Here is a 58,725-nt window from a genome sequence, read left to right as displayed (position 1 = left end):
GGCAAAACCACATATTTTAGAAAAAGTATCAAAAATATTTTTCCAAAAATTCTGCAATTCCAAACAGGTCCACCATTTACATTTTTAATAAAAAACAAAAAAGGTTTACCCCTGGGGCCTCTTTAAACATACTAAAAAATTCCCTGAAAGTTAACCCATTTTGCCCATTCACTTGATCATTTATTTACAAAAAGGAAAAAGGAAAAGAAAGAAAAGCAAAAAAAAAAAAAAAGAGGACATTTTGGAAATTTTGAAAAAGGAAAAGAAAAAAAACGCACAATTTCTGAAACGTCTGAAGGAAATCTAAGGGAATACACTTAGGTTATCTATGTTTGAAAAAAAATGATTGTGACTTAATATATGTTTACTTATATTTGCATGAATGTATGTATGTTTGAGTATAAATATACAAGTAAATATTTATATGAACATATTAAAGTGTGTAGGATTTAAATGTACATATGTAGGTATGAATGCACATGGTTATATTTTATCATGTATTATTTTTTTTTTGTCAATGTAGCTAGTACAAATTATGTCTCTTTTCCGAGATAATTCTCATTTTTGATTCAATGTAATAGTTTTTTTCTTCCTCAGTGGAAACTGTCAAGTGTCAGCTTTTATTTTTGAAACAGAGTTCACAACTTCCGGCCTGGTACCGTCTTTATCCTTCCTACTTGACGCATGTTTTGGGTCGTGGACTCAGCAGGGAGGGGGCGTGGCCTATGGTCCCCCACCCACTTTTAATGGAATTCTGCAAACGTGTAATGCCCGGTGTTAGAGGCCCGACCCTCTGACTTCACTGAGTCTGAGATGAGCTGAAAATTATAACTTTCATCCAGATAAACCACAGTTAGTCTCTGAAAGCAAAGTGGGGAAGCTGTGTCACTGCACGTGTTGGAGAAAAAATTGAGTCATGACAGAAATCAATGAAAGGATCATTTATCTATTACAGGAAAAGGCTCAGGATACTATAAATCCATCAGAATCAGATTAATAACAGGTGATCTGACATTATTATGTGTTTTTGTGAGTGACTACACAGGTTTGATTTGGACATACTGAGCTCACATTTACCTGCCCTGGCGTGTTAGTTTTCTTGGAATGTACAGATATCTGATCATGTTAAAGGGCTGAAATACAAAACACTTAGCTTAATGACAAATAATTACTCAGCCAATTATCCAATTAAAGCTAAAGTGATTTGGGAGAAGAAGGAATGTGATTCCTGTAATCCTGCTAAAATTAATCCATGGTAGGTGTTGTGAATCTGGAAAATACTAGAAAAAAAGTTGGATCCTCTGGTCTGTCTTTTGTGTCAAGTAAGACGGATTTACCACCATCTACGAAGGAAGTTAGAAATTGTGTTTTCACATTTTTAAGTTGACAGTTTGGTGAATCTTCTCTTAGTTTTTTTTTAGCTCCAACCAGAGCCAGTTTTTTGTGAATCTCATCTATGACCATAAATGACGATAAAAAGAAAAATTACTAATGATGACCAACTGGAGAGTACAAGATGAAAACTTTTTGAGACGACACATGTTGGATATTTGTGGTGAAGGGGCTCTAATAAAGTGCATTAATCAGTGGGACTTTAATTTTGAAAGTCTCAACCAGAAGTTGATGAGCTCAGCATCTGGTTGGAGGCTGGTTTCTTCGCCTACGTGCAGACAGACATGAGCTTTCCCTGGTGAAGAAAGGAAGTTTCCTGACCCATTCAAAACAAGAGCAGCGACCTGTCGGAGCCGGTGGAGGTGATGGTGCTCCTGAGAAGCTTGGTTCTGGCCTGTCTGATCCCGGTCCTGGTGGAGGCTCAGTATGAGCAGTACAGCTTCAGGAGTTTCCCCCAGAAGGACATCATGCCCCTGGACTCTGCGTACGGTTACGCGCTGGAGCAGTACGCGGCGCAGAACTGGGCAGAGAGCATCAGGTTTCTGGAGCTGAGTCTGCGGCTCCACCGGCTGCTGCGGGACAGTGAAGCTTTCTGCAGCCGCAACTGCAGCTCCGTCAGCCGGGACAACGACAGCCTGTTCACGGACAGCACCCTCCGCGTCGTGCGCCACATCCTGCTGAGGGCTGCGTGCCTCAAAAAGTGCAAGACGGATTTCCCAGTGTTTAAACTCGCGTATCCACGGAGGGATTTACTGGAAAACTTCGAGAAGAGGACGCCGTATCGCTACATACAGTATGCGCACTACCAGGTGAGGCCAAAGGCTTGATGTGACCAGGGTTAGGTTTATGAAAGAAGTGGATCCAGAATGAAAACAGACCACTTCTTCTCAAAACCTGCGATCTGTCTCTGAGCAGGGCAGGCGGATGTTGTGAAAATATGTGGTGAATTTAACTCATAAGCGTCTTTTGCGCATTAGGAGCTCATGAGTACAGCTCTAGCTTCATCAGAACTGAGGTTCCTTTGGGCAAATCGACCCTGTTTGACTCCCTCAGAGCAGATTTGCAGACATTGGACCAGGCAGTATCACCCCCCTGCTGCTTTGTTGCGCCCTCCTGCCGACAGAGCTGGAGTTGAGCATGTGCCACGTCCCTTCAGTGTTCCCCCCTCAAACAATCCCCGTATTCTTCTCTGCTCCAGGACAGGGTTCACTCCAGAGGCGGATTTGGGCTCATAAAGTCTTAAATTACCTCCAGGTTAAACTCCAGGGTTGATGTCATTCTTCAAAGATTCAGGCAGGGACTCCTCCAGGAGCTAGCTGTGTTATTGAGAGTCACCACATCAGAGGAGTTTGTCTGAAACCTTTAAAATGAGCAGATTACAGGTGAACCACAACAGAAAACCTGCTTTGAAACCATGAAAACATGCAGCTGTCATCACTAAGAGCTGGATTTATTTCACTCCTGTACAGAATCCTGCTGTTTACATCAGACCAAGGTTTCAGCAGAGTAAAAGAAGAGGTCAAAGGTCATGTTATTGAACAATCAGGAGTAAAAACAATCAATGAGAGATTGGTTTCATATTCTAGAGGAGTAAAAGTGTGATGTCTCATCTTTTCCAGATGAACAACCTGGAAAAAGCTGTATCAGCAGCTCACACCTTCCTGAAGAAGAACCCCAAGGATCCCCACCTGACAAAGAACATGAACTACTACAAGACGCTCTTCGACGTGGAGGAATACCTCATCGACCACGAGGAGCAGCCGTATGAAGTATGTAGACTCACGTTATTGTTCTTATTAAAACTCACACTCAGCTAGGTATGGGTACCTGTCACATCTGAAACGATACGGTACGGTACGGTACGGTACGGTACAGTACGGTACGATACGGATGCCCGGTACCTTGCAATCAGTATCTATACTTGCCTTATCTTGCAATGCTGTGTTCAAGTCCATCATGGAAAATAGTCTACTTCTCCACTCCCTCACAAGAATGGGTTAAGGTACCTAGACATGGTACTGTTTGATTGAACGTGAATTGGTACTTGGTAATACAGATGGGATTTGGCCGGTATACTGAAAAAAACTGAAATCTTATCAAGTGTTTTTGTCTTACTTTCAGTAGAAAATGTCTTTTTAGACTCAATATGAGCCACATTCACCTGACCAGTCCAGAAAAATGTCTTGTTTCAAGTTATTTAAAGACAAAAATGAGGTCTGAATTAATTGGAACAAGTAAAAAAAAATTTGGTTAAAAAATCTGCCAATGTATCAAGAGAAAAGTTGCTTGTAACAAGACGTTATTCTAGTGTTAGGGTTTTGTGATGAAACGCAAAAGTTTTGTTGCGTTTCAGCCATACACTGTAAAAAAAATGGACATCCACATGCTCAGCAAAGTGAGGTCTTCACGAAAGCTGCTCCCCCTGGTGGCTGGCTGCGGTATAGGTTAAAAAATCGGGCTTTCCAGTCATTCCAGATGGGCTGTGGTCAAACTTGAAAAAAATAATTCTCCTCGTAAAAATGTTCCTCACGTACGATTGTTGTGGTGATTTGAAGATATCATTTAGCTGTCTTGTATTCAAGTCCTTTTTTTTCTGAAAAGTTTGTTTTCATTTGTTATATGCTCGCTTTTACACGTAGCCGACTAAAAATGCAAACTTTTGAGAATGACCTCCAGAGTAGAATTTCTCTGACACGCTGCCAACACTGTTACCAGTAAGCCAGCGTTTTCAGTGGACGTCACATAACTCTACTTCAGTGGAGATCTACCAAAAGCTGCTTCTGGGCGAGACAGTTACAGCGCCGCCCACAGGCCTGGCATGCTTACTGCAGCATTTTCAGTGCCATGGCGTTTCCATGTAACACAGTTTTTCACTGTGTTTTCACTGCGTTTTAATGTTTTCAGATTAAACGTTGTGTAAATGGAGCCTTAAGCACATTTTTATTCCATTGGCAGATTTTTTTTACTTGTTACAAGCAACTCAGACCTCATTTTTGTTTTTAAATGACTTAAAACAAGACATTTTTTGGACTGGCCAGGTGAATGTGGCTCATATCAAGTATAACAAGACAAATTTTACTTAAAATAAGACAAAACTTGATAAGATTTCAAGTACCCACCCCTACACTCAGCTGTTCACCCTTGATGAGAATCCCTCTCTGTTGTCTTTCAGGGTGTTTTCCTGAAGAGTGTGATGCTCTACAACAACGGGGACTTCAGCAACAGCGCCCGCAACATGGAGCAGGCCATCACACAGTACTTCGAAGTCTACAGCATGTGCACGGCGGGCTGCGAGGGCTCGTATGAGATTTTAGAGTATAAAGACTTCTACCCTACGCTGGCAGGTAAGAAGAAGAGAATCAGAGAGCGCTGTCTCTGAAGTTTGTTTGGAAATCTGTTAATCTCCGCTCCTCTCCTCAGACCTCTACACTGACGTCCTCAAATGTAAAGTAAAGTGTGAAGAAAACCTGACGCCCAGCGTTGGAGGCTTCTTCGTGGAGAAGTTTGTAGCCACCATGTATCACTACCTGCAGTTTTCTTATTATAAATGTAAGAAACACGACATATGGATGTTCCAAACTCAACCTCAGCACTGATCTCTGTGTCAGACTGCATCATGGGTAATATTCTGTGTTCCTTTGCAGTGAACGATGTGAAGAACGCTGCTCCGTGTGCAGCCAGCTACATCCTCTTCGACGGTAAAGACCAGGTGATGCAGCAGAACGTAGCGTACTATCGCTTCTACAAGGAGCAGTGGGGACTGGAGGACAGCGACTTCGAGCCTCGGCCTGTGAGTGAGACACAGACTTCACAGGACGTAATGTGTGTCTGCAAAGTTCACACTCGTCATATCAACCCAGGCAGGAAAAACTGCTGCATGAGGCGGTTTTGGCGTGAACGTTAACACAATCTCTGAGCGGTAATTAGAAACCCCAGATTCTCCCATAAAGACAAAACAGCTGCTGTTGTAGCGTACCAGCTCAGAGCGGCTCGGCCTGTAAACATCTTTGCCATGTGAAGTTGCCCGAGTTTCAAAATACATTTGGTTCCACGCCACGATGAGAAGAAACAACAACGAAAAGGAAAAAACAGCAGTAAAACTGTCAGAGAATGGTTTCAGCTTCTCACACAAAAGCTCTGATGTCACTTTTGTTTTCCAGGAGGCGCTGAAGTATTTTAACGAGACGAAGAAGCAGGAAGAGATGCTGGAGTTTGCACTGAACTATCTTCAAACAGACGACGAGGTACGTTGGTATGGTGTGTCACAACCAAGGGGCAGCATCTGGTTTAGAAAATGAAGCCTAGGTGGAAGTGGTAAAAGTAGAAAGACCTGAAGTCACATACACACCAAGCCAAAAAAAAACTAGACTTTTACAGCATTAAAAATATATTTACAGTCTGGTTAAAAAACGTCTTTGGTCTGAAACGGTGATTTTACTTTCGGCATACACTGTACGGTACGCAAATCTTTTTCAAGCTTGACATTTTAGGAGCTACTGCGATCGTTTGATTGTCCAATCAGAGACGCAGTTTAGCTCAGCTGTTCGAAAGGAAACTCAAAGCCGACGTCACAACCAATGAGGCTGCGTCCGCTATGGCAAACCCTTTTAACATTTAACAGCTAGTCTGGATATGTAATACAGATATCCGCAATTCAATTCTTCCTAGTCAAATTGAACATTTCAGATATCCACAATGACATTATTCCTATCCACAATTGTAATTTCAGATATCCACAACTTAATTCCTCCTAGGACAAATCACACCCCTTTCTCCATTCATGTGTGTGGGGTTTCTCATTATAGCTTAAATTCATTTATGGATAGCCACAATGTGAGATGTAGATACCTGCAACTAAATTATGGCTATCCATAAATCTAGTTGCAGATATCTACAATTTCATTCTGGCTATAGTCACAATTCCAAATCAAGATATCTTCAACCCCCTTCCATTAAAGATATCTATAATAGCATTTATAGATATCTTTAATTACATTGTGACCAGTCAAAATGCCGTCATAGATATCTTGAACTGGAACTACGCCTAGTCAGAATGAAATTGTAGATATCTGCAACTAGATTTATGGATAGCCATAATTTAGTTGCAGATATCTATAATCAAGTTACAGATATCTTTAAATTAATTGTGGTTAGAGATATCTCAAATTCGAGATATCTTAAACTTTTATTTTGACTAGTCAAAATGTAATTACAGATATCTCAAAACAGAGTTTCGACTAGGCGAATTGATGTTGCAGATATCTGTAATGATGACAAAAGTTGTAGATTTCTTGCACAACTCTCAAGTGAACATAGCTCTTGTTCCCCACAAAGTCCCTGATTATAAATTCATTCTATTTCATGGCATTTTCCAAATATCTTGTCGATGACCGCAATCGCCATTTCTTCTGCTAAGAAAACTGTTAAAATGATTTTTTTCTCTTCTTTCCTCCAGTTAATTTGGGTCAGTATCCAATGGGAAGCCTCGCATGTCCAGCGTCATGAACACATTTCTGACAGTCAAAATCACATTTAAAATATCTTTAACGGTAATTCTGGATAGTCAAAACTGAATTAGAGATATCTGTTAGTGACATTGAGGATGCGTGACGAGGCAAAGGGCAGCTTTCGGGGAGTCATTGCAGATATCTGTAACTCAGTTTTGACTAGTGGAAACTGAGTTACAGATATCTCTAACTGTCATTGTGACTGGTCAAAACTGAATTATAGATACCTTCAACTGTATTTTTGACTAGTCAAAATTTAATTGTGACTAGTCGAAATTGAATTTTGACTAGTCACAATTATTTTGGTGATATCTATAATGTTAATTCCAGAGAGTCAAATGTAGCTATTAAATGTTAAAAGGGCTAGCCATACTCGTCTGTTTCTGAACGGATTTCTGTAGTAGCTAGCGCGGCTATTAAGGAAGTGACAGGGGCTTCGAGTACAGCTATAGGGCGCCCGACAGTCACGTGAGCTGAACTGCGCTTCTGATTGGGCGAGCTCGCGATAGCCTGTTTAACTGCCAAGTTCGAAAAAATAAATCATCCCCATAGTGTGTGCCGAAAGTGAAATTAGCGATTCAAACATGAGACGTTTTTGAACCAGGTTGTAACAACGTTTATTTCTGCTGTGAAAACTTTTAATTTTTGGCTTGGTGAGTACGTCACTTCCGGTAATTCTTCAGCCAGCCTCAAACAGACACTGGAGAAACAGCAGATGTCTCATATTTTTTTATACTGGAGGTTATTGCTTGGTTGAAGTGCTGAGATTATATGTAAAGCTTTGGATTGTGGGTAACAGAGAGACAAAGTCCAGTTTAAATCCACTTCCTCTGACATTAAGAATCAAATATCACTCTAAATGACTAAATATATTTCATTTGATGTGATTAAATGACAAAAAACTAAGGGGGAACAAATACTGCAGCTTTCTATTTGAGTTGTTTGGGGGCAAATTCTAGCTATTAAACAGTTTCCAGACAAATAAATACAAAGAGGAGCTGATACAGAATAATTTATCAATATTATATAATAAATAAACTAAGCTATGCCTATTACATAATGCATTTCTGCAGAAAGAGTGAAAGCAGTGGCTACGACGCTCTGGGCGTTTTGTTTCTTTTAAGCTAAGAGTTGGTAAGTGTTGTTGACGCTCCTGGTGTCTTCTACTTTTGCTTTTTTTATCTTATGAGGTTTTGAGATATAAATCAGTGGTGTTTTTTTTTATCTTTAAGAAATTAAAAAATTCCTTCATCCTTAATTATGCCAGAGTTTTCAGAGACAAACATCTAAAAACCTCAACACCCAAACCGCCGGCACAACCAGACAACCCCTGAGGACATGAAAGAAGAAAAATGTCAGTTCTGAGACTTAGAATCATCTCAACCACCTGATGCACCGAGCGTCTGTGTCCCTGTTTTCTAGATGCATGTCTGAATTTCCCCTGCAGAGCATTGCAGAGCATTTTAAGGGTCATAAACATGAAGGAGTAAATGACTGTGGAAGGAAAAAGTCTGCAGGGATGAAAGGGAGGGGGAGAGAAGGCAGCAGAAGAAAGAGCAGGAAGAGGGCTGTTTTCCGCCAGCAGCGTGTGGTATGTGGCCGGGAGGTGTTGGCCGCTGAGTTTGTGCCACATCCATTTAACTCCGGTCAGCTCCTCCCAGCTCCACACGCTGCCTGAGGACTGAGGGGTTAGGCTGAATCACAGGGAGCACAGAGGGAGGATTTGTTGAGGATCAGTTTCTAAAATGCTCATCTTTGACTGAGTGATGTGTTTCCTCCAGGACGTGGTGAGTCCAGAAGAAATAGCCACCTCTCACTCAGAGCATCCCGACGCCGAGTTTGAGGGAATGGGAGACTACGAGGAGTCCTTCATGGCTGACTGGTGGCAGGAACCCAAAACTAAGTGGGACACTGGAGAAGTGGCAGAATGACGTCTGTCCTTTGGTTCTGAGCAGACAAACACAGACTTCCCCGACTTTTAGGAGAAAAAAAACACACATCTGTGTCGATTCCCTCAACTGGAAAACAACAGGAAGAAGTCTTCCATCATGTTGATCAGATCAGAGATTGACATATTCCAGCTTGGCTGTTATCAGCCTTTAAACATCGGACTGTACCACGACTCTTTACTGACTTTTCTACAGGTTTTTATTTAATGAAAGATGAACGTTGTGTGAGGGAGGTGACGTGAAGATTTTCTTGCGCTGAAAAGTTTGTCAACGGTCTACTGGATTGTTGTTGTTTTGATGAAAATAAAAGACATTTTTTATGATAACCCCTTTTTGTATTTTTCAATTCATGTAAAACTAGGTATGGATTTTAAATTTGTTTTTATTTATATGAAAATTTATTTAATTTTTTCATTCAATTTAAATTAATTTATTATTTAAAATTGATTAAATTCATTAAATTTATTTAAATTTAATTTATTAAAAATTTACAGCCTTATGTACAGTGGCATATTGTATGGTTTTGATTATTAATTCATTTATACAAAAAAAGATTTCATTTTTTAATTTAATTTTAATAAATCTATATTTAAAACTTTATTGAGTTTATTTAATTTATTTAAATTTAATTTATTTGAAATTTAAAGCCTTATGTCGGTGGCATATTGTATGGTTTTGATTTTTAATTCACTTATACAAAAAAAAGATTTCATTTTTTAAATTAAATTTTAATAAATCTATTATTAAAACTTTATTTCGTTTATTTAATTTATTCAAATTTAATGTATTCAAAATTTATAGCCTTATGTAAAGTAGCATATTGTATGTTATTTGAATTTGTTTAGTTTATTAAAATTAAAATTTAACTTATTTTAAATCTATAGACCTATGTATTGTACTCCCTTTAAAAAAAACAACTGTTTTTAATTTTTTTTCTAAACTAGGGATTCATTTTTAATATTTCCTCATTTTATGGCCTTATGTATGGTGGCGTATTGCATTTACTCGTAATATATATATATATATATATATATATATATATATATAAGTATATCCTGTTTTTAGGACATAACTTTCATATGAAAACAGGAATTTATTTATTTTTGATTTTCCTGTTTTCATGAGATACTATCTTTTAAAAAACAGGATTTCCCATGATGCTACTCTGCATGACCTGTTGCTGCATGTTTTTGTTGCTGATCGAAGGTGCGAGGTAAATACAGGTAAGGTGGGCTTTCAATTGTGTTGTAATTAACAGTTACATGTTTCATGTTTCTTCAGCGAGATAATGATAAAAGATTTTCAGAAATTTCTTCACTTTTCAGATTCAAAAATAAATAAATATCCTGTTTTTGTGAGATAATTATGATGTAAAAACAGTAGGGTTTTTTTAAGTGAATGCAATAGGCCACCGTACTTATGCACTAATAACAAGGAATTTATAGCATAAAAAAAGTCACAAAGAAGAAAAAACTAAAAGTGTAAAACTCACATAAAGAGCTTCACGCATGCTGAGGCTGTGATAAATAAATACCCAAACAGGAAGTGAGCATCATCAGACAGTGTGAGGTGTAATTTAATGTTTTAGTATTTTATTCCTTTCATTTCAATTCAACTACAAGCCTTAGATCATCTTTCTTTTTGTCTCGATTCAAAAGATAGTGTCTAAAAATAAGGAACAGGATGCATCTCATTTTTTTCCCTTTGAACTCAAAACCAAACAGAACGTATTTGATACCGACTCTGCTGTAAGGATAACAGTAGTGCATCTGCCGTAGTGCAAAGCTCAAACCAACCAAACTGACCTCATACACGCGTACAGTTCCAGACAAAGCTGCCTCCTGGACCCAAAACCAGATCTTAATCTCACAACAGAGCGAAAGGGACTCGTCACAGAAACCCTCCAGGCTGAGGCATTCACCCGGGGACTGGGGCTATCAACAAATGTACAAAAAGATTCAGGACATTTCAGAGATAGCTGGAATGATAAGAGAGGAAACGCCGGGCGGCTAGCGTCGCTGCTACGCCACATTTAAAGATGTATGGAGAGCGTTGACTACAGGAGAGATCTGCAGGCTGTGTCGTACGACTGACGGCTGTATGTCCACTGAAACAGATAAAACTCATTATTTAACATAGCTTTAAATAAATCTTCATACAGTGCATTTAACATTCAGTATATCTTGCACATATTTACAAATAGGTGTGCATACAGTTGGCTAGTGCTCGTTTTCATGACATAAAAACTGTTGGGTTGTTTATTAGTGCGCCGCTGTTCGGTGCCACGGCTGCAGCACACCACAGTTTGTAGAAAGAGACGATAATCTAGAGGTAAAAACCCGCCTATCTACCTGTGATAGGAGGAGGAGTGTTCAGGTGTACACAAACCCAACTGCCCCTAACACGGATGTAAACACACATACATTCTTCCTTCTTTAAAAAGCTCGGACACGTTTACACATTGAGACATTCACTCGCACAGACACACGGATTGAGCCTCCTGAACGTACAAACTTTGGGCCTGAAAGAAGTGAGCGCACGCACAGACGGATCGTGGAATGTATGTTGGTCAGAAGTTGAAAACACGAAGTTACGGTCTCTGCTGCTTCAAAGCTCAGTGGTTTAAAATGATCCCAAAACCATTTCGCTCAGCTTCTTTTTTTTTTTAAAGTCCTTTTTGTACCTGAAATCTTGTGAAGGAGGAGAGGGGAGGGCAGGTGGGATGCCTTGAGTGAAAAGAAGGAATAACAATGAACATAAATTCAGTTATCAGTCTGGTTTCAAACAGTCTTTCCTCAGCTCCTCTTGGGAAAACATGCTCACAATCCAAGGGTTAGTTTCATTCATATTTCCATGGCGCCAAACTGTGAAGTCAAACCTTTAGGCATCGTCTTTTAAAAAACTCTGCAGCTCCTAAAACTGGAAGGCCAGTCTCTGTGCTAGTCCAGCGTCTCGCTGTGGGCCTCTTTCTCTGAGTGCAGGCAGGCAGGCATTGGAAAGACGAGTCTGGTATTAACTTGGTCCACCGTTGATATGTTCTTTGTCAGACCGTCCAAGCTGTGAGGAAAGGACAAACACAGACACCGGAGCGCTTCCTCTGGATTCAGAGAGCCGCCTGCTCGCTCTGCGGCCCCGTGCGGCCCTCACACAATCCTCAGCGGCCGGCTGCAGGATCGAGCTGGTACGACGGGGACGGTCCAGGCAGGAGGACGGACGAAAAGGGTCACACAGGGGTCATGGAGGAGACGACGATCAGAAGAGGGTTGGAGAGACTGTGGGTCGGGAGTGGAAGACTTTTTTTTTTGTTCCCCTCTTCTCTGATGTGGAAATAACACAGTGCGAGGAGGAAGACAGAAGTAGACAGGACACAGAGACAAAGAGACAGACAGATGTCTTATCCTCCGCCAGATCTGAAAGAGAAGAGGAAACAGAGTCTTTAAGGCTCATGGAAGGTGCCGAGATGAAGACATGGTTTTATTTTGAGGGAGTTAAAAAAGGACAAAGTGTAGAAGCAAAGAGAGATGCCGCCGACAGCACATCTCCTGCTCCTGTAATTACCTTCCTCGTCGAATGTTCCTGCATCCCATGAGCACAGAGCGAGAGAAAAGACAGCATGTTAGAAGAAAGGAAAAGTTAGCGCAGCTTTAAAAGCATGAAGCTGATCATTAGAATCAGGTTAGACTGTAAAATGATACGAGAACGGGTCAGACCAAGCTTAAAAGAAACTGAAACTTCAATCATTTGATTTCATGTTGGACTGACGCTCAGATTGTTTGAGAGTAATGTGAAAAACAATGACTCAGTCAGTCGTTAGTCACCTCCTAAAGCTTTCCTGACAGATTACTATGATGCCATCACATGCAGCAGGTCTACAGTCAACACGATGCTGACGCTCTAAGCCCCACAGAGTCAGACCAGAAACCAGAGACTGAGCGAGGAGAGGAGCTTCCTTTAACAGCTCATGCAGGCATGCACAGACATTTACAGCTGCCCCTAAAAGGACTGAGAATCCAAATGTTGTTTTTCCTTTTAAAAAATAAATCTGTTTTTTATTTCCAATCACCCTCTGGAGGAGAGGAGCAGCAGTCCTTTTAGTTCAGCGTGTCAGAAGTGAACAATAGCGAGCATGCACAGGTGGAAAAGAGCAAAAGAGGCAGTTCAGCCAGGGCATCTGGGGTTAGGACGCTACCAACAGGAGATAAACAGAATACTGCAGGCTGAAAGAGCACCAATCTGATTAAAAAAACAGTGTTATGGTGAATTATCATATAAGCTAATGCACCTAGCAGGCTTCGGAAAAATGTCGCAGAGCTTTCTGGCAAGTTAACGTCTCATTTCTGCGCTAGACGGGGAGATTTGTGGTGGAGGGACGGGAGGGCGCTGCAAAAAACTGAAATCTAACAAGTGTTTTTGTCTTATTTTATGTACAGGGTTCCTACAGCTCAAGGCAAGTTAAATTTAAGACTTTTTAAGACTTTTTAAATGATGTTGGAAATCAAATTTAAAAACAAGTCGACAACAAACCACAATTGAAACAAACAAAACTAACAAACAAAAACACCACATGAATTACCTGGGTTAGAGGCAATTTTGACCCAATTTTTATTTTACACAAAACATCACTTTTAACCTTTTTTTTAACGCCATTTTTACAACTTTATGCCTATTTTGCCCCCATTCATCTCTTTTAGCCACTGTTACAACCATTTTTGAAATTTTTACATGGTTTTTGAAATTTAACTTCAAATTTAATTCTCAATTTTGCTGCCATAATCAATTTCCCTAAGCCACTTTGGGATTTTTTTGCCAAATTTTCCTCATTTTTTTCTCACTCCAGGCACCCTAGGTAGAACCAAGACATGCGTCTGTTTTTAAAAGCTTCTGGTGCAACCAGGTCACTGTTTTGTTAGTTCCGCTATTGTGATTACGCGATGTTGCCACGAGAGTAAATCAGGAAATTATTTAGAAAAATAGATAAACGTTACTTAATTTTTTTTTTTTACTTCAAACTAACATAAATCTTACCAATGTGTTCAAATTTTTAAGACTTTTGAAATTTGGATATAAGACTTTTTAATGCCAATTAAGGCCTTATTTTTAGAATTACGCATTCAATGCCTTTTAAGACTTTTCAAGGATCTGCAGGAACCCTGTATGTAAAAATGTGTCTTATTAGACTTGATATGAGCCACATTTAACTGATCATCCAGAAAAATGAGACAAAAATGAGGTCTGAATTGCTTGTAACAAATTTTAAAAAACCTGCCAATGGAATAAACAATTATCTTGAAAGAAGAATAATGTTTTAATACAAGAAACTTTTCTCTTATTCCATTGACTGATTTGTTTAACTTGTTACAGCAACTCGGACCTCATTTTTGTCTTATAATAACTTGAAACAAGACACTTTTCTGGACTGGTCAGGTGAATGTGGCTCATATTAAGTCCAAAAGACATTCTTAAGCTGCTATGGGGAGGATTAATGTGACTTCCTTGCCACTTAACGCTCACTGTTGTAAAAATGTGACTTTTACCCAGGTGTATGTTTATTTTGGAACAAATTTTCTTTCTTCAAGTCTAAATTATACCGGATACAACGCAACAAGGTCAGGTATTTATCAGTACAGTTACATAGCGCTGTTTTTTGAAGCGTTACAGCATGCTAACGTTGTAAGTTTGTACCATACGTCAGTAGCCGACTAAATCTCGCGCCACTAGCAGCCCGGAGCTACGACGCATGCGTACGCTGACGTGACAACGAGCTAACTGTCAATTCGTGCAGTAGTATGGTAGCCGTCCATGTAGCGCTACTGTTAGCACGATGGTGTGAGACGTGTCGGTAATGCGAAACCTAAGTAAATCATGTGGGTTGAATTGAACATTAACAGAGACAGTTTAGCCCTTTTAGCCTTTAGCTCGTGTTTTAGCCTTTAGCTTGTGCTGTACCTCTCTCCTGTTGATCTTTCTTCTCCTCTTCTGTCCTTTTTCTCTCTGACGGTTAGGCTCGAGTTTCTTCTCTCAACCAACTGAACTTCCTCAGCTGACGTGGTGTTGTCATAGAAACGTAGACCTGTCGTAAATCAATCCGGTCTAGCTCGACCCAATCAGGAAGCTAAACAGAAGCTAGGATGTAGCATTTAGAAATAACCTACGTTCACTGCAAAAAAAAAAAAAAAAACAATAAAAAAAAAACTAAATCTTATGAAGTGTTTTTGTCTTATTTTCAGTAAAAATTGTCTTGTTATACTCAACATGAGCCACATTCACCTGGTAAGTCCAGAAAAATGTCTTGTTTTGAGTTATTTCAAGACAAAAATGAGGTCTTAATTGCTTGTAACAAGTTAAAAAAAAATCTGCCGATGGAACAAGAAAAAAGTTACTTGTATTAAAATATCATTTTTGCAAATTTTTGTACAAATTTTTCTTATTCCATTGCAGATTGTTTTGATTAGTTACAAGCAATTTAGACCTCGTTTTTGTCCTTTAACAACTTGAAATAAGAGATTTTTCTGGACTAATCAGGTGAATGTGGCTCATATACAGTCTAAAAAGACCATTTTTACTAAAAAATAAGACAAAAAATACTTGATATGATTTATTTTTTGTCGGTGTTGGCGCTAATAGTCTAATTTTAAAGAGTGGATTACAATCGAGCAAATATCCAGAATGGAGACTTTTTCAGGATCACTTACAATTCCTGTAAGCCCCTATTAAATTAGGCAAAACCACATGATAAGATTTCAGTTTTTCGCAGTGGGAAAAGTTGCAGGATGGAGTTCGTTGTCGTGTAAAGATTCGATCAAAACTCAATCATTAAAAAATATGACGCAAAAATCAACGCAAAGAGTCAAACAGGCATTTGCTCGGTCAGCCCAAACTCCACTCCCGTCCCCTCCGCCGGTCAAACGGTGACTGCGTCTATTTCAGAGGAGTGAGAGTGGGAGGGGGCGGGGTTTCCTCAAGGTAGAAGCAGACAGGTACACAAAGGCATGCCAGAGCTCTTACTTAAATCCCCATCCTGTTCCCCCTAGGACTATAGCTGCCAGGAGAATAGCACCTGCGATGGACCCTATTATGATATTGGTGCCACTGGGACCTGCGCAGAGGAAGGAGGGGGGAGGAAAGGTGCGGAGGAGGAAGGGGAGGAGGGAAGGAGGGGCAGAAACAAAACAACACCACTAAAAAACACACGTCAGAGGACAGCATCAACACCGTACATCAACGACATCAACTAGAGGAAAAAAGAGGCAGATGGTGAAATACCTGCAGACAGAAAGAGAGGGATGAAGAGAGAGGAGGAGGAGGAGACCAGCACGAGGGGTGGAGGTGGGAGAACAGGCGGGTGAGCGAAGGAGGTCAGGGAGACGACAAAAAACAAAGGAGAGAGTTTGATTACTTTGTCCTGCTCTTTCAGCGGGTCACGCTCCTGCTCAGGAGGTGAACACAGCTGCTCATTGGCAGACTGCAAGAAAGTGAGGAAGACGCTTGAGGATGGCTGTGCCTGCAACGTATACACAACATCACCACACACACACACACACACATGTGGAGGAATGTGTCGCAGCTCACACACACTCTCATCCAACATCAAAACCAAGAGTGAGCAGGAAGAAACTTTCTCACAATAACAACTCGTCTGTTTCGCAGCAAAGTGTGACACGAGAAAAGCTCCAGTGATGATGGGAGGAGGGTATGAGGGGAAATGAGAGGCAGACAGAAGAAGGAGAAAGACGCAGCGTGTCAAAAGGTGCAATCGACCTTTCTTCTCCGGGCCGGTCGGGACCGTCGGCTCAGGGATCGGGTCAAAGACGCTGCAGTCCTTCCCCGTGTAGTCCCTGTCGCAGATACACTTCACCTCGTTGCTGCAGGTCTACGATGGAGACAGAAACATGAGGATAACGAGATGAGGATGTGAATCAGGGATGGAGCCAAAATTTCACTTTCATTCACTTTCATTAATACAGAAAGTTAACAGGTTCATCATTTATTCAGCAAAAAATGAAAATCATGTGTTGGAATTAGCAGATTTTGTGCCGTCTGATTTCTCAAATGTCAAGTTTGCTCTTCAAAATTAACACTACGGTTTATGTTTGTCTTTATTTTTTTCACTATTTGTTCAAAATCATTAAATCATGACAATAATTAATTTAGATAAAATAATTAACTTTGTGTGTGTCTAAAAAATATTTTCATAGGGGATATTTTTCCTCAGCTCACCTGGATTAAAGTCATTCAGAAGCTAGAAAATATACTTTATCTTCACAATAAAGACTTTAAAGTAGCAAAAACTCTGTGCAAAGTTATATCTAAAATCAATGACTATCCAAACAATAATGTTCTTTTAATTTACAAAATTAAACAAGCAATGTCTTTTTTTACTTTTGAAAATTAGCAAAAATAAAAAAAAATAAGAAAAATTATTTATATAATTTACATTTATATTTTATAAATATATATTAAAAAAAAAAAAATTGCAAAAATGTGCAATTTTTTTTATTTTAAGAATTTGCAAAAATGTAAAAAAAAAAATGAAACTTTAAAATTTTGCAAGAATTTCAAGAACTTTTATCATTTACAAAATTTGGCATTTTCAATATTTGTGATGTCAAAATTTTGCAAAAAATTAACAAATATAAACTGGGAACTTCTAGCCATAATTCTTCTAAATTTTGCCTAAACTGACATAAATGATGAGGGACATTTTTCAAATAGAAATGTTGAATTACTCTAAACTCCGTATAATTTGGATGATGAAAAAATAGTCACAACTTTTGTCCATAACACAGTCGATAAAATAATGCACCAAATATTTTGTATTAGATATTTAAGACTTCATTAGAGCTTCAGCCCCTGATGTCACTGTAAAGAGAAAAAGTGAGCAGGGGAGACTTTAATTCTTTCTAATAACTAGCATGGTGTGACACCACGGCTCTTCGCTCTCTAATTAGGTTTAAGTCTGTGATAGTGGGTCTCTGGGGTGGTTTCCTGGGTGTAGAAAGTCCCTCTCAGAGTGTCCAGTCATCTAGCTTGGAGGCAAAGTAATTAGCAGCCATGCTTTTAAAAAAATTTTCACTCCTTGCTTCAAATCACAAAGTTGTGAAGACAAAAATGCCAGACTTTAGGTCAAGAGTCTGTGCCCACTTCAGCCTGAGCCTCAGTGTGAAAACATTTCATTTTTTTTAAAATAAATCCTTCCTTCATGAAATTAAATCTACAAAACTTTTCCCCATGCTAAGGCCTGAAAAAGAAGCTGCAAGTTTGGGAGTTTTTACCCCGTGATCTGAACAGATTCGCCCGAAGTTGGATCCTGAGCAGGAGCTGAGGTTGAACGTGGCCACAGGGAGGCAGCGTCGCTCCAAACACATCATGTTTGGACCGCAGGGGGTGCCATCCTCCACATAGCCGAGGTCTGAGCCGTCTTCCAGCAGAGCGTGGCCACCTCTGAGTTTAACAGAGAGGAGAAAGAAAGAGGGATCAAACCAGGCACCAAAAGAAAAGGTGAATGTTGATCAGGTGGATGAAGCCTCTCTGACCTGCAGTCCAGGTATTTGTTCTGGTGGTAGAGAGTGAAGCTGGTCACCTCTCCCTGCAGGTCTCCAAATTTGGGCTTCATTGTCACGTTGGCACAGAACAGGAAGCCGCATAAAACATCCCTGAAGAGGAACAAATGAGTGGAAATCAGACTTTTTCCTTTTTCCTTCTGAAAGTGAAACTTTTTAAGTCGATCACACCATTTTTGGATCATTTTTTGGGTGATTCACTTCTGACAAATGATTTCAGGATTTTATGCAACAAAAGCTGTTCGCAAAAACATGACTACAGTCATCCTGTTTTCTCTCTGAGGATTAAGCCAAATTCCCTCTTTTCACAGAAACGTTAGATAAATGAAAATGTCACCGCACTGCGACAGGGTGGCTCATTTCTCTGTTACGTAAAAATGATTTTTAAACAAATGTTATTCTTTCACTTTGGAGGGAAAAAGCAACTTGTTAGCGATCTCGCCCCACATTTTTGGCCCTTCTACAAAAATTATCCCCTCAAAAGCCATAAATGTTATCAGCTTCAAATTCGCTCAGATGATAGAGTGGACCCTGCTTTACAAAAGCTGTGTGGGAATTTTTTGTTTCTGAAACGGTTTGCGAATGGCGAGCCCTCAAAGTTGGTGAACCCAAAAGAAGCTGTTTCAGCTCCCCCTATTAGAATGAATGGGAGAGGACGATTCACCGCCACACAAGCTGCTGCATTTGAGCTTCTAGACAAAAAAGTAAAAGTTGTACAGCCTTAAAAGTGACATGGATGGATTCCTGACAAAATTTACTACAAAATTATTTTATTTTAAGAAAGATTTGGTGAAAATTGTAGCATCTATGAAGAGTTGTTTGTAAAATTGGGTCAGTTTTACTCCTAAAGGGCAGCAGTTGGTGATGATGTCACACTGATTAGGAGTTCCGTGCAGCTGGTCATGTGACTCACTGAAGGCAGGAAAATGGAATGTGTAACACACACACACATTATAAAGGATGAAACCTCGACAGTGAAAGTGAAACGGTGCGAGGACCCAACCAACGCCGCTTGTTTTGATGTGCGACAAAGTGACTCACGGTTTGTTGCACTGCAGCCATCCCTGACCCTCAGGACCGGGTCCACAGTTGCCTTTCTCTGTCCCCTCAGCGTTCAGCTTCTCATAACAAAACCTGTCGGCTGAATCTGAAACAGAGCACAAAAATCTCAATAAGATATCTGCAAAAATTACGAGATATGAGCCACATGCGTCCTGTACGTACTGTAACCCCAGAGTCCCCGGCACTGTCCGTCACGAGTCCTGCACCGTCCACCATAACAGCGGCCCTGAGGAAATGAGACACAAAGATTACGCACACGCAAAAGAAGCTGTGGAAAAACAGCAGAAATGACCACAAAGCAGACTTTACCTGAGTGCTGTCGCACATGTAGCCGTCCAGTTTGTGCACATTGTGAGGACACTGCAAAAGAAGACAGTGAAGGTGATTTCTGATGCTCTCAGAGTTTTATTCTGATCCCCTTTAAAGGGAACCCCGACTACCAGAACGTCACTTTCCTAAATGATCAGTTTTTTTACCAGCTACATAAGAACGATAATAAAATCTCTCAAAATATCTTAGTTTGTATAAAATTAGAAAAAAATATTTTCACTCGTAGGTCGCCATTGTTGTTTACGCCGCAATGACGTCTGGGTAGTGACGTCATATGGTTGCACCGCTCTCAATCTCATAGAGGATTTAACCTCACGATGCAAAGTCATGTCGTCTGTTCAACCATTTCAGTTTGAACCCGAGAGAGACAGACAATCAAACAAACCTTGAAGAAAGTGTGTCATGTTTCAGCTCCTCCTCATCAATATTTCATCAGAATGATTGTCTGTACATGGGGCGCATTAACTGTTCATCAACTGTGTTACCAACATTTTCTGCTCTTCTTACTATAGATGTTATAAAGACCAAACTGTGAAGAAAAGGAGCAGAAATATGAGCTGATGGAGGTCAGGTGGTGCCATGTTCTGTACCTAGAACAGAGGTTTGCAACCTACGAGCCATTTAGCCTCAGCTCACCTGGGTTAAAGTCATTCAGGAGCCACAAAATCTACTTTATCTTCACAATAAAGACCTTAAAATGTATACATTTCTCTGCCAAGTTAAAATCTAGTAAATAATTATCAAAAAAAAAAATTTGCAAAATCAAACATGTAGTGTCTTTTTTTTTTTTTTACTTTTCAAAATTTGCAAATAATGAAAAAAAACTGACATATTTGCTTTAAATTGAATTTCAAAAATGTGCAAAATTAAACAAAACTAGAAGACTTTGCAAAAATATCAAAAACATTTTAAAACTTCAAAATTTTGCAAGAATTTCAATAAGTTTTATAATTTAAAAATTTCGGCATTTTTTAATATTTGTGATTTTAAAATTTTCCAAAAATTTAATAACAAAAATAAAAGAATCCGCAGTTAGTTCAAGAGCCAAAATATGTAGGAAATTTCAACTGTGTTAGCATCACTAAATGTAGAGTTGTAGAGTTAGGTTTCTCTCTTCTTGTCCTGTCAGCTGGTTACTGCGATTTTTGTACCATAATTCTTTTAAATTTTGTCTAAACTGTGATGAGGGACATTTCTATGGAGTGTAACCTGACGTAGACATGTTTCATAACTCTAAATTCAGGATATTTTGGATTTATGTTGGAAAAATAGGCACAACTTTCGTCCATAAAACACCTGAAAAATTAATCCACCATTTTTTTGAAAATTACTTAAATATTTAAGAGCTCATTAGAGTTTAAACTAATTTATGAATTTAGCACATTCCAGGCTCATGCTTTGCTAACAGAGAGAGAGAAAGACAATCAAACAAACTTAAAAATGAAGACGAACGAGGACGCGAAGAGGCGAGAGCCGGCTAAAGTCGCTGGTGTGTGTAGCTATGTCAACGTAGAGGGAGAGCGTCTGCTGTACGGAGGTTCACTTTCTGTCATCAGCTGTTCAAGGTAACAATATCTAACTGTCCTTTGATAAATTAATGCTATCAAAACTTATTTCAGTCACTAGAATCCTTCGCCGTTGTGTTTTTTACATGAGGATAACCAACCACTTGATGTTGTCCAATGGAAGTTGTTTACGCCCACAAGCGATTTCCCACAACTTCCTTTTTTTCTTGTCTTTTGGGAAGCTGTGCAGACAAACATCAGTCTCCTTGTTTCCTTTCGACTGAAAAGTGCACCCAAAAGCAGCGCAATGTGGCATTATAATAGTTTTTTTCGCTCCTGAAACCTAGTGACTTACGGCGACTAGTAGTGAGCAAACGGCGAAATCCAGACGTTCGGCACCAAGCAACCGATCTACTTCATCAACCAAGAATAAAACAATGGCTGCGCCCGTAGGATAGAAACTGTGTTTTAAACTGTATTTGTTTTAAGAAAAAACAATTCTTTATGTCTTTTAACAACAAATTCTTCTTTGAGACAAGCATTTAAGCATTTTTATGCCTATTAGTCCTTACAGTCGGGGTTCCTTTTAACGCAGCGTTACCTGGCTGGAGTCTCCTGTGCAGGTCTCTGGGATGTCGCAGTCGTTCACCGCGTCTCGACAAACCACTCCTCTGCGCTCGTACTGAGCAGAATAAACTCACGTCAGTGTGTGAAAATGCACGACAAGAGACATGTGCAGCTTCCCTTTTTTAATACCAGAGGACTCACCTTACACGCGCTGCAGCAGAGTCCGTTACTGCACATGGCATCATGGGTAAGCGTGCACTTCTTACAGCAAGCGCCTCCGCTACGAGCGCACTCCTGTGAGGTAAAAACAAACCTTCACTTCCTGCTTCGACAAACAACACGCTCCTCTCCTCCTCAGGAGACCGAACAGGTCAAGATCAGCTTAATGAAATGATAATATGTTTAATAATGATGCAGGATTTCTCACCACTTGGGATCCACAATCGCACTCCTCTCCAGGCTCCACGAACCCGTTCCCACACTCAGGAGGGTCCAACAGCTGAGAGAAGCAGAGAGGCACAGACGTGAGTGGAAGACAGATGGAAGAGTGAGAAAAACACAAAGATGGAGGCTCTCCTGATCAGAGGAGACTCAAACGGTAACGCGCGGACTGTAGGAGCGATTAACTCGCAGATTAACGAGCGGATTCTCAGTCCTCACCTTGTTGGGCTTGTTGAAGAGGCAGCTCCCTCCTCCTTGGAGCAAGAACTGGATGTACTCGTCCACGCTGCAGCGAGAAAACTTTCTGGGCAGATAATATCTGATGACACACAAAGATCGAGACCAGGACGTGACCAAAAAAAAATTAATGAATAAAAAACAGTTCAATTCTTTGCGCCAGTAAAAAAAAAAAAAAAAAAGCCAGATCCCTCGTGGGCGTCTGTGCCGCCAATTTGCAATCTGACAGAAATGTTACCATCTGTAGTAAGATATTACTCAAATGAATAATTAAAACCTGTATTGTTCCATCTGGAAGAAGAGCCAAATCCAAATTACTCAAACTGTACAGTAAATACTCCTGATTCCTTTCTTCCTCTCCCAACGCAGCGATTATCAGCACGCTGATCCTTGATGTCGCAACAAATTACTTAAAGCATCAAATCCAAGCTGTGATTATCAGCAGTTTGGCTTTCTGAAGACCTGGTAAAGTCACAGCCTCCCTCTGTTCCAGGTGTTTAAACGTCTAATTGAGTGAAATGAACAGAAATAATCTCAGCTGGAGGGAAGCAAACAGTCCTGCTGTCTTCTGTTGAGATGTGTTTTGTGATCGCTGTTTGTTGTGATTTTTGTTTTTCTGTGGTGTTGAGATTTACCCCGTGTCCTCCATGATGCAGCCAAGCCAAGCATCTGGGCACCTGCAGTCTCCTGTGAGGAGGAAGAGGAGGAAGAGGAGGAAACAGACTTTGTTATTCTGACTGCCGTCCTGAGGAATGGAGAGGAAAGTTTACAGAAAATAGCTTCAGGATCAGACCGTCCTTTCGTCCTTCACCTGCTGAGTTTCGTGCGTTGTTCCACCTCATGCCGATGTTCTGACCGAGACTCTGGCACAAAGTGATGGCCATCGCACCCACATTCCCGTACTGAAGAAAAAACACAACAAAGAGCCGTGATTGGCTACGTGGGGGTTGGGAACAATGATTCGACGATTTCTGTGACCTGCATTAACTCAGGCAAGCTTCAGTCATTTAAAAACCAGATCCAACTCCACGAGGTAAGGTATTTATCATCAGGTAGGTAGAGCTACACTTGGAAACGTGACAACAAGCAAACTTTGTCAGTTTGTACCATAGTTTAGTTACCGTCTATATTTCTCTCTCCTCACAGCCCGGTGCTCTGAGACGTGTCTGTAACATGTAACATTAGTGAATCCTGGTTCTGTCCTATCAGAGCTCATCTACCAACTCCAACCTCACCAAGCAGAGCTAACGTAACCTCACTCTTCATTTTATTGATAGACTCTCAAGTTTGAACAGACCACTGCAGAATAACTGCTGACTGTGGGTTGGAGACAACATTAGCACAAACAGCTTAACTCAAGATTTAGCCTTTATGTAGTGTTTTAGCTTTTAGCACGTGTGTTAGCCTTTAGCTCATGTTTTAACCTTTAGCTCTTGTTTGGGCCCTCAACCAGTCTTAAGGCTTAGGCTTTAGCCTGTGATTTTTAGCCTTTAGCATGTGTTTTAGTCTTTAACATGTTTGAGCTATTGGCAAGTGTGTTGAACTTTAGCTCATGTGTTAATCTTTAGCTTGTGTTTTAACCTTTAGCATGAGTTTTAGTCTCTAGCCCCTGTTTTAGCCCCTTAGCATGTTTTTTAGCTGTTATCTTGTGCTTTAGCCTTTGACTTGTGTTTGGGCCCTTGGCCAGTGTTTAAGCCCTGAGCTCAAGTTTTAGTCTTTAACCTATGATTTTTAGCCTTAAGCATGTAGTTTTGCCCTTTAGCATGTGTTTTAGTCTTTAGTCTGTTTGACCCTTTAGCATGTGTGTTAGCCTTTAGCTCATGTCTGAACCTTAAGCTCCTGTTTTAGCCCCTTAGCATGTTTTTAGGCTATGTCTAGCCTCAGCCTAGAATTTTTAGCCTTTGACACGTGTTTTAGCCTTTAGCTCGTGTTTGGGCCTATAGCCAGTGTTTAAGCTTTAAGCTGGAGTTTTAGTCTTCAGTCAATTTTCAGCCCTCAGCATGTGTTTTAGCCTTTAGCATGTGTTTTGGTCTTTAGTATGTGTTAGCCTTTAGCTAATGTTTTAACCTTAAGCATGAGTTTTAGTCTCTAGCTGTTTTAGCCCCTGTTTTAGCCCCTTAGCATAGGTTTTAGCTTATGTCTAGCCATAGCCTGTGATTTTTAGCCCTTAGCCAGTGTTTAAGTCTTAAGCTCAAACTTTAGTCTTAAGCATTTATCACATCCTTTAGCACTTGTGTTAGCTTTTAGCTCGTGCTCTATCTCTCCCCTTTTTTTTCAATCTGCTCTTCTGTCCTTTTTCTGTCTGACAGTTAGGCTTCAGTGTCCACCATCACTACAAAATTAATCACAGAAATCGTTTTCAGCAGAAAAAAAACACAGATCTCTCTCTTCTCTCTGCTAAACTTGGTGTGGTGTTGTCATAGAGACTTAGACGAGCTGTAAATCAATCTGGTCCGGCGCGACCTGATCAGGAAGCTAAGTAGTAGCATATTGAAACAACCTGTAACCTTTAAAATTGGCGCTAATAATCTCATTTTAAAGTGTGGATCACAATCAATCTCTCATCTTCACTGTTTTTTCTCTAACTGCACATTCATCTTCTGTGATCGTCCTCACCTCATTGATTCCTCCCCCCCTGGTCAGAGAGCACACCCCTCCTGTGTAGGCCGTCCCACTCCTGCTGCTGTGAAACGTTCGCCCTCTGAGGGTCACAGGAAAAGAAGAAGGAAGTGGTTTTAATAAAACATCTGAGTCAGAATCTAAACACAAGGTCGAGGTTTTGGTTCGCGGCTTCTTACGAGAAAAGATGGACAACATCGCTCTGCTCCCTGATGCTGTCCTTCCTGTATTTCATGAAGTTCTGCAGCGTTATCAACGGATCTTCCACTACTGGCATCTTATTACTGGAGGTCCAGGTCTCCATGGCAACCAGCACGATCCTTGTGTTCAGCTGTTCCTTGTAGATCTGTGGGACCAGAAAACGCCCATCAATCCACTGCTGTGTTGGCATGACGCCTGCGTGCTCTGTGAATCCTCTGAGGATGAAACTGAGCGCGAGCTGCCATCAAATATTTCCTGATGATTAATAAGGCTCACACACACACACACGCACACACACGCCACGTGGCAGGTGGTGTGTGTGTGTGTGAGGAGGAGAATAATCACAAACAAAGCTCTTACCGCATCTGCCATGTTGACCACTGCTTTGGCAAAGTTCTTGGTTTGGCTGCTGGAGCGACGCAGCTGTACAAACTGTGGACACAGATGGTGTAAAGGAAGGATCACATCACGCTCGCACGTTTGTATGATAATATTTCAATCAGTATTTCCTTTAAAATCTCACATCAATAGAAAGATACAGCTCATAACTCAGACAGTGAGACTGTGCATGAGTTAAAGGCTCTTTCACTGAGCTCCACACCCTAAAAATAAACTTAAACTTTAAATTTTCTCAGTTGTAAACTCTCCATTTGGATCCTATCTCATGGTTGTAAACATGCACAGGGAAAACGCCAATCAGAGTCTCTATTTTTAGCTACATAAAAGCAGAAGTTGTGCAAAAACAAGTAGGTTTATCCATGCAGGCACCGGTCAGCTCGGCCTGTTGCTCCTCTTAAAGCCGATTATGCATGTACACTGCAAAAAACTGAAATCTTAACAAGTGTTTTTGTCTTATTTTCAGCCATATCCTAATGATCAGTCCAGAAAAATGTCTTGTTTTGAGTTATTTCAAGACAAAAATGAGGTCTGAATTGCTTATAACAAGTTAAAAAAAATCTGCTAATGGAACAAGAGAAAACTTTCTTGTATTAAGACATTTTTTCCAAGTTTCAAGCAAATTTTTGTGCAATTTTTTTCTTGTTCCAAGCAATTCAGATCTCATTTTTGTCTTTAAATAACTTAAAATAAGACATTTTTTGGATTGATCAGGTGAATGTGGCTCATATTAAGCCGTTTAAAAGACATTTTCTACTAAAAATAAGACAAAAACCGTTAAAACTGCAAAAAACTGAAGTATTATCTAGGTTTTTTTGTCTTATATTCAGTACATGAAACTTTTCTCTTGTTCCATTGGCTGATTTTTTTTACTTTTTTGAAGCAATTCAGACTTCATTTTTGTCTTTAAATCACTTGAAACAAAACATTTTTCCAGTCTTACCAGGTAAATGTGGCTCATAATAAGTCCGCTTCGGGTTAGTCCTCTGCACAAACAAAGTCTTCGTCAGTTTAGAGGTCAGTACAGCCGCACAGCGCTGTCTGGAGCGACACAGACTGCAGCAGAGGACTAACCCGGAGCGGACCATGATGGAATATTGGTGAAAAACACACGTTTTTGGACGATTAATGCAGTTTTAGGAGCAGCGCTGTCTATGCCCCGAAGGATCCCATTATACGACGTCCACTGCACGATTTTGGATCTAAAAATCTCCCGAAGCACTGCTTGGATCAGGACAACCTTCTGGGTGAGTATTTTGTTCTACTTCATTCTATAAACAATGTAAAAGCTGTATAAACCGAACTTATCCTTTAAGACATCAGTGTAGTTTTAAGCACTTTTTTTTTAAGTTTTCTTGTTCGATTTGCAGATTGTTTTTACTTGTTACAAGCAATTCAGACCTCATTTTTGTCTTTAAACAACTTAAAACAAGATGTTTTTCTGGACTGGTCAGGTGAATGTGGCTTAGATCAAGTCTAAAAAGCTAAGAAGACATTTTTTCTGAACACAAGACAAAAACACTAATAACACTGCAAAAAACTGAACTGTTATCTAGGTTTTTTCGTCTTATTTTCAGAAGAAAATGTTTTCTTAGACTTAATATGAGACACATTCACCTGACCAGCCTGGGAAACTGTCTTGTTTCAGGTTATTTCAAGTAAAAAAATGAGGTCTGAATTGCTGAAACAAGTAAAAAAAAATTGCCAATAAAACAAGAGGAAAGTTTCATGTATTAAAACATTATTTCAATTTTAAAAAACTTATTTGAGGAAATTTTTCGTTTTTTTTTTTTTTTTTTTTACTTGTAACAAGCAATTGAGACCTCATTTTGTCCTTAAATAACTTAAAACAAGATGTTTTTCTGGACTGGTCAGGTGAATGTGGCTCATATTAAGTCTAAAAAGACATTTTTAACTGAAAATAAGACAAAAACACTTGATAAGATTTCAGTTTTATTTCAGTGTACATGTATGATCTGCTTTAAGAGGAACCACAGGCCAAGCTGAAGAGTGCCTGCTTAGATAAACCTGCTTTTTACTCCACATTTTCTGCTTTTATCAAGAAAAATGTGGCTCATATTAACTGTAAAAAGACATTTTCTACTGAAAATAAGACAAAAACACTTAATACACTGCAAAAAAATGAATTGTTATCAAGTTTTTTATATATTTTTAGTTAAAAATGTCTTTTTAGACTCAATATGAGCCACAGTCACCTGACAACGACCATAAAAAGTCTGATTTCAAGTTATCTAAAGACAAAAATGAGGTGTAAGTTGCTTATAAAAAGTAAAACAAAAAAATGATTGCTCTATTTTTCTTGTTACAGCAATTCAGACCTCATTTTTGTCTTCAAATAGCTTGAAACAAGACATTTTTCTGGACTGGTCAGATGAATGTGGCTCAAATCTAGTATAATAAGACAACTTTTACTGTAAATAAGACAAAAACACTTGGTGAGATTTCATATTTTTTACAGTGTGGATTTTTGCAAACACAGAAAAATCACTCTCTGACTCCGACTCACCATGTCATTGTCGTTGACCACCATCAACTCAATATATTTGGTCTCAGTCTGCACCGAGGGCTTGCGGACAAATCTCTTCAGCCGCCTCAGCCCCGCAGACGCCTGCTGCTCCCTCATTTGGTCCGTCCTGTCATCGTCACCTTCACCTCCTCTGCTCTCCCACTCACTGTCCTCCCTGCAGTCTGGACACAGAGGAGCAGAGCTGTGGGTCTGCTTTGATGCTGACAACTTTGATACTTGTGACAAAAGTGTGATTATGAAGCATTTCTGTACCTGGGCAGTGTGGGGACAGCCTTAAATCAGGCATCCTGCGTATTAAGTGCGCTCCATCGTCCTGCGGCAGAACGAGGAGACATTAGAGGAGTCAACACTCGACAAATCAGCTTAATTTCTTTTCATGATGGTCGTCCTGTTTCTGTTTACCTGATCGCTCCGGTTGTGGATGGGCTCGATCCCGTAGGAGAAGAAGCCGTCAGAGAACATGCCGCTGAGCACAACACAGCAGGAAACAGGAAGTGAATGGATTAAGCAAGAATCATTCAGGCAGCGTGTGATTGGATGTTATATACAGAGGGGAGAAGAAGTATTTAACACGTCAACTTTTTTCTCATCACATTTATTTTAGATCCAAACAAAATATCTACCAGACATTGGTATTAACTCAAATAATCCACACATGAAAAGAAATCACAACGTTCAGGTCCATAAATAATGATTATGGTGAATTAAGTACGATAACACAGGAAAAAAGTATTGAACACTCCATGGAAAGGCTGTATACTTTGGCAAGGAAATGCACCATACCACCTGAAATCTGTCAGTAATTATTACTTGAACTCCCAATTAGTGCAAACCAACATCAGCTGGGCTAGAGCAAATTGATGGTCCTATAAAAAAGGTGTTTTTTTCACCAAGCAGTTAAATAGCACACACCTCATGATGGGTAAAGGCAAAGAGCTCTCTGAAGACATTCACAACCTGATTGTTGCTCAGCATCAGAATGGAACTGGTTACAGACTTATATCAAAGCACCTGAATATTCCAGTCAGCACCGTTGGGGCCATTATTCACAAGTGGAAGAAGCACCACCTTACCATCAACAGGCCACGCACAGGAGCTCCTTGAAGATTTCTGACCAGGGAGTCAGAAAGATAGTCAGAAGAGTACTCAACCAGCCAAGGACCACCCTGAAAGTGCTCCAGAAAGACTTGGAGGCAGCAGGTACAATTGTTACAGAGAAAACAATAGGCAATGCACTCCACCACCATGGTCTCTATGGACGCTCAGCCCACAAGACTCCATTCCTCACGAAAAGGCATGTTGAAGCTGGTTTAAAGTTTGCAAAACAGCATCTTGACAAGCCTGTAGAATACTGGGAGAATGTTGTCTGGTCAGATGAGACCAAAACTGAACTTTTGGGCTGTCATACTACAGACCATGTTTGGAGGAGAAATGGCTTTGCACATCAGCCAAAAAACACTACACCAACAGTGAAGTTTGGAGGTGGAAGCATCATGGCATGGGGTTGTTTCTCATCTCATGGTGTTGGCAAACTTCATATAACTGACGGAGCAATGAATGGAGCCATGTATGGGGAAATTCTTGATCTGAATCTGCTGCCATCCACCAGGATGATGAAGATGAGACGTGGCTGGACCTTCCAGCAGGACAACCATCCAAAGCACACGGCAAAGTTGACTCTCAAATGGTTTCAAAAAAAGAAAATCAATCTGTTAGAACGGCCTAGTCAATCACCTGACTTCAATCCAACTGAACAATTCAACAAAATCACACCTGAGCAGTGTGGGGCATTAGTTCAAACATACAAGAAGCTTCTGGAAGCTGTCATTGCAAACAAAGGCTTCTCCACTAAGTATTAGATGAGTCTCAGTTAGCGTGTTCAATACTTTTTTCCTGTGTTATCGTACTTAATTCACCATAATCATTATTTATGGACCTGAACGTTATGATTTCTTTTCATGTGTGGATTATTTGAGTTAATACCAATGTCTGGGAGAAATTTTGTTTGAATTGCAGCTTTGGAAATAAATGTGATGACAAAAAAGTTGATGTGTTCAGTACTTATTTCCCCCACTGTATGTGTAGATGTGTCTCACCACAGGCCGTGGCAGGTGGAGAGCGCCGCCCAGGACTCGGGTAAACCTCGTAACCTTCCTTGGTAGTAGCAGTGCTCCCCTCCCTGTGGACACAGCGTCTCATGAAACAACCTCTGCTGACACACTTCAGGCTGCAGCAGCCCACAGCGGCGAGGAAAACCCTCTCACCACCCCCTCTCCTTCCCACAGCTGCATTTATGGCACACTTTGTGACCTACTTGTGTCCTGCGCCTCGCAAGAGCGGAGCAGGTAGACCCTGAACGCTGCTCTGTTTAATAAATCATGAAACAAATGCAGGAAGGAAAATTTGAAGGTGAAAGTTTCTTCCTAAAAGCAGATTTTTGCAATGTCACCGTAGGAACCACCTGGAAAGGTGAGAACCCAGATCCACCTGGATCACACTGAGCTCAGCGGGGTGTCTGTGGAAAGAGGAGCGTTCTGCTGCCTCCATGTGTCACACCTGTCGTGTCCAAAAGCAGCATCACAAGCGTCATGTGAGGCCTCAAATCCAGCTGAGCTACAATCTGGCCTGACTACAGGTCGCCTCCACACACACACACACACACACACACACACACACACACACACACACACACACACACACACACACACACACACACACACACACACACACACACACACACACACACACACACACACACACACACACACACACACACACACGCTGGCTCCGCCCTGTCACCAAAACTCGTCATGCTATTATAATAACCAGCGTTTTACTCTTCACATTTCCTCCTCTGCCTCTCGCGCCGGCTCTCCTCTTCCCTCCCTCTCGCTCCTCTTTCATTCTCGTCGCTGCCAAGAACTTAATGACACTGCTGAGCTAACTTGTTGCTATGGAAACAAGCTTGTGATTGGCCAGGGGGACGGAGGGAGAGTTTGGAGGGATTGTGGGTGGGGACATGGAGTGCTGGGTAGGTGGGCTGGTAGTGAGTGTCTCAATAGTACAGAAAAACACACACATTAGTCATCGGCGCTGGCGAGCGGAGACATTCCTCTGGTCCGACCTGACAAACCGACATCACACGAGATGTCACGGCTTTCATCCTCTCCTCGTTATCTCTCAGCTCAGGAAAACCCACGTATGCAGAACACGGGAACATAACACAAACAGATTCATGCATCTGCTTCAGCCGCAGCGAGACAACAAAGCAGTTTCCATAAAAAGATTAAAGAGGAGACAGAAATAGAACATCACACGCTCTGGGAGACAAAAACAAGAAAGAAAAGACAGAATCTCGCTTTTTTTTTCTTCAATTAAACACACAGACGCAGTCGATTCACACACACGACGAGCTCGATGAGGCACAAACAAACTTTTCTGGAGTGCACTGAGTGTAAAACAACACAATCTCACATTCACCTGCCAAAAAACCGTCTAATACTCCACATCTGTTTATGGGGCGCTGACTGTAAAGCTGCACACACTACAAACAACATTTCTTCACCTTTAGCTCTAAAACATCACTTTTAATGCAGATTTAGAGAAATATTTGTAAAAGGTATTTTTTTTAATATTATACATAAATGTTTAATGTTTTATCTTGATGTCAAATGTTATAAAAAATGCCCTGATTCTTACAATTTAGCTAAATTTTTCTAAATATTTATCCAAGGTTTCAAAATCTCAAGGAAAAATTTTCTAAATATTTTTTGCTAAAATTTCTAAATATTAAGTCAAGATTTCTACATCCTGAGCAAAGTGTAGCGACTTTCAAGAGACAAAAAAAAAATTAATGTCTGACTTGTTAATACAAAAAAAACACCTGACCTTTTATTGTGGAAGAAAATCAAATTATAACAAACTGATTGTAGTACGGGAAAAAAAGAGTTTTGACGGTGATTTAAAGGAAACAACGGTCAACAAAAAATTTGACGACCCAGCTCACCCCGTGTCTCTCATCCACGCCACCCAAACCGTGACATGTGACTTTAAAAACAGGAAATCAACTCATATCTCCGCCCACTACCAACAATTAACCACACAGCAATTGACGTGCTCCCTGTCATTAACCAAAAAATTAGCATAAAAAAAACTCACACCCCCCAAAAAAACAGACATACAGAAACAAACTATAAATTTATTCATGGATCCTATACAACAATTTCTTAATATGAAGTCAAGATTTCTAAATCCTGAGGTACGATTTAGGTAATATGTTAAGATAAGATACGATACCATACGATACAATAAGTTACGATACGACAGGATACGACAGGATATGACAGGATACGACAGGATATGATACAATACGATACAATACGATACGGTACGGTACAGTGCGGTATGGAACGATACAGTACGATATAGTACGTTACGGTATGGTACTATACGATATGATAAAGTATGATACAGTACGGTACGTTATAATAAGATACCATACGACAGGATACGATACAATACTATACAATACGATACGGTACGGTACAGTGCGATACGGTACGGTACAGTGCGATACGGTACGATACAGTACGGTATGGTACGGTACTACACGGTACGATACTACACGGTATGGTACGGTACTATACGATATGATACAGTACAATACAGTGCAGTACGTGATAATAAGATATGGGACGACATGATACGACAGGATATGACAGGATACGATACAATACGATACGAAACGATACGAAACGATACAGTGTGGTACGTTATAATAAGATACGGTACGACACGATAGGACACGATACGACACGATACGACACGATACGACACGATACGAAACGACACGAAACGATACGACACGATACGAAACGATACGAAACGATACAGTGCGGTACATTACAATAAGATATGATACGGTACAATACAATATGATACGGTACGATACGATACAGTGTGGTACGTTACAATATGATATGATACGATACGATACGATACAGTGCGGTAAGTTACAATAAGATATGGTACGGTATGTTATGATACATCATACTTTATTGTCCCTCTAGGGAAATTTGTTTTGGACTCGCCTGCAGCTCACAAGTCTCCAGAATCTATATATAGTATATATAATATGCAAACTTATACCAGTCAGAAACTGGGTTTTGAGAATGTCTTCGATATCGACCACAGGATCTTCAACAGCGCCGTCACAGCACTTGGTACGTTTCTTTTCTAATGGCTGATTCAGCTGACTCTGTTTGACTTTCTCAAAATCCGTTTCTAGGGCTGCAACTAACAATTATTTTACAAATCGATTACTCTGACAAATATATTTATGATTCATCGAGTAATCAGGGAGAAAAAGACATACCGTGCATTTCACAGCATATAAAGGAGTGTTTGTGGGGTTTTGCTCATCATCGATGAGCCCAACATTTTTGCGTTTTAAGAGCTGGAGCATTGCAGTCGTACTGCCGTGCCGTCCGAGGTCATTTTTGTCAGTTGACACGCTGTGTGCTTATACTCGGCATGAAATTCTCCCAAACTCAGGAGTTTTTTGGACAAACAGATTCTCCGGCTCTGCCATTATTGGCGTGTTTACTTGTTTTGCCGGCTCAGCTTCTCCTCTGTTTACATGTGACGCAGCCCAGGTAACCTACACTCCAGTCCAGTCTAGTAGGTGGTGGTAATGTACCTTCAGCTACTCGCCAACCGCTAAATAAACTGAAGACAAACTAATATAATAATGATGCAGCAAAGTGCATGGGGTATGGAAAAACGTTGTTGATACTTTTACTGATTGATTTTTATCAATTTTATCCATTCGTCGTGCAGCCCTAATCGCTTCCTCAAACTTTTATTTTGGTGCTTCTGGTGGGCGGAAGTGTTAATTTGTATATTGGCTAAATATTAGAAATCTTGCTATACATTTGGGATGAAAACTTATTGTTTAGAAATGTAGCTAAATATTAAGAATCATTTTGTCTGATAGAAACTTCCAGAACAAAACTGCTTCACTTTTTAAAAACAATAATACTAGTAGTAGTAGTAGTAATACTGTGTTATGAGACTGCTTCCACAATTATTATTGATGATTTACTCAACAATAGTGGTAGAAAACAAACATTCTACATTTATATATAATGTTTGACAGATATATTTTATAAATATTTCTCTAAATCTGCATAAAAAGTGATGTTTTAGAGCTAAATGTGGGGAAATGTTGTTATTTGTACACACACACACTTACCACTGACTGGGAGGGTGTGTCGTCTTTGTTAAAGTGCCGTTCCACATAATCTGAAGACAGGAGGTGACTGCAGGAGAGAGGGAGGAATATCTGTCACCAGAAGTGGTTTCATCCATTTTTCATTTCACAAACAATAACTAAAGACTTAATGTGCTTTAATAAAATTAGTGAAATCTCATAAAAAGCTGAGTGTGAGTGTGTGTATGAGTGTGTGAGTGTGTGTGGCACGTTGGTATTCCCCGTCTTGTCACACAACATAATAAGGGCGCTAAGTGCATTAGCTTGAGTGCGGGGGAAATGCTAATGAGAACAGCTGCAGTAAATTAAGAGTACAGAGTGATCGCAGCATGCACACACACTCTCACACACACACATCACACACACACAGAGGCAGATCTGAGAGTGTGGGACTGTAATACTGACTGGTTGAGCTCCAGGTCCAGGGTGAAGGAGTGTCCAAAGGCTTGGACCTGGAAACAGCTGTGGGCCAGGTGGACGGGCTGGAAAACAAGGACAGGCGGGTCAGGAACAGGTGTAGTTAACTTAAAAGCCACAGGAGTGATTCTGTAAAGTGAATATGAATAATTCAGCAGGATCAATACGTGTGTGTGTGTGTGAGTGTGTGTGTGGAGTCTAAAAGCATCTGAGCAGCTGAAACACTGTGATTGATAAAGCCTTCATTGATCGCCGTCAGCGGCCGGCGTTCAGCACAGTGTCAGCTGCAGTTTGGTGATTGAGATGGATGCGGAGGAGGAGAAGGAGAAAACTTGACTGATACGGTTTATTCAGGCACGCTGTGTGAATGTCCCCGGTGGACGGCTGCCAGAGGAGGTGAGGAGACAGCAGGGCCAGGGGAGGAAAGGAGGAACAGAGAGAGGAGGAGGGAGGTTTGGAGCAGACTAAACAGAGCCTCTCCGGCTGTGCCAGCGCAGCTTTGATCTCAGTCTGGAGGAACCAGGCTGCAGTGAATCACCGGGCTTCTTCAATAAATGCATCAGCATCCAGGAATCGTTTCCTCACGTGACGACGGACAGCACATTTTACTACAGTTGGAGAGGCTGCAGCTCGCCGTCCGTCAGGGACCTGAATGTGTGCAGAGATATTTTTAATGTTTTACTCTTCTTAAAGCTCAAACCAATATGTGTTTGTTAAACTGGATCTCTCAATGTGTGAACTCCCTCACCACTGCCTCATTGATCCTGATGTAGTTTTTCACTCTGTGTAACTCTGTGTTTCATACTTTAATGTTCATCTTTCTTATAGTTGAATTTTTCTGTGCATGATTTTTTCCCAGTTAATACATTTTTCTATTTTTATGAATTCTTGTTGTAGTTTTGTTTGTGACATGCATAATCTGTTTTGCTGCTGTAAATCTGTTAATTTTTCTTTGAGAAATAAATTAAAGAATTGCTTCCATTTCTCTTCTTTATCCTTCTTCATCTTTTCCTTTTCTCTCTCCTTTCCTTCCTTTCTCTTCTCTCATCTCCTGTCTTTTCTCTCTTGTCTCTTCTCTTTCTTTTCTCTTTTCCTTCCTCCTATTTTCTCTCTTTTCATTACTCTTCTCTCTTCCCCCTTCTTCCTTTTTTTCTGTTCTCCTTTTGTTTTTTCTCCTTCCCTCCTTTTTTGTCCTCTTCTATTTCTTGTCTTTTCTCTTCTTCCTCTTTTTCTTTCTTTTCTCTCTTTTCCTTCCTCTTGTCTTGTTTCCTTTCCTCCTCTCCCTTTCCTTCGTTTTCTCTTTTCCACTTTCCTTACTTTTCTCTCTTTCCTTCCTCCTCTCTCTCTTTTCTTTTTTCTCATTTCTCTCCTTTCTTTCTCGTCTCTCTTCCCATCATTTCTTTCTTGTCTTTTCTCCTTCCTCTCTCTTCTCATTTCTCTTCTCTCTCGCCTTTTGTCTTCTTCCTCTTTTCTTCCGTTTCCTTTTTTCCCTTCCTCTTTTCTCTTCTTCTCTTGTCTTTTTTCCTTCCTCTTCTCTTTTCTCTTTCCTCCCTACTCTTTTCTCTTTTTCTTTTATCTGTTCTCTTTTCCCCTTTCATTACTTTTTTCTCTTTCCTTCCTCCTCTTTTTTCTTTTTTCTTCTCTCCTTTCTCTCCTTTCTGTCCGCTTCTCTCTTTTCCCTTTTTTCTTGTCTTTTCTCGTTCCTCTCTGTTTTGTCTTCCTTTTCTCTCTCTTTTCGTTTCCCTTCCTCTTCTTCTTCCTTTTCTCTTTTTACCTTCTTCTTTTCTCTTCTTCTCCAGTCTTTTCTCCTTTCCTTCTCTCCTTTTACTTCCTCTTCTTTATTCTCTTTCTTGTGTCTCTGTCCTTCCTCTTCTCTCTTTCCTCTGTTTTTCTTCCTCTTTTCTCTTCTTTTTTCCCTTTCCTTTCCTTTCTTTTCTCTTTCTTTTTCTCATTTCTTCGTCTTCTCTCTTTTCTCATTTTTTCTCTCCTTCCTTTTCTCTCTTCCTTTTTTCCTTTTTCCCATTTCTCTTCTTCTTTTGTCATGGTCCTTTTTTCATTTTTCTCTTCCTCTTCTCTCTTTTCTTCTTTCTCTTTTCCTTTCTTTCTACCCTCTTCTCTCTTTTCCTTTCTAGTCATATTTTTCCTTCCTTTTCTCTTCTCATGTCTTTTCTCCCTCTTATTCACACTTTTTCCTGTTCTCTTTCTTCTCCTTTCTTGCTTCTTTTCCTTTCTCTTCTCTTTCACTCTTCTCCCCCATCTCTTTTTTTCCTCCTGTCTTTTTCTCTCGTCTCTCTCTGAAGGTGTAGCTGCAGCTAGCTTGGATGTTTTCAGTTTGAGCTGATACTGAGATTTTATTTTCCTCCTGTAAAGTCCAGATTTTTCTCTGACACACTGAACCAAACTTTGTGACCGGATTATTCTCCAGAACCAAAACTTCCTTCTCGTTACAGATCCAAAAACAAACAAACAAACAAAGAGATTTTTCATCCCAGTGCACCAAAACTACCAACCTGCCTTCTCTCATTTCTGCATTTCTATTCCTGGCTAATGCTACCCATAATCCTCTGCACGGCAAAAGTTACATCATGACAAACAGTTTGGTGAACTCGAGCAAGAAAGGCAGGATATTCACCGAGCAGCAGAGCAAATATATCAAACTCAGCACCTGAGACCTTAAAATAATCCAATCAGTGACAAAAATACAATCTCTGCACAAAGAAACTGAAACTTTCATCCTGCAGCGACTGAAAACGAGGACGACAGATGAAACTAAAATCAACGCTGCATCACCTGATTTCAAAGCCGCTCCGTGAGACAGAAATAAAAAAGTTCAACTCATCCTCTGCTGCTGCTAAATTTATGTCGGTTTCTGTGTCTTAAATATTTTACAGAGCCAAACAGGGCAGGTCTGGACGCGCTGACAGAGGGACTTCAGAGACCTGCAGTGAACTGTAACGTCAGTTTTTCTGTGGATTCAGTCAAACTCAGCTTCTCCTCAGCAGCAGCCTCCAAACGTGAGTGTGTGTGAGAGCTTAAGTGGCTTAATGTGCTCTCCCAGTGATATGAAATACATCATATTAACATGACAGAGAGAAAAAAGCTGAGGGGGAGGGACGGGAGGGATGGGAGTGCTCAGCCTCTCGGACCATGCAGCACTTCCAACACAGCCTCTTCTATAATTAATGGGGACACACTTCAACACATCCCTGAATAATGAAGAGGAGGGGGTTCATCGCTGCAGCGCCATGATCAGACACGGTGACTGAATATTTCAGGAAGGAGCTCCAGCTTTGTCATGGGAATAAAAAAAGAGCCACTACACACACGCAACGCTCCGGCTCTTTGATATACAGAGCGTTTACTACAATGCTTACACAGCACAAGAAGGAGGTCACAACAAGGCTGCAGCTCCAAAACTTGTTGCCGGTTGTTACACAACTTGAGTTTAGGCGGGAGTGGGAGGATGGGAAACAAAACCTCTCAGTTTCCTTCAGCTGACGTAACTTTTCTGAGGATGTTTGTGAGGGTTTTCAGAGGGGTGGGAGAAAAATCGTTGTATCAAAGTATCAGGATTTTTTGTTCAACGAATTTATCTCTCAAATCTTTTTATTGACTTTCTTGACACAGCTGAAAGTGGAGATCCGAAATAAGATCTGGTGTACCCTTTTGTATCCAGATGGAGTGGCACATATATTGACGAATACATATTAAAAACAGGATATGATGGCAAAATCTCTTTGGACAGCTGCATTTCATTAATTACTGAGGGTGTCACCCATCTGCTATCACCCATCATCACCTTCCTTAACAAACAGCCAAAATAAATGAGTTAAAACAATGCAAGAAAACAAAATACTGGACAAAAAAATAGACCTAAGTGAAAAAAAATAGATAAATAAATAAATAATAAATAATAAAAAATAATAAGAATAATAAATAAATAAATATTTTTTTGAAAAATGAAAATAAAAAAAATAAATAAAAAAATAAATAGATAATTAAAAAAATAATAAATAAAAAAAATAAAATAAAAAAACTAACTATCTAAATAAATCATAAATACATTTATTATTAATCAAAAATTATAAAACAAACAAACAAAAAAGAAAGCAGTTAGTTAAAATAAAAAGGAGGGCGTCTCTGTGCTTTCTGGGTGATGCTAGTTCTTTCAAGGCTTTCAGATTTGTTGAGGGTATTTCTGGATCCTGCGAGGGAGAATCTGGTCTTTTCTAATTTGATGTGGTCTAGAGCCTACCTTAGCCAGCAGTTAAGTGACTATGTTAACACCAAAACTACCTTAGAAAAGTGGACTCTCTTCTTTTATGTTTCTCTTCCTGTTTTTGATTAAAAAAAACTGACTAAACTGACATCCTCAGTTGGAGCGTGAGCTGCCTGAAGTTTTCTGACTTGCAGCGTCTCTCTATGTCTCTGTCATCTCACATCTTCTCCTCGTATCCATGCTGAGCTCTCATCCAAAGAGCGCACCGCTCTCACCCACAGTAGTTTACGAGCAGGATTTTGATTGACAAGCTCCCCTAGACCCCGCCTCCCCCTGCTGAAAAACATTATTTACTTCTTTAGACGCAGTAAACGATTGCAATTGAATTGAAAAATATCTTTGAGTCCTAGAATTCAAATTCTTTATTTGAGGACTTTAAACAAATATGAGATTAAAATGTGATTAATTAGATTAATTATAAATCCTGTGATTAATTAGATTAATTTTTTTAATCACCTGACAGCACTAGTTTTTATGTTTATTTGAAACAGCCAACCAGATGTTTACATTGATGGAGGATTCATCTGTAAAATTTATTTTGTACTAATAAACAATCCTTAACAAAAACAAACAGAATTTATTTTTCAAATCTAAAGCCTTCATTTTTGTTTTGTTTGTGAGCTGGATTGACAGTTGAGACATCAGATCCCCTGAATTAAGCACTTTGCACACCAGATGCATATTTTTCATGTGAGTATTTCGTACGCTATATATATATATTTTTTTTTTTCAAACCTACTGTTTTTCAATGCAAGCTTGTTTAGCGGCTTTTATTTTTTGGCTTGCAACGTGCACATGTCCGACCAATTAAAACACTGGTTGTTGACACGTCACATACCTAAACATTCAACATTGATTGTGTTCGTGTCCTAGCACCTGCTTCTTTACGACAAAAGACATAAAAACTAAAAAGACATCGTTTGGAAGAGGAAAGCAGCGAGATTGAATATGACGCCTCCAAATTTTTCGCAATTTTGTGCCGTTTATTCACGTCACCATTGGTGTGCAAAGGCCTTAACTCCTAAAAACTGACTCACATGTGCATTTTTTAGGAAAATACAGCTCCTGATACAGTCTGTAGACATCATCATCATTTAGCTTTTTCACATGGTCTGAGGTTACAAAAGGGAACTAAAAATCCCAAATATTGAAGAATCACAACTCAAATCGAATCGTTATCTATAAGAAACAGCCGTAGTTTTCAGGGACAAACGGGGTCAGGATCACTTGGGGTGGATGCAGCACTCTCGTGACTGAGTGATGCACAGGTAGAGAAATCAGCACAGTCAGGAAAGCTGCTGTCACGCTCTTGTAAGCCCACACAGAGATACGACGACACCAGTGCTGAATCGTCTTGAGCAAAGAGTCGTGCTGAGACCTCGGCTTAGAGCTCTCACTGATTCACACTCAAAGATGCCTCCTCCTAGACTGTGATACCTTGGATTGTTTACACCCTGAGTCTGCAGCTTATCAGGTGTTTTTGTCTTATTTTAAGCATTAATTGTCACTCAGTCAACTTATCAGTCTAGAAAACAAGCAACTCAGGCCTCATTTTTGTCTTTAAATAACTTGAAAGAAGACATTTTTTCTGGTGAATGTGGCTCATATTAAGTCTAAAAAGAAATTTTCTACTGAAAATAAGACAAAAACACTTTATAAGATTCAGTTTTTGCAGCTTCTGAAGCATCTCTCTGTTTCTGTAACCCAAACTGAGCTAAATAACAAAAACAGAAGTGGATCTAAGAGCCATAGTTTCTGCAGGACTCACCAGAGTCTCCCCCGTGCCGTTCTTCACCCTGGTATCCAGCTGCTCATGGGCCATCTCCTCCTCCGACTCGATCTGCTGCACCAGCCGCTTCGGGTAGACGATCTCAGGTGCCGCGTCCCCGTCGTCCCGCCACCCTGCTGGGGTGAACCAGTCCCACAGCCCTCCATCTCTCACCGGACTCTCACCTGTGAACGGCACAGCACAGACGCTCACCTGTGTGTCACTAACTCGCTGTGTTTGTGTTTTGGAAACACTCAGTCACAGATTAAACCAGTGTTTCCTCTGAAAGCTGCTGACCTAATTCACCAACTGACCATTTAACATTTATAACACTCTGGTCTATTTTTACACATTTTGTGCACATAATTGGTTTGATGTGTTTTGGTGGAATATAGGCTAATGACAGCAGAGCTGTAGGGCTGGGTGTGTAGCTGACAGCCGCCCCTTATCAGGGCCTGTGTGTCTGAGATCCTCAGAAACCATCAGTGAGGCTGTAAACACCTCGCCTTTGCAGCTGGTAACTTAGAGGATGCTGCTGTTTTCTGGTTTCTGGATGAAACAGCGCTGGACGTGGTTCAGGGTGCACTGAATGGAGCCGGTTGGGCTGCGATGTGAATGTGTTGATGCAGCAAATCTACCGCAGAGTGCTGTCAGGCCAGTGGGCTGCTTGGCACCGAGATCCCACCTCAATAAAACCCAGAGCCTGCACCGGGGTTAGAAAAGTGCTGGTGCAAGGGGAAAAAATGTGGATGCACAGGAAAACAGAAAGGGAGCTCCCCGCTCTGAAGCCAAATCCCCCCTCTCTTCTCCTCCTCTCCTCTCCTCCTCCTCTTACCTGAGACTGCAAGCCTCTCGCCCACTGCAGCAAAGACCATGAAGCACCACACCGCCAGCATGATCTTCACATATTCCCCCGGATTACAGCATCGAGAGCCGGGGAAATGTCACACGAGCCCGGCGGACGGAGGGACGGGAAGGAGCAAGAAGCGCAGAGGAGGAGCGATGGCGAAAAACCGAGCGAGGATCTGCTACACATCTGATGCTGCGCGTCCTCTGTCGCCCTCTCAGCCCCGGACAACACCGACGCTGAGCATCATTTGCATTTCAGAATGAAGAAAAATGAATCAAAACATCTGAATATGGCGCAAGAATCATCGATCAGGAAACGAAAGCGAGAAACGGGAGAGAGCAGCGCGGACGCATAGCTCCGCAGGGCTGCGCGGGTGCGTATGGATGAGCCTCAGTGTGTGTGTGTGCGTGTGTGTGTGTGTGTGTGTGTGTGTGTATTTGCGAATCTGCGGTATGCGGAAACGGAGGGATGGGAAAGCAGAGAGAAATGCGTTGGGTCTGCGGTGAAGGAGGACACGTGGGACCGTGGTACCCTCCCTCATCCCGGGCAGCCTCCTTCCTCCCGTTGCCATGCAGCTCCGTGCAGGGAGAGGCTGCGACAGGCCGGAGGAGGAATCAGAGGAGGAAGAGGAGTCAGGTGTGTGAGTGAGGGGATTTTATCAATGCAACAAGGTGTGTGTGTGAATGTGGGGGTCTCTGCAGAGGAGGAAGCTGTGTCCTAACATCATCCGTTTCTGCTCCCAAACTGTTAGATTCACATTTTTACAGCTGGGTGATCTGTCAGTGGGTTGGACACTTCAATAAATCCTGAAATAAAGGAATAAGTCAGGTCTGATTCTTCTTCTCTTCTTTTCTCTCTACATACATGTGTGGTATTCACTAGACATAGACTGATATGGTTTTTCAGGGCCGATACTGATACCGATAATCAGTCGTCTGACGTTCAGGGCCAATATTCATTTCCAGTAAAAGTGACAATATCCGCATCAAAATTTGGGATAATACAAACTCCAAAACTTAACTTTGAAGACGCCTGGTGCTCCCAGCCCAGCGCGGCTCTGAATCACTAGCCAGACTCTTCTCCTCTGTTGTGCCCAAATGGTGGAATGAATTACCGAACTCTATGCGATCCACATAGTCCCTTTCTACTTGAAGTGATACTCCGGGATGGAACAAGTTGGGTCCTATCACAAGGTTTATGGCAGAAATTACCCCTAGAGCAGTGTTTTTGTGCAGCAGAAGCCCAGAGCGCTCACACCAAACACCCCCTCCCTGCTCCTCTGCCGGTTTCCTCTGCACTCAAGACGGGGCCATATTTTACTTGACCAAAAACACAAATAAACGGACTCCCACCGACAAAATCCGATATTGGTCTGCAGGTCGTCCTCGCTCTCATAATCACTCATCTTTATGTTGCTATTGCATAATTCGTCCTGGCAGACTACCTGCGTTTGTTTATATCTGGCACGCCGCGGGCGCGGACTGATACACTAAGCAGCGAGCGCCTCGTAGCCAGCTGTGGCTCTGCAGCGGAGGTAGCGCCGTTTTACGACACGATGAGAACTAGAGCCTTATTTAGCGGTGTTTTTGTGTGAAAGTAATGCGCTGAAAATTCTCTGAATAAAGCGTGAATGCAGACCGATATCAGATTTTTTTGGTGGGAGTCTGTTTATTTGTGTTTTTGGTCAAGTAAAATATGGCCCCGTCTGAGTGCAGAGGAAACCTGCAGAGGAGCAGGGAGGGGGTGTTTGGTGCGAGCGCTCTGGGCTTCTGCTGCACAAAAACACTGCTGTAGGGGTAATTTCTGCCCTAAACCTTGTGATAGGACCCAACTTGCTCCATCCTGGAGTATCACTTTAAGAGATGTCTGAAGACTCATCTGTCAAGGGAACACTTAGACCCTTAATCTGAGCCTCCTCCTCTTTGTCCTCAGGGGGAGAATGAGCCAGAAGGTCTGAGACCCAGCTCTTAGTGAATTTTCAGCATTAGTATACTGTTGCATCTTCTTAATGGCAGCACCTGCAGCCAAATACCTTGTAACATGTTGTTGCACTAACTAAAGTTTTTCCTTCTGTCTAAATTCTTGCTTGTGTTGTAAGTCGCTAAATGAAACTGTAGAGCTGTATGTTTATAAGACAGCTCCCAGGCTCAGCAGCCGTCTTATAAAGTTAAAGCTATGGTCTACGATCTGAAACCCAGTTTGGCTGAGACACATTTGAAAAACGCAGCCTCACTCACCCCTCCCCTCCGTGTTCCAAGATCCCGCCCCCCAACTCGAATCGCCCTTCTTTGCCTCCTAACAACACGCCCCCTCCGACACAGCAAGAAGCCGGCCGAGTTATTCAGCTGACATCTCCCACTGTGGTAAACAAAGTCATTACCTGTATCACTCATAATTCTTCCTTGCTTCAGCCTTTTCCTTGAAACTTTTGTTTTCTTCCCTGTGGAGGGTAACAGAAACAGCTTCCTGGTTTTGGTCTTCTCTGGCTCCATGGCGCTTTGGTAGCTGAGCAGCTAGCTGACGTGAGAGGGGTAGTGGGGAAGGATGAGGTGGGACCATGGTCATGATGACGGTGTGAAGCGAGGGAGACAGGGGATTGGATGGACTCACGGACCAATCCGAACCGCGCATAACATGATGTACAAAGCTTCCAAATCGTACACTATAGCTTTAAACTAAAACTTACAAAATAAATATTTTCCTGAAGTTTTCTACAGTAAGTCAAGTTTTCAAAAAAAAGAAAAAAAAATTCCTTGTGTGTCACCAATCAGATGTTAATGTGGGTGGGACAATGCTAGAGACTGCAGACAGAGAAGCACATCTGTATTGGAGCCAAAAGATAAGAAAAAGGCAGATGCCGATATGCTTCAAAATGCTACACATATCCTTTCCGGTTGATAATTGGAGCCAATAATCGGTCTATCCCCTACTATTAACCTGCTCTGACATGGGAGCTTTAAAGGATCCTCTCAGAAAACTGAACTTAAGGGTTCAGTGGACCATCATAGGCAATGAAAAGTGAGGTATAAACACACTGTGCCTCTTTCTTTAAGTGAATTCAGAAGTAAGTCCAAAGTAATAAAGCAGAGCTGGCTTTGCAAACCAATTTTCTCGAGCTTCATCACTTAAAAACAAGCATCGCAGCCAACAGATACAGCGTGAACTCCACCACAGAGAGCCAGACACTTGTGCTGTGAAACTCAAAATACTGGTGCATCACTATTCAACAAAACAAACTGCTTCCTGACAAAAAATATTCTTTAAAAGCAGTCCTGTGTCTGTAGCCTGTAACTGAAGACCACTTCAGCGCTCCATATGTTGCTGTATCAGCTCTGTGACCTGCACCTTCATGCAGCTATAGGCCTCCCTGTAGAAATCCTGCAACACATCTCTCTAATGGAGGCACATCGTGCACTGACAGCCCCCTCTGAATATTTCATCCACCTCCGTTTGAGACAACCAGGAAGTAAGAGACAGAGAGGAGGAGATGATGGAGGAGCACAGCAGCAGATTTGTGCTCGTCATGTTTTTCTCTGCCAGAAACAGGAGAGACACTCATGTTTCAGAGCCTTCATGTCACATGTGCATAAACAACTTCACCATCACAGAAAAGGGGATCAGTGCAAAAGCAGTCGGTGAAGTATTTATCAAAGATACTGTTGGGGAAACAATGATGCAAAGAGGAAACGGAGGAGTCAGAGCTGCATGCAGCAACTGAATTTGACATATTTTGGAAATTGGGATCAGTGGATCCCGAAAAAACCTGAGGAGGGATAAAACCAATGATTAACAAAATGAAAGACTCTAATAAAAACATCTCCTTGAACAGGAGGTATCATAATGTTGTGTCTCCAGGTATCTATTTCTGAGGTTTTTAACTTATCATCATATTACAGAATGAGAGATAGTACGGAAGAGGATTAGGGCAACTGAAAAATATATATACAAACACATCAATTTTTTATTATTATTTTTTTTATTTTTTTCTGAGAAAAAAAAAAGTTATAATCTGAGGTCAAAGTCAGAATTCTGAATTTTTTTTCACAAAATTCTGGGATTACAGTCAGAATACTGAGAAAAAAGTCATTTTTTTAACTTTAATCCCAGAGTTCTGATTTTTTTCTCTGAAAAAAAGTGGAAAAAAAGAAGAAGAAGAAAAAAAAAGAAATTGGCCCTTATCGTCTTCTGTAGGGGTAGAGAAAATATTCTTAAAATTTCCTCGTAAAATGAAAAATAAAAGGCTGAAATAAAAATAAACCCTATAATAATAATTATAATAATATAATTATAATAAAAATAATAATAATAATAATAATAATGATAGAATAAAATGTATTAATAATAATAATAAAAAAATAATAATAATAATAATAATAATAATAATAAACATACAATAAAATAATAATAATAATAATAATAATAATAATAATAATAATAATATGTTAAAATGTATATATATATCACAAAATATAATTTATATTGTGTTCTGAGGGGTCTAAAGAATTAAATGCACGGACTTAATTTTAAAGGAAAAATTTGTGGTTTAACGGGCTAAGTGTAGAAATTCTCAGAGTCAGAGACACACTGCCCTCTGCTGGAGGAGAAGCTGTATTACACTTAACTTCACAAAACCTGAGGAATTACAGTTTTAAACCTGACTGGGAATACATTTCAAACAAGACACAGTTAATCTCGCCTCCAGGTGTAGATTTCTGTAAATTAATCCTCTGGAAATTCTCACAATTGCACAAAATAACGTTCAACACTTTGTCACACTCACAGGTGGCTCACACCTGTCCGCTCAGGGCGGTTGGAGCATGCACTGGCTCGCCCGTTTCATGCGTCTTTCCGCGCACCTGGACTCTGCAGGGAAATCAGGTTGATTAGTATCAGCTTTCCATCCTGAGGGTTGTAAAGTGATGTATCGATGGACAGTGTGCGCGAAGTGCGGACCCACGCTGCTAATCAGCCAATTGAGTCTCATCGTGAGGTTATAAGAAAGGCAGAGAGCCGCGGCGGCCTCTCACTAACAGATTCTCAGATTGAGGAGTTCACACATCGGAGAGGATGAACGGATTCCCCGGTGGGAAACCTGCGGGCGGTCCGCCGCTGCAGCTGTTCAACTGCACCCACGCGAACTGTGGAGCGACCTTCACCAGAGGGTGGAGGCTGAAGGAGCACGAGACGGCGCACACCGGCGCGGTGAGGGGAATGAAAAGTTTTGGAGAGTGATGCAAAGTGAAAAAAGATGATTTTTGTTGAGTCACATGATTCACTAATTTTCCACAGCGGCCGTGTCTGTGCGCAATTGCCGGCTGTGGACGTCGTTTCACGAGGAAATCTCACCTGAGCCGCCACATGCTGCAGCACAGAGGCATCAAACAATTCAAGTGAGTGTCCCTCCTCATTTTTCTGTTTTTTTTTTGTCCTGAAAGAAACAAAATCATCTCAATTTCCTGCAGGTGCAAATTCACGAGCTGCCCGAAAAGTTTCCTCAACAAGGCGCAGCTGAAGAGGCACGTGCGCTACCTCCACGGGGACAAGGAGAAGTATTTTAAGGTTTGCGTCAACGTCATAAAACGTCCACACGGTGGCGCCAAAGTGCCACTTTGCGCCTCAGTGTTTTAACCACTTCACTTTTTTTCCCTCCTCCCTCAGTGCAGCCAGCCAAACTGCTCCTTGACTTTCAAAAAGCGCAGAATGTTGAAGCTGCACTTACAGCAACACGACGTGCCTGCTAAATTCAAGTACGTGTGTAGTGGCACAGCAGATTGTGCTCTTACAGCAGGGTGATATCAAACCCTGCTTTCTCCTGTGACACAACAAACACCTGGCCTCAGATTCAGCCTTCATGTTCATTTTCCTCTGTGTTATCTGTGCAACGCTCAGGTGTTTGAAGAGTGGATGCTCTGCAACTTTTGACTCCCATGTTGCTCGAAAAGCCCACGAGAAAAGGCACGCAGGTAAGTTTCAAAGTCCTGCTCATGGTCTCTACATCTTTGGGGAAAAGTCTTGAAGTCTGTGAAACTTAATTGAACAGTAAAGGGAGCAAACTCACCTTGTTGTTTGGTCCCTGTAGGTTACCGCTGCCCGCATGAAAACTGCCAGGTCCTTGAACGCACCTGGGGGAAACTGATGAAGCACATGGCCAAACACCCAGGTAAATCAAATGTGCGCAACGACTTCTGAAAGATGAGTTTCCCAGTCTGATCTAGTTTTAAACCTAAATAAGACAGTGTCGATGTGCTTCTCCAAGAAGAAATGGTGCCAACTTGAAAGATTTTGTGTGAAGATAAAGGCTCAAGAAATACAAGAAGTCTATGAATTCAAATTCTTGGGAGTCATTTTAGATCCACAGCTCAGGTTTGATAAACACGTGAAGAAAATAGCTAAATCAGTAAAAACCAATTTAAACTGTTTCAAATTAATAAGGCCGTACATCCCAATTCAGGCAGCTTAGATATCCATGCACTCCATGATCTTTTCTCACTTCTCATACTGCATGACAGTTTGGGCTCAGGGTTCACTATCAACAATCAAAAGTCTGTCATCCTTATATAATAAAACCCTTAAAGTAATGGACAAAAAACCTATCCGTTGGCACCACTGCCACATTTTGAAAAAATACAATCTATTGAGCTTTGAAAGCTTCATGCAGTTTTCTTTCCTTAAATTAGTTTTTAAATGTATCAATAATCTTGCCCCTGAACCCTTATCCAAATTTATTCAAAGACAGAACAGCAGCAGAGTTACAAGAAGCAAGGTGAATGGAAACTGTAGCATTACAAAAATGTAAGTCAACATTTGGACAGTCAGCTTCCTCTTTTAAAGGCTCTAAACTCAGGAATTCTCTACCAACCGAAATCAAATAAATCACAGACTTAAAACTCTTCTCTACAAAGGTCAAGTGCTGGCTAAAAGCAAATCAAAACTGTGATCATTCTTAGTTTGCCACATTTTTTTTAAATTTATCTATTTTGAACTAGTTTGTGTAATTACTTGTTCTGATGTGAACGTGTACTTTATTGTTGTTTTGTAAACTTTTTTTTATTATTTTATGCTGTTAAATATTGTACATTTTCTGACTTTTAAAGGCCCAACTAGGGACAAGAGTTGGAAATTAGCATTTGCTATAAACTCTCTGTGCAGCACATCAGATTCATACTTAGTGATGGAACTATGTTAAACTGCATCGTCCCTATTAAATTAATCAATTCAATTCAATTGTGTTTCAGCCATGTTCACATGCCAAGCGTGCAAGAAGGAGTTCAAGAAAGCAGACGCTTTGCGGCGGCACAAACGGATCCACGCCTCCCATAAGCCCGTGCTGGTTTGTCCCAGAGACGACTGCCAGGCTTACTTCTCTACAACCTTCAACCTGCAGCACCACATCCGCAAGGTGCACCTCAACCTCCTGAAATACAAATGCTCCTTCCCTGACTGCCCACGCATGTTTGCTATGAGGGTAAGAAACACATCTGAAGAAAGTTTGTAAGACCTTGGAACACAACAAACCTCTTTGTAAAGTTATTAAAACCTCAAAGAATCAAGAAATGGTTATTTCACAGGACAGTTTGTCCAGACACCTGCTTCGCCATGACACAGATGCCACCCCACTGAAGGTAAGCTACAGATGATTTCATGTCAGTTTCAACCACTGAGTGATCACTGACTTCAAACTCTGCCAACAGAAACGCCAGCGCCCTAAGAAGTCGTGGCAGAAGCGTCTGGATGGACACCACCTGCCCCTCGTGGAAGAAAACCTGCACCGCCTCTTCGCTCTGCGCATGCGGATCTCTCGTCGTACCAAAGTGGAAACCAATCTCTCAGGCCTCTTCAACGAACGCAAGATCCCTCACTATGTCGACCCCGAGGTCAACCTGCGCAATCTGTTCAGCCTGAAGAAGCCTCACCCCGTGGCGAGCACGAGGGCGAGTACCTAAGGTTGCACTCATTTGTTAAATGAAATCCATATAAAGTAACTGGATTTGACTTTTAAGTTTGAACTTCCAGAGAGCTGCAAATGTTTTAAGTTTGGACTATTTTAGTTTGAGAAATTGGGTCAATAATGTAGCTGGAATACATTGAGAGATTTGAATTAATAAATGTAACTTGGGGATGTCTGGTCTAAGAAGGTCTAATATTTAACCGCAGCTCTGTAGAGACAACAGGTCTCATTCAGAACATTTGTTTTATAAATTGCAATTCTTGACCCAATAAAAAAAAAATATTGCATTCGTCCAGTGTCAGTTTGATTTCTGTTTCCCTACCAAAGAGCACCTCACCATCACCTACATCCATTCACCTCGGCCTGCTCTGGCCTCACATATTGCTTGACATTTACTGAACATGGTGGAGTTGATTAAACATGAACAAAGGACAGCACATGAGTAAGAGCTGACTCACTGAAAACATGACACTCTGGGGGTGGATGAGACTTTAACCACAGAGATGAGTATCAGCTGTCAGATCTGTTCAAATGAGGTTAGGTTAATGTATTTTGTCCTTCACATTCAGAATATTAATGCTCTTGTTTGGCTACAGAAAATTTGACCACTTGGAAGCTTATCTATGTTTGTAGGAGCAGCACTTTTCATAGTCAAGGATATTTTCTCCATTAAACTTAATAACAGCTTCAGTTAAATGCTTCTTTTGATTTTGAGAGGTAATGAAGATTCCCACAACTGTATCTTCTACACTAACAGCCCAAGATGGAGATACTGTTTCATAGTAAGATCATAGCTAACGTACGAGATGCGTTCAAAGACGAACAACGTTGTTGCCGGAAGTGACCCAAAAACCTCTCAGCGTTTCGAAAAATTATTACAGGGAGCTAAATTGACGAGCAGCATCAATATCAACGTCGCATTGAGGTTTAATTCTAAAGAAAACTACCAAAAAACACAGAAATACACCTCACCTCTCCTCTGCTTTGGTGTACTGGGCATGCGCACATACGTGCAGACGATTACGATCCGTAGAAGAAGACGAGTTTTCTGTTTTTGTTGTTTAACACTTAAGACTTATATTTTAAAGAATTTGTTTATTCATATGACATTTTTTTTCCTGTGTAGAACTTTATTCAACTATAGAAAATACAGTTGATCAGGCTGCAGGTAAAATTTGAGGCTAAATAAAATGAATAAATAATAAAATACAATTTCGTACATTCAAATCCAATAGGAAAATACAATTACATACAATTAAATACGAATCTTTGAAGTACAGTAGTTTGCGTTAACTTTTCGTACTTAAAATCAGTTTCAAAGTGGCTAAATAAAAAATGTTATGCTACCATAGGATACTCGATGCACGCGCAGTAAGGCCAGTGAAGCGTTTGCACTGACGTCACGATTTGGGTAGTTACCCGGATGTGCAGTGACTTTGGCGGTACACGAACGTTAACAGTAAATGGACGGAGATAGAAATACGCGGTAAAATATTATTTTGAGATGTTTTATCCGCCAAAAATGTGGAAAAACACACGGAGCACTCAAAATTACGAAGTGAAGGACTAAGCCAGCAAGAAAAGGAGAGATATTTTGAAGAATTACACCTAAGAAGAGAGACCCATACGAGGAGTTAGCATCTCTATCATCTATCCAAAGGTATGGAAACACTGACGTAACTGCTATATTTTACATGGTAGAGGGGGTCCACTGAATAAATGATGGTCTTTTGAGAGAGGCTCACTATTCAGCACTTTAAAAAAGCCTCTGAAAGATACTGAGTTTAAATTGTGTACCATTTATCGCTGTAAATTACCTCTTAATAATAATAATAATAATAATAAATTTTATTTGTAGAGCACTTTTCATAAAAATTATACTCCATCAAAATATATTTAATTTTACAAAAGTGTGGTTGGAAGATGCTATGGATTGAGAACATGACCTACCAAACAGGAAATGCTGTGAACAGACTTAAATGTTGAGATTAATGACAAATTATTGCCTTAGAAATCCCGATGAAGCTTAGCTAGCAGCCATGTCCTCCATTCTCCGGACAATTGTTTGCACTTCTCACCCTGATCTGCGATAAATTTTGGTTTACAAAGCAAATGAAATGTTTTTCTCTGTCTGACCAATGAGCAATGCAGCAAAAAATGCAGCAGTAATTTACCACTTTGTGCTAGAAAAATCCTATACACCTGTGAGATAATTCCTTTCTGTTGTGAGAGTGCCTCCAACATGGTGGAGCCCGAGCTGATGACGTGAAAACACTCCATAAAAAACTTTTTAGGGATTTGTTTATCTGGTAGATGAAAACTATCATTACAGTGAAGTTTCACATTGACTGTCACATGAAACAGAAACAACCTGTTTAATATTTGTTTGGCAAAGTCTCACAAATTAATTAATTAATTAATTATCCAAAAGTTTCCCTGTTTATTTTCTGTTGATTAAGAAGCAGTGACATTTTGAGGCCAAGAATAAACATTAATGAGACGTTAAATTTAGATAACAGGTTTTATTTCAGCAGTCCTTAGCGATTAATACTTCAGTCTGCCTCTTACATGATTCAGTATACGTTTCTTCTGTTTCCCTCAGACTTCTGTCAAACGTCTCCTTTTTGGTGTTTACTATTCTGTTTTTCCGCGGCCCACTGAGGCGAGTCAGAGTCCATTTCAGCGCTCCAGCTCAGCTCCGTTACAGCTTGTCAGTTTGAGTCGGGACAGTGTAGTGGCTGTGTTTTCCTTTGCTCTGCTGAAGGTAAAAACTCTCTCAGCGTTGATGCCTCGGGCTTTATTCTGTCTTTGCATCGTGAGCTGCTGCTCTGCCTCCTCAGGTCCCATGCAGACCTGACAGGAGAGCTGGGGACATGAAAACGTGCGTTGGTCACATTCATAACTCTCTTTCCTGTCTTGTGTCTCATCCCTTTCTGGAAATGTCATTTACAAAGCGCAGATAAAAGCATGAATCAGTCTCCGAGCACCCTCTGAGACTGTGATATTTCTTTGGATGTTGGAAGTCAGCAGGCCGCCACCGCCTCGCAGAAATCGACCGGATGTTTCTTGCAACGAAGTGCAGAAGGTTTACCTCAGTGTGCTCTCAGGTTTTCACAAATGTGACTGCAGGAGCTCAGCAGGTGAAGAAAATATTCAATCCAGTTTCTCCTTGTCGACTGGGGAGTTGTTAATTGTTTTCCACTGACGTCCCATGAGAGAGATGACGCTGCCTGTTGTCAGGGAGGGCTGTAAACGACAGCGGTAATAAAAACCAGAGCACGTTCACCTAGCTACAACCTCAACCTCTCTGAAAAGGCCAGACCAGTTATCCTCAAGGCGAGCGTGACCTTTGGGGTCACATGTCCGGAAATATGAGCTTCACGGAGCAGCAGAAAGGAGAAATCAGAAAGCAGACGCATCACTGGCCCTTTACTTCCTGTTTGGGTGTCTATGAAAGTGCTCAATGGTGTCTTTGCTCTTGCTATGATTCACTTTATTGATTTCACAACGTTCCTGATAAGAGGTGAAATGTTCTGCGTCATTTTATCTGCAGGAGCGGAGAGTTTGTTTCCAAATCGTCTCACATTTTATGAGTCATCTGAGAAACTTTGTCAGGTTGTATAAATCTTACCTCGGCAGCATTAATTGCAGGTGTTATAAATTTCCCTGGCTACTGTTCCCACTCAAGGGCAACAAAACGAAGCACTACACCACCTGAAAAGCAATGATTTTGTAGTGAATCATCCATATCGGAGTGACAAAGCCTCCCGCAGAAATTGCTTTGACCTGCAGGTGCGAGTACCTTCGGAGTGGCTCGGTTGGCAACGAATGATTCAACAGACTTCAGCAAATAACAGCACTTTAGTTTCAAAGCTAAATCAACAAAGATGAACACAGGAGCTGTTTTTCTGAAGGAGCTTTAAGCACAGAGCAGCTCCAGTGAGGATGAGTGTGGTAACTGCATCGATAAGTCTTCATCACAGATCAGTGTGTTAATCCTCCTGGAAACAGAAACATGTAGTAAAAGTTTCTATCAGCGGATGTCTCTGAAGCTCATAGTAATAATCTCACCCCCTCGTCCACACAGGAAATACTTTTCTAATTTAGGAAGTAACCCACATTGCTCTCCCCGTCTCATTCACAGAACATAAAAAAGGCAGTCAGAGAAAGAAGTCCAAAAACCGCCTCAGAAAATCCCGAAACATGAAGATGAAGTGAAGTAGGTTAACCATACAGTCGTCATGCCCTGATTTAGTCGTCTTCCTCCGGAATAGATGACCCAGAACTTCTCCTGCCCTCCCTCCTCGCTCTCGTTTCCCATGGCCCTGTTTGAAGAGAGCTTTTCATAGCTGCAACGTCGCCGCTGCTTGCTGAACTGACAGGATTAGGGAAATAAGGAGGAGATGAGGAGTCTGTGTGCAGGTGTAAACATGCTAAGCTCTTCTGGCTGCGGTAAATGATGTGAAGCTGAACAAGTGTTAGAAGAAACTGAGGTTTCATATTCAAAAAATAAGTGAAGTACAAAGTATCTTTGTGAGCAAGAAAACAGTGAAATGTACCTTTACTCAGGGCTTTTCAGTGGTTAAGATATTTCAGAGAGGTGGACACAGACTTTCCTCTCCCCAGAGTTATGCTGTGAGCTCAGCTTAAAAAAATTGATAAAGACTTTGGGAATAAAATTTGGGCTTTTGGCTCTGTAGCTGTACTCACACACCAATAACAAGGTAAACACCCGCTTTTTTTGCAATGAAGTGAGCAAGTTCTGTTACTTTACTTTGAAACGGTGAGATGCATAGAGGTGGGCAGGGGGGACTGTCACTCCCCCTTGTGGTCCAATTGTTAAGTGCCCTCCTTAGAGCCAAAACATAAATGAAAGTGCCCCCTAGGGACACAAAACACATGATAAAGTGCCCGTTTTGGAGCCAAAACACACAGTAAACTGTCCTCCAGGGACACTCTTTTAAGACAGAACACATTCTTATATGCCGTTTTTAAACAAAACACATGCTAAAGTGCTCTTTTTTATACAAAACACACACTTAAGTGTGCTCTTGGGAGCCAAAATGCACGCTAAAGTGCCCTTTTTACACAAGCACATGCGTAAGTAACCCTTTTGGTAAAACCTGCCCCCTTTGGAGGCCAAAACACATGCTTAAATAACCTATGGAGAGCCAAAATGCATGCTTAGGTGCCCTTTTTAGACAAAACACACAATAAAGGGCCTGTTTTGGGCAAAACTTGCCCTAAAGTGCCCTTTTTAAATAAAACACACTAAAGTGCCCCTTTGATACAAAACAAACGCTAAAGTGTCCTCTTGGGAGGCCAAAACAAATCTTACAGTAACTTATGGGGATCCAAAGCACACACTCAAGAGCCATTTGAATAAAAAAAACACCCCTCAAGTGTCCTCTTCGGAGCCAAAATGCATGCTGAAGTGCCCCATTTTGACAAAACATGCACTTAAGTGCCCTTTTTAGACAAAACACATGCTTAAGTAACTCTGTCAGGTAAAATCTGCACTAAAGTGTCCTCTTGGGAGGCCAAAATACACACTAAAGTAACCCATGGGGATCCAAAATGAGCGCTTAATTCCCTTTTTGGGCAAGACACATGCTAAAGTGCCCTTTTCAGGCAGAACTCACAATAAAGCGTCTTCTTGGGACACAAAATGCACCCCAAAGTGCCATTTTTTGACAAAACACACTTAAGTGTTCCCTTGGGGGCCAAACACATGCTACAGTAACCTATGGAGATCCAAAACACACGCTCAAGCGCCCTTTTCAGGCAAACCACACGCCGAAGTGCTCAATTAATTAAAAAAACACCACTCAAGTTTCCTTTTCAGAGACAAAATGCATGCTAAAGTGCCCCATTTTGACAAAACATGCACTTAAGTGCCCTTTTTAGACAAAACATGTACTTAAGTAACCCTGTCAGGTAATATCTGCACTAAAGTGCCCTCTTGGGAGGCCAAAACACATACTATAGTGCCCTTTTCAGACAGAACACACACTTAAGTGCCCTTTTGATACAAAATACATGCTAAAGTGTCCTTTTGGGAGCCAAACACACGCTACAGTAACCTATGGGGATCCAAAACGCACGCTCAAGAGCCCTTTTCAGGCAAAACACACACTGAAGCCCCCTTTAAATAAAAATGCACCACTCAAGAGTTCTCTTGGAAGCCAAAAAACACGCTAAAGAGCCTTTTTAAGACAGAAATCGCGCTAAAGTCCCCTCTGGGGAGCCAAAAATGTAAATGGAAAACACAGCAAACTGCCCTTTTTTGTGCTCTTTTTCCTTTTTTGTGTTATTTTGCCTCTGCCTTTCAAACAGTCTGTGCATGCCATCGCTCTGAGAGGCAGTCAGGGAGGCCAAACCAACCTTATGCTTTCTCAAATTAACCCTTTGCTTCCCACAGACCTCAGCACTGACCTTTCAGGTGAAATGAATGCATACAGGTGTGCTCAAGCGATCCCACTATCTCTTCCCTCAGTTAGTCCACACACAAAATAAGTGAAGCTTAAAACAGCACAACACGTTGCACACAAATAGCATCACTGTGCTTCTTTATCAGTCCAACCAAAATATTTCAGCCCTCAGACTCGACTCTGCAGCAGGAGGTCTGGGTTCCCTAGAAACAGGCGCTGGCTCAGCAGTGTCCAGGACACTCAAAGTCATGTGAGAAGTGATCGTATTTGTTTGCGAGAATTAATTCAAAGGAACAGCTTTTATTCTCAGCTGGACCTCGGCGTAATTGTCTTTTTATCTGGTCTGTTTTGGCATCATCATCATCATCATCCTGCGTGGCCTCCCGTCCGCTGAAGACTGTTTATCGTCTTTTCTTGAAACCACGTCATCATCAAAGCTCTCCTCTGCTCTTCGTCTTCAGAGGCCGTCGTCTTACATTCAAATTCTCCGGCGCCTCTTTTGTTGTAGGACGTAATTTGTGATGCTTGCAGTTTTCCTCCGCCTTGTGAAAACTGCGCACATGAAACCATGAAAAGAGCATGAAACGGCGTCTTTGTCTGCACAGAGAAAGGGATTGTGGGTAGTTATCTTCAAGCACAACAAACAGCTTGGTGTGGAGGTTTGGTTCAGGTTGTGAAGCAGAGAAAGAAATCATGTTTGAGGCTTTGGGAGGATGACTATGCAGGTTGTAAATCCTCATATTTCTTCACATCCTCTTGATTTATCTATAATTCCTCCGTCGCTGATCTGCGTTTCCTGAGATCAAGAAATGACACTCAGGGCTGATTTCACTTCCTTTTGTTGACACCCAAACTTGTCCTTACTTCCTCACATTCAGCGTGTTTTCTCCTTCATCAATCAAAGCTTTGATTCGAGAGGCTGCGTCGTGCTCCAGTCGTGCTCCGGCAGTAATTAAAAATGCTGCAAGCGAGCAATCAGCCACGAATGTGACAGCCACCTTGTTTTACAACAACCTTAAAGAGGGGTGACAACATTTCTGCCCTTTGTGACCGTTCATCAAATCTTCCACCTGAAGAAACAGTTTGTGACACACAGCAGATCCCCGCCCTGCTCACACTCTCCTTCATTAGCTGGAGTTTGTGTATCTGTGTCCTACATGCAGCACTCGCTCACAGAGTCACTGATTGATTCCCACCCGCTGTTTAATCATTGTAAAGGAGAATACACACAGAGCAGCGGGTGGGCCAGACTTCAATTAACAGCCATGTAATCCTCAATGATTAGTTTTCATAAGCCCAACAGCATGAGAGGAGGGGAAGGTCACATGACATCAAGAAGAAGTTGGAGAGAAACTGGTTTCATGTGCAGTTTGGCGTGAAAGAAACTTTATAGATGCCTTCAGGGAAATCCAGGCAGAGGAAGTAATTCAGCGGGGATCAAATACGGAGAAGAAGGTAGAACAGAGGAGAGTACAAAGACTCGTCTGAAGATTGAGGAATACGTTTCTGGGTTTCCATGATGTGAGTTTTATACAAGAACAGCAAGTTGATTCTTCTTCAGATGTTTTTAGAGCTGAGAGTAAAATTTTCAGAAATCTTGAAAGACGTTCATGGTGTGACATTTTTTTAAAAATGTTGGGGGCTTTATTTAATTAACTGTATCTAATCTAATCTGATCATCAATGCCCATGTGTCACAAAGACGTCAAGTCACCCACTTGTTTGTTTCTGAAGCTGAGCTTTGAAGCTTGCTGTTGCCATTACAGTTCAAAGTAATACTCTGGGATGGAACAAGTTGGGTCCTATCACAAGGTTTAGGGCAGAAATTACCCCTACAGCAGTGTTTTTGTGCAGCAGAAGCCCAGAGCACTCGCACCAAACACCCCCTCCCTGCTCCTCTACAGGTTTCCTCTGCACTCAGACGGGGCCATATTTTACTTGACCAAAAACACAAAGAAACGGACTCCCACTGAAAAAATCTGATATCGGTCTGCATTCACGCTTTATTTAGAGAATTTTCAGCGCGGACTGATACACTAAGCGGTGAGCGCCTCGTAGCCAGCTATGGCTCTGCAGCAGAGGTAGCACCATTTTACGGCACAATGAAAACTAGAGCGCTGTATTTTCAAACCAAGTTTTGAACCAGACTGCGAACATGTTGATTTTTGTAGTTAGGATGGTCATTTTCTGCTCTGGTGTTTCTGCAGACAGCCTCGAGTGGACAATCCCGCCTTGGCTTCATATTTAGAGACTAAAGGTTGCTGCTTTGTATGCACAGCAGAGCACAAGGCTAAGATTAGCTAGAGGAGGAGGAAAAACTGCTGGGACTCAGTTCAAAGGTCAGGAAGTTTCTATGAAAAAAGAATAAACAACCTGAGAAGGAGTCACATGCCATGTCTCAGAACAAACTGTCATAAAAGAGCAGCAGGATGTGATTTTAATGGAGAT

General features: G+C 41.0%; 3 protein-coding genes across 4 annotated transcripts; 2 read left to right on the top strand and 1 right to left on the bottom strand.

Annotated features, from left to right (window-relative positions):
• The first annotated feature begins 1,627 nt into the window (after positions 1–1,627).
• On the top strand, positions 1,628–9,169 carry p3h4 (prolyl 3-hydroxylase family member 4 (inactive)). The gene is made up of 7 exons (XM_074695807.1): positions 1,628–2,201; positions 3,012–3,161; positions 4,565–4,736; positions 4,813–4,941; positions 5,037–5,182; positions 5,553–5,636; positions 8,681–9,169. Exons 1-7 carry the CDS (start codon positions 1,758–1,760, stop codon positions 8,828–8,830), a joined length of 1,275 nt encoding a protein of 424 aa, XP_074551908.1. The 5' UTR covers positions 1,628–1,757; the 3' UTR covers positions 8,831–9,169.
• A 1,236-nt stretch (positions 9,170–10,405) lies between these two features.
• LOC141809765 (disintegrin and metalloproteinase domain-containing protein 11-like) lies at positions 10,406–42,397 on the bottom strand. Of its 2 annotated transcripts, XM_074696946.1 has the most exons (26): positions 41,885–42,391; positions 41,050–41,234; positions 34,991–35,067; positions 34,568–34,634; positions 30,411–30,493; positions 28,717–28,780; positions 28,567–28,627; positions 28,294–28,475; positions 25,731–25,802; positions 25,349–25,515; positions 25,167–25,251; positions 23,362–23,452; positions 23,186–23,237; positions 22,533–22,632; positions 22,300–22,371; positions 22,074–22,166; positions 21,907–21,987; positions 19,780–19,830; positions 19,633–19,696; positions 19,450–19,555; positions 18,382–18,501; positions 18,121–18,289; positions 16,607–16,718; positions 15,854–15,944; positions 12,407–12,424; positions 10,406–12,258 (listed from the first exon to the last, which is right to left on the bottom strand). In XM_074696946.1, the coding sequence occupies exons 1-26, from the start codon at positions 41,943–41,945 to the stop codon at positions 12,243–12,245; spliced, it is 2,340 nt and encodes a 779-aa protein (XP_074553047.1). In that variant the 5' UTR covers positions 41,946–42,391; the 3' UTR covers positions 10,406–12,242. The 2 variants fall into 2 exon arrangements, with proteins under 2 accessions (XP_074553047.1, XP_074553048.1); XM_074696947.1 differs by lacking the exons at positions 10,406–12,258; positions 12,407–12,424; positions 15,854–15,944 and adding an exon at positions 15,969–16,310 and having other exon boundaries at positions 41,885–42,397.
• A 4,419-nt stretch (positions 42,398–46,816) lies between these two features.
• 42sp43 (P43 5S RNA-binding protein) lies at positions 46,817–50,127 on the top strand. The gene is made up of 9 exons (XM_074696916.1): positions 46,817–47,101; positions 47,189–47,289; positions 47,362–47,458; positions 47,558–47,646; positions 47,789–47,862; positions 47,979–48,059; positions 49,135–49,364; positions 49,468–49,521; positions 49,591–50,127. Exons 1-9 carry the CDS (start codon positions 46,967–46,969, stop codon positions 49,840–49,842), a joined length of 1,113 nt encoding a protein of 370 aa, XP_074553017.1. The 5' UTR covers positions 46,817–46,966; the 3' UTR covers positions 49,843–50,127.
• Positions 50,128–58,725: the final 8,598 nt, after the last annotated feature.

This window comes from Halichoeres trimaculatus, unplaced genomic scaffold, assembly GCF_033239565.1.
Source record: "Halichoeres trimaculatus isolate MK-OKI-2021-1 unplaced genomic scaffold, fHalTri1.1 fHalTri1_scaffold_20, whole genome shotgun sequence".
NCBI classification, from domain to species: domain Eukaryota; kingdom Metazoa; phylum Chordata; class Actinopteri; order Labriformes; family Labridae; genus Halichoeres; species Halichoeres trimaculatus.
Note: the sequence above shows the minus strand (reverse complement) of the source record. Positions and strands in the feature narration are given on the sequence as shown.

Bases quoted from the DNA above. Each gene is read 5' to 3' on its own strand.
- 42sp43 (XM_074696916.1), top strand. From the start codon at position 46,967: ATGAACGGATTCCCCGGTGGGAAACCTGCGGGCGGTCCGCCGCTGCAG. The intron at 47,102-47,188 runs GTGAGGGGAATG...AATTTTCCACAG, and splicing joins AGACGGCGCACACCGGCGCG to CGGCCGTGTCTGTGCGCAAT. The intron at 49,522-49,590 runs GTAAGCTACAGA...CTCTGCCAACAG, and splicing joins CAGATGCCACCCCACTGAAG to AAACGCCAGCGCCCTAAGAA.
- LOC141809765 (XM_074696946.1), bottom strand. From the start codon at position 41,945: ATGCTGGCGGTGTGGTGCTTCATGGTCTTTGCTGCAGTGGGCGAGAGG. The intron at 23,453-25,166 runs GTGAGGACGATC...TTTTTTCTTCAG, and splicing joins GGGGGGGAGGAATCAATGAG to TACGGGAATGTGGGTGCGAT. The intron at 19,556-19,632 runs GTACGTACAGGA...GCTCTGTTTCAG, and splicing joins CCGGGGACTCTGGGGTTACA to ATTCAGCCGACAGGTTTTGT.
- p3h4 (XM_074695807.1), top strand. From the start codon at position 1,758: ATGGTGCTCCTGAGAAGCTTGGTTCTGGCCTGTCTGATCCCGGTCCTG. The intron at 4,737-4,812 runs GTAAGAAGAAGA...TCCTCTCCTCAG, and splicing joins CTTCTACCCTACGCTGGCAG to ACCTCTACACTGACGTCCTC. The intron at 5,637-8,680 runs GTACGTTGGTAT...TGTTTCCTCCAG, and splicing joins ATCTTCAAACAGACGACGAG to GACGTGGTGAGTCCAGAAGA.